This window comes from Chenopodium quinoa, unplaced genomic scaffold (assembly GCF_001683475.1).
Source record: "Chenopodium quinoa cultivar QQ74 unplaced genomic scaffold, ASM168347v1, whole genome shotgun sequence".
Lineage (NCBI taxonomy): Eukaryota > Viridiplantae > Streptophyta > Magnoliopsida > Caryophyllales > Amaranthaceae > Chenopodium > Chenopodium quinoa.
Window position 1 is genome coordinate 1529514 of NW_018744858.1, and position 72089 is coordinate 1601602.

Here is a 72089-nt window from a genome sequence, read left to right on the forward strand (position 1 = left end):
AGCACGGATGATAATGTGACTGATCCTTTGACTAAACCATTGCCTCAAGTGAAACACAACAAGCACATTGAGGCAATGGGAATCAAGCACGTCGGAGACTGGCTTTGAAATTCCCTGTACATGTGTTTTAATTAAACTAGATGTTTTAATGTAAGACACTGTATTGAAACCATTCATTTATGGAGTAATTAATTTTAATGCAAAAATTACCATTCACTCCATTGCTATTTAATTGTGGTTTAGAATTAAATAATGAGTCCATTCGATTTATGGAAATATTCAAAACAGGGTATCAAGACCATGTCTTGGATAAAGAAGCACATGTTAAGTGAACATTGAATATTTAAATCGAAAATCATCCCTAATCGAGGTCATCTAACTGATGGACGATTGATGACCACCAGAGATTAGTGTGTAGTATGATTTACAGCACCGTTTCTTGTGCTGCAAGGACGTAATGGTCATAAATCATTTGCACCGGTGCCAGTTCGGAACTGCACTGGAAAGACCTATGAGAGTACTTTAAGAGATTTAAAATTGTCATAAGTACATTTCTCATTATAGCTATCGGAACCTGTTTCCTCAACCATGAGTGTTGTGAAGTTTTCTTATTTGAGTACTAGTCTTTTTTATGTTGCCAAACGTCTGCCGTAACTGAGGATCATAACGGGAACACTCGAGAGATTAGGTCCTCTTAGTAAGAGAAACTTACAATGCGAGACTGGGAATGTCCCCCTATTAACAATGGGGAACATGTCTTTGTTGTTTACAAGGCCGCTCGAAGAGCGAGACTGTGAAAATGCATGGCCGTGCTCAGATGGATTTTAGAAATCATCTGCTTATTGACAGTCGAACTCGGAGATCGAGAAACACTTCTGAACGAAATAAGGATGACGATGAATCTTACCTTATAGTTCACGAAGAGACATTAAGCGACATAGGAAATGGGCTATACACTATATGCACACTTGTCCGGAAGGACAATTGGGAGATGGAAAGGAATGGTGTCCTTCCAACAAGTGTATTATTCTGATAGAGGGTTCAGAATTATTACAGAGCTAATTCTTCAGTAAGGTCAAGTGATCGAAATGCCTAGGTGGAGGCCGCTTCCGATCAGTAATATTAAGGTATAATTAATATTACAACTTAATCTTAACTGAACCCTTCGGGTCGAACCCAATCGAACAACCGATCCGAGACGACGAATCAATTCGAAGGATATAATGAGTCGTCGGAGTTTTACGAACACAGACGTAGGATATCGAGCCTAGACGTCGAGACCGAGCGTCGCAAAATCACAAGCAACAAGTACGAGCATAGTCGTAGCATCACATTGGCCTAGCCATGTAAAGTGTTAGGCTAGGCTAGCTCATCGCAAGAGTAGGCGCACCATGTGTTTGCTAGGCGCACCATGTATGTGCTAGGCGCACCATGTGTGTGCTAGGCGCGCCCTAGGTGCTATCGCAGTCCATCGCACAAGCACAGCACTATCGCATGGCCAAGCCTATGCGTGTGTGCGTGTGCGTGTGCCTAGGGCTGTCGCACCATTGCAGCACAAGCACAGCACTATCGCATGGCTAGGCCTATGCGTGTGTGCGTGTGCATGTGCCTAGGGCTGTCGCACCATCGCAGCACAAGCACAGCACTATCGCATGGCTAGGCCTATGCGTATGTGCGTGTGCATGTGCCTAGGGCTGTTGCACCATCGCAGCACACAGCATAGCACCATCGTAGTGCTGGGCACTTGCGTGTATGCGTGTGCATGTGTGCCTAGCACTATCGCCAAGCATCAAGCCATCCAGCATGCGTGGCTCGCTAGCAGCACGTATGCTGGGCCTTGCGTGCATGTGCGGCATGGCTGGGCCTTGCGTGCATGTGCGCTATGGCTGGGCTTGCGTGTGCGTGTACGATGGTTGGGCAGCAGCGCCTAGCTAGCAGCACATAGCGCCTAGCAAGCACCAGCAGCGTAGGCACTACCCAGCACAACCACATGTATCAAGCTTGTGTTGGCTGGGGTGGTGCTAGCTGGATGGGCATGCTGGTAGTGATAGCAGGCTGCCAGCCCAGCAGCCCACATGAGGCCGGTTTTGTGAGGGGTGGGGACCAACCCTTGGGCAAAGCCTTGGGGAGCAAGGCAATGGTCCCTCCCCCCTTTACTCTTGGTCCTCACCTAACTCTCTCTCTCCCCTTGACACTTGTTGCATTGTGATTGAGTTGATTATTTATTTAATTTAGATTTAAATAAATTGCCATATTTACCAACTCTCCCACATTGGTGGGAGATTGGAAATCAAGGGTTCATTTCCCTATAAATATCAAGGCTTGGGTATTTGGGAAAGAACACACTTGAGTGGAATTGTAAAGGAAACTCCATTGTTGAGTATACCTTGAATTCGTAAAACTCCTAGTAAGAGCGAAGCACGCGTCGAGGATATATTTCTTACCCTTACTCTTAATTGTGTTTTAATCATGTTTTGCTTGTATTAGTTGCATTAATTATGGGGGCGGGTCTTGGGGAGTTTCATTCCGCATAGTGAAGGTCACTACGAAACCCTACACCCCCCCCCCAAATCTTCCACTGCCTCTGCTTAAACCGGAGTCACCATGACCACGGCCCCGATCTCCACAGCCACGGTCTCCCCACCAAGGAGGGTAGCCATGAATTTGAAAGCAACCGAACTCATCATGACCTACATGATTACAATGGTTGCAAAATTTGTCATAATTATTAGTCGAACGTTGCGATTTAGAAGTAGAATCATGTTAAATCTTGAAAGCCGTAGCATTTTCCCGAGTCGTACGCATAGTCATGGTTGTCTTGCCTCCCCACAAGTGTTCAGCTTAAATAATTTTTTGATATGATTTATCAACAGTGGTAAGAGATCTTGAGTCAAAAGTTGAACCCTAATCGAGCCATAAGCATCATCTAGACCAATAAAAAATGGTGAACAAAGTCCTTCTGCCGCAATCTTTCCATTTACGCTACAATATTACATTTACACGCACCACATGAACAAGTAGGTACGGTAATGTAAGTATACAACTCATCTTGTAGATACCTGATTGTGTCTCCCCAAAAACCAAACCTGGTGATGAGTACCTTTCATGTCTTTGATTATCGAGTTCAGTGAAGAATTGAAGAGTCTCGTGAAGTTCCCTTAAGCCTTAACCGTATTTCAAACCTTTCCATAAATGTTTTAATCCAAAATCATTTATTTCGTGCCTTTAGACCCAAAATCATTCATTTCGTGTCCTTAAAATCATTCATTTCGTGTCCAACTTATAAAAAACGTCCAAACCAGATTTTAGTATTTTTCAGATAAAGATTTGAGAATTTGATATCGAATAAAACATCTCTTTTTCGATGATCCTAATCCCAGTCAAAATAGAATACGTGCGGGAAATTGATTGCCCAATCCGATTGGAAATCGGATTCCGCACGAATTATATCTTTGTCAAAACCATCATAGAGTGACAGAGCCTCGCGCCGTGATAGTTCTATCGCGTCGCAATGAGATTTGTTTTAGTCAAATTTGAATTTTTACTCGTTTTTATCCTTCGACTCTCTTTTTTCCTATAAATAGAGGTTGTATCACCCCATTTTCAATCACTAACAATCATCATCAATACCCCTTTCTAATACTTCCTCTCTCTCTTGACTTCTTTTCTTAGCCTAGCCAAAACACATCCTTGCTACTCTCCCAAATCAAACACCATACTTCCTTTGCGAGATTCTAATACACCTTGCCCTTCTCGACGTTGCCTTCGACCTCGACGTGAAAGATTAATAGTTCTAAGGGTTTGGTCCTTTATTTACTTTGTTGATTTAATCTTTCTTGAAGTTACTAACGTGTTTATTATTTTAATACCAAGAAGGGAGGAACATCAACGTAAGTAATTCAATCACTTAATCCTTGATTTTGGAGTAGAAATCATGTATAGAATATTATTTTAATTCCTAGTATCATGTTAGGATGTCTTTATGATTTCTAGTATCATGTTAGGATGTCTTTATGATTTCTAGTATCATGTTTAGGATGTTGATTTTGATTGATAGTATCATGTTTAGGTTAATGCTTTGATCATAATTTTTATTACTGACATGCTAGGATTTGTTATTAACCTGTTTAGTATCATGTCTAGGATCTTGCTAACGATATTTTGATATAATTATTGTGATGATGATTATTGTGTCAATTAATTATATGTTGCTTGATTATTCATGATTGATTGTTATTTCTTGATCATGCCCCTTTTTGCAAGTTTAAAGGGAATTTGTAGTTGAAATCACAGCTAATAAGATAATTAATAATTTGATTTTAGGTTGAATATGATTTTAATTCAAGTGATCACCAATAATAGATTTGATTTTGCATTAATAATCAACCAATGTAGATTAAACAGGTTTAGGGCTAACTTGATGTATGTATGTTGATCGGAAAACGTACATGAATATCATAAGAATTAAGTAGAGGCCGATTTAGGGCGGGTTCAATCTCTTTTAGGTTGGACTCGTACCATCATCCCCGAATATTTAGTCATGGTTCCGGACCACTAAGGAGTTAGCAATCTCCGTGATCATGAATGGGGTGTAACCTTCGCACCTGTGAACAATTTACAAGTTCTTATAACTTGTTGGCGACTCTTCTATTTCTAGTTTCCTTCCCTTGGAGCGCCGCCATGCTTAAAAGCATGAATAGAATGGGGCTCAAAAGGTTGAGTTTGAAAAATTCCCTACACATCCCAAATCTTGGAAATTCGACCAAAATAAGCAGCCATGGGATTGGTCTTGCCTTTCTTGCATTCACCCAAAGACAACTTCAATAAACAGATCCGTGTACCGCTAACAACACATAATCGATTTTTTAGATTGTTCTATAACAGTTAATCATCATCATTCTCTCCAATAGTGGCCCTCACCGAAGGGTCCAAAGTATAAGTAATCCAATAGACCACCATTGAATGAATAGCCTCCCAATCTTCCAATTTATCACTATCTGTCGGCTTTTTGATGCTTCTGTCAATGAAACCATATTTGCGCTTAGCCTTCAACGAGGTATGAATAGCCCTTGCCCACTCATCATAATTCTAACCACGAAGTTGAATCGGAGTGATAATATTTTCGGGACCATCACTCGATCCCAGGTGATAAGTCATATCTAACTTCGGTTTTCCTCCATCACCGCCTGAGCCACCAGCCATCTCTCACAACTCAAGGGGAAAGGGAAAAAAAACAGATTATCTCACAAGGTCACAAATGTGCGTAAATTATGAAAATCTACGTACAAAATTTTTTTTGAATCTTAACTAGGCTCTTAATACCATGTTAAATTAATCACAAAGTCACCAAAAAATTCACTGTATTTCTCATTAATCTTCATGGCCACAAATACAAGTATATATAACAATAGGGTTGACATTACCATAATATTCCACAATATTCTATCATATCTTCACATAAGATATATACCCAAAATATGTCACAATAATATCCTAGAATATCTCCAATACATAGTCATGTGGTCTTATTACATTCGTGTGGTCTTAGTAGATTTATTTTACCAATAAAAAAACTACAATTTATATCTCATCTCCTCCTTTAACTCATATCCCAAAGTAAAAATCTAATTATGTCTACCCATATACAATCTCCATTTGCTCATTAAATTTTTTGGGCAAATGAGTTAAAATTTTTAATAGTAATCGCTTAGGAAATTGCATAATATTATATATTTTGTATGAAAATAAAAAAAATTAAAAAAGATTCAGAGAGATCATACAACATTTTTTGGGGAAGCAATAAAAGTTTGACTTATATATACACCAAAAATCTTAGAACATATATACCTTGAGTATGAACATATTAGGGGAGTTATAGGGTTTTATATTTAACCATAACTTCTATAGGGAATACAAGACGTTACACTTTCCTATTTATATTGTTATGCACAGGGATGTCTGTCACTTAATAGTGACATAAGTTGTTGCCTACTCGATTAGCTCCTAAATAGTGATGAAACCATTTCAATGCGCATTCCAAGTAATAATTTAAATAGCGTATGAGTCAATGAGTCTTTGTTTTGGTTGTTTCCTTGATTGACTACAAGCAAGTGTGGAATGTTAAGACAAATTTAAAGCATGTTACTATGTTCCCATTCGTTGTATATACTCAGCTTTGCTGATGCGTGCTTTGTTTGTGTTTGTTGGCCTTCTTTTTGTCTTGACCCTGTGATAATCCATTATAGTGAGCAAATTGAGGTTGTAATGTGTGCAGTGGCAGATCCAGGATTTTAAGGGTGCTGGAACACCGGCACTTATCGACCGTCACCCATCAACCGCATACTCGTTGATCTTGGAGTTAGATTTGTGGAGGATGATTTTGTGATAGAAGAGAATTTTGTGAAGAAAGATGCATTTTAGGACTAAAGAAACTTGTTATATCACACGTCTTTTTCCTATTCATTATAAAAATTAAGTCATAATTTCAATTAGACTAAACAATCCAATATTGTCAAAAATACCCAAGTTAAGTATACAAACATAAATATGAAAATGAATTTACCAAAAAAAATAAATAAATAAATCGATAATGATACACTAAAGAACTTATATTCTCAATTTGGCAAGCAATTCAACCGTCACTATTTATATTCTCAATTATAATATCAATTCCTAACTAAAAAATCAGAAATATCAAATTATATTACTTGTTATGAATTTGAAACCTTAATTGTGTAGGATATATAACCTTAATTTCAAGGAACACCAACACTAATTTGATAAATTAAATAATAAAAACAACTAATTTAAGCACAAAATCAACCCAACAACTAATGATGTTTTTGATGTATTACACAAAATTAAACAAAATGCGACAAACAATTTGATTGTATTAGGCATTTACGCAGCACTCTTTCTGATCTCCAAACGATAAAAATCGAAAAGCTCAGAAAATCAAACAACAATGGCAGCCAATTACATTATGTTAATTCATAACAATTCAACCCCAACTTCACTCTTCCCATTAACTCCTTTGAACTCCCTTCAAATTCCATCCTCCTTAAATTTGAAGATTAGGGATACCACCAAATTTAACAATGGCGCAATTGGAAGGATCGGAGATGAAGAAAGGGAGGAATTGTCTGCGGATTTCTACTAGTAGATCCATGGGCACCCACCATTGATTCTCAAAGCATTGCTTCTCAGCTTTTCGCTTTCTCTCTCTTTCCTTGTCTTGAAAAAAGAGAGAGAAAGAGAGGAAGAGAGTAGCGTGAGAAAAAGAGGAAGAGAGGGGCGTAAGAGAGAGCGCAAAAGACTTGATTTTTTTATTTTCCTTTTTTTTTTGTTGGGTCACGTAACTCAGCGTAAACATAGCTGGGTTCTAACCTGAATGTGTGTTTTACTGTTTTTAGGTAGTTGAAGCTTGAAGCATGTGATGGGATTGTGTGTGGAGAGCTACTTGTATTTAGTCATTATCCTTATAAATGTTATATCTTCATATTTAAATGAGTTTATGCTATTAACTTAATTGTTAAGGGTTCGTTTGGTATCACTAGAGTTTTTTGTTTTTCAAAATCATATGATATATGTCATATAGTGAATAAAAAATTAGTCATAATTATTAAAATCATGATAATTTTGAAAATTGATAACAAAATATTGGAAACACATTTTTCTTGTTTCCTATTTTTTATTTTTTGTTTTACAAAAAAAAAAAAAAATACTCCCTCCGTTAAATATTATCTGCAACTGCAGTACAATTCACGGTTGGCGATGTAATTTTTAAAGGGAAAAGATTAAAGAAAGTTAATGCACTTGTGATATGTAATTAAGGTGGAGAGAGATTAATTAATCAAAACCCACTACCGCCACCAAGACCACGCAACAGCCGCAACACCACCCAGACCGCCCCCTTCACCACCACCACTACCAACCCCACGAAACCACCACCACTACCAACCCCATGAAACCACCACCACCACCCTCACAAAAACCCAGAAATCAGTCCTTTCCCTCCACCACCAGCCCTAACCACCTCCAACCCAGACCACCCCACCACCCATGTACCTAGACCCACCCACCACCGTAGAAAACCCCTTAATCCTAACCCACCCACCCCTATACCCACCCACCACCGTAGAAACCAAAATCCATACCCATAAAATCAAAACCCATAAAATCAAAATCAAAACCCATAAAATCAATGTCCACAAAATCGAAACCCATAAAATCGAAAAAATCCCAAAAAATTCGAACGTAAATCACCTAAAAATAAACGAAAAAAGTACAAAATCAAACCCCAAAGTAGATCCGGATGAAATTCGAGAAGGAGGAGAGCAAATGGTGGTGGGAGTGGCGGTGGTCGTGACTCGTGAAGGAGAAGAGAGAATGGTGGTGGGAGGGGCGATAGTCGTGAAGGAGGAGAGAGATTGGTGATGGGAGGGGCGGTGGTCGTGAAGGAGGAGAGAGAATAGTGGTCGAAGGGGCTAGAATGGTGGTGGGAGGGGTGGTGGTCGTGAAGGAGGAGAGAGAATGGTGGTGGGAGGGGCGGTGGTCGTGAAGGAGGAGAAAGAATGGTGGTGGGAAGAGATGAAGAGGGTGAAGGTGAAAGAGATGAAAGAGATGAAGAGGGTGAAGGTTGAAGAAAGAGATGAATGGGTGGTGGGTAAATTAGGAGATGAGTAGATGGGGTGGGTAGAATTAGGTTCATGAATTTAGATTAGATTAAAAAAGGTTATTGTGATTAAAATAAGATAAGGGTAAATTAAGAAAATTAAATTTTTTAAGTAAGGGTAAATATGTAATTTAAGGGGTTTTTGTTTACTATAAATGAAAAAAAAAAACAGATAGTTGCACATAACCCTGATCGGACAAAAATGGCAAAAGTTGCAGATAATATTTAACGGAGGGAGTAATTGAAAACAAAAAATGATGTCAAGCAAGCCCTAGTTTACTTGGTTTGGTTTTTGGGCCTTTATGGTTTTCACATTGTATTAATCCGTAGTATTTAATTGGCTTGAAGTTAGTTCTGTTTTAAAGCTTATATTGGTTTTGAGGTTTGTTTTGGAAATGGTGTTAGGTCTTTGTTGTGTTCTTTGATAAAAAGCCTTAATTGTTATCATAGTGACAATTATACTTTAGATTTATCTGATTGATTTATTACAGGGTAAAATGAGGATTTCAAATGAGGGAAATTTCTAAGGTGTAACATATAAACCAAAACTTGACCTCTTTTTTAATTGACATTGCTAGTAAACCATAAATCTCATATTAAAAAAAAATTAAAATTTTTTGTGTAAACTCCATTTACAATAATATTAGTGTATATATTGAATATTATTAGCATAACTTTTAGGCTCTTAGCCAATTTGGAAAATCTTTTTGTCTTTTTTAATAACTCTAGACCTGATACGATTTTATTGTAAACAGAGAACGAGATAAGATTTATAAGGGTATTATCTTACTCCCCCCGTCGCTTACCTACATGTCTGTATTTTATTTTCAGGAAATCAAAATTACATGCCTATTTCTATTTTGAAGAATGTATTTTTTTTGACAATATTCCGTTTTTTTTATGAGTTGTCATCATTTTTTATTTTTATTTTTACTTTTGACATCATTTTCCAACACTTTTTATCTCTATCTCTTTAATAATTACCAAATACCTTTTCTTTCTCTCTATCTCTCTCTAACCCTATATGCATATTTTTACTTTCCAATCATGGGTTTTAAGGAATGTCTAAGTTCCTTAATTCCCATGAAAAATAAGAAATAGGTTTCTAGATAAGGAACGAAAAGAGTATATTATTATATATTGATATTTATATCAAAGAAATATCAAAACTGTGTCAATTACTTTGAGAAAGTACTTGTAAAAACTTTACCATAATCTTCTCCCAATCTCCTAAATATCTTTAATTTAATGACAAAATCAAGAGAGAATAGCATTAGTGGTGGTTGAATAGCAAAACATGAAAATGGACCCCAAATAACAGCCGCAATCCTCTCCATGACCAGCTGTTACCCACAATCATGTTAAATTCCAGTCTGTCTCACTTACCTCGGGCAACGGTCATCCTTTTGCCCTCTCCTTTTCTTCAACGGCTCTTTCCCTTTTTCCCCTGCCCGTGATTCCCGGCTTTTCCAACTCTAACCCTTTTTCTATAAAACCCATCTTCTCTCTTTCCTTAAACCTTCAACACTCACACATTCTCTCTTATTCTCTCATTCAACATCTTTCTTGACTTGAATTTATATCTTCTTACAATTTTAGTCAAGAAAGTAAATTAAAGAATGGAGGCAATGAAGATGAGAGCTGCTTTCGCAGTTGTTTTGATGATTATTGCTATGTTTTCAGTCCAAAATGTGGCTGCTGTTGATGCTCCTGCCCCAGCACCCACTTCCGATGCTGCCGCTTTTTTCCCCGCTACATTGGCATCCCTTATCGCCCTCGCTTTCGGGCTACTCTTCTAAAATTATTTTGTTTTATGATATGAATTTGTATCCATTCTTTGGTTGGGTTATCTGATGTAGAGTGGTATTTTTCATATTTTTTTCCTTGTTTGACATTCTTTCTTGTGTAATATAAATTGGATTGAGATTTTTTGTTGAATTTTTATGGTTGTGGTTTGATTATCTTATGGAGTATATCAATTGACCTATATATTTCTAATTTCTTGCCTTAACTTTTGTTGCGATTTGTATTAAGTACATTAAATTTGTTAATCAAGATTCATCTTCAAATTTGTTACCAGACTCACTAATTTCTCATTTGAATGATTATTGACATTCTTCATTTAATCATTAAAAAGCGGTACATTTAGGTGCATTATAAAAAACTCGGTTTAATACTATTAGTGCTTCCATTTTCTTCTAATATATATACTCGAGAAAAATTGGTACATAAAATAACTACACTTCAAAAAGGAATTCGGGATTTCGGTAAATTGTTTGAAAATATTTATAATGGTAACATGTTTTATATTTTTTTCTGAGTAGTTTTAAAATTAAAAATAAAAATAAGCTGGCAAATACCCATTGGTAATGGCAAACCAAATTAAGGAGTAACAACTATTGCATGTGAGTGATTCATACTCGTATAAGATGAGAGATGAAAAAAAAAAAGGAAAGTGGTTTGGAAAGCGAGAGTATGAGAAATGCATGTGCGCCCATGTGCTCATATCTTAGTCATGTTCATTTACAGCTCCTCCGCATCAACCATGTAATTTATGTGGGGTTTGGAAAGTTCTTGTTAAACCGATGCGACTTTTCTATACTTCGTATTTCTTTCTTTTTTTTTGAAAGATTCTATACTTCGTATTTCAATAATATTTTCTTAATATTTTTTGAAAAAATTACTAAACTAAGCTTATTTATCAAATTATACTCCATAATAAACACGTGGTAAAACTATTTATCAAATTAAGTTTGAAGGTAAAACGCCATTCAGGATAGCATTTTACCCTTGACAATTTTAATTTTTTTAAAAAATTTCAGTTAGTGGTAAAACGGTTAGCATTTTACTTATCGGATTTTTTTTAAAAAAAGTATATAAAGAATTAAAAAAAAAAAATTCTTCATGAAACGCTAACGTTTTTTATAAAAATTTTGTAATGATAAAAGGAGATGGTGGAAATTCGACGTGTGAAGTGCATGCAAGTTTTAGTAACCAAGTTATTATGGACATTTGTCATCAAGCATCTAAGGCCCTTTGAAAAGGGTAAATACAAGTTAATCTCGGTGATAAACATGTGAAGTTTATCACAAGGTATTGTGGTCATTTCGCAATTAAAATGAGGGCCATTTGAAATAGGAGATCCTCCAAGCAGCTTTAGTGGGAGAATGCAAATCTGATGAAATCGAAGAAGCTGACGAGCTCCATCAATGGTGAATACCAATAGAAGGTGGATATCAAATAAGCAAACGAAAACACTTCCTCCTTAGGGGTTAACCATTCCCTTAATTTCTACATATTTACACAGGGTTTTCGTTGGATTTGGCGACGAAGTCGCCGAAAATGGTGTTGAGGTTTCGTATTCACCATTGAAGCATCTTGAAGAAGAAATCAGAAGATTAAGGTGTTTGGGGATCAGAGAAGGAGGAAGAAGATGAAGGTGCTAGCAGGGTCGGGAATGTGAAGGAAGGAGAAAAGGAAACCATGGATTAATCATGGTGATGGGTCACGATGGAGTGAGGAGGAAGATGATGGTGATTTTTTTTTTTTTTTTTTTTTTTTCAAAATGTAAAAATATTTACAATTTTGTCACCGAGATAAACGTATCCGTTTATCACGGAGATCAACCTGGGCTCCCTCTTTGAAAAAGTAAACTCTTGAATAAATAGTTTGGACAGTCCATTACATGCCCGAAAAGTCTAACTATAACATAAGTTATTATGGACATTTGTCATCAAGCATCTAAGGGCATCTAAGGCCTTCTACCATTATGAAGAACTGTTTTTTTTAATTCTTTATATATTTTTTTTTTAAAAAAACCCGATAAGTAAACGCTATTTTGGATGGAGTTTTACCCTCAAGCTTAGTTTGGTAAATAGTTTTGCCACGCGTCTATTATGGTGTATAGTTTGATAAATAAGCTTAGTTTGGTAATTTTTCCATATTTTTTTTATTTAAAAATAAGTAAACGGTGTATTTCTGCTATTGTAATTTTTTTTTTTGGAAGAATCTGCTAGTGTATTTTTAATATACAGTACAATCTTATATTTCTTTTATATATATTGCTAAGTTTTATTCAGTTATGGTAGCTATGCATACTTGTAAAAAGAGGAAATGGGAACCCTGTATTTGAGTAATTCTGTATTAAAGAGGAGAGAGATAGAATGTAAGGGATTTGTAAAATAAATTAGATGATTTTTGAACTGTGTTCAGTTTTGTAATTTAATAGTAATTGAAATTGAAATATGGAAGTCTCGAGAAATCTAACTTATTTGTCAAGTACTCCCTCCGTCCCAGTATATAGTTCCTGACTTCCGTTTTGTGTTTTTTCATGGTATTTAAAAAAAAAGGGAGAAGAAAGTGAATGAAATACATGAAAAAAGGTGAAAAGTATAATTATAGACAAAAGTTAGAATTTCAGTTGAATTTTGGAGGGGCTTCCATTGGTTATTACCGGTGGAAAGCCCCCATCGTTGTTTTTATGTGTTTTTCTCTTGTTTTAGGTTTATAATACCTCTTTCTCTTCTAGAAGGAACATTCTTCCTCGGAAAACAGGGTTTTTTTTTTTCTTCTTTAGGAGGATTTGACTCATTCAAAGACCAGATTTTACTTCTCTCTTTTGAGGGAGGGTTTGCGTTTTTATTTCATGGATTGATATAGAGTTGTTTTATGGGTAAAATTTTGTGTGAGATCGAAAAAGAGGTTTATCGTTCGATTACAATCTAACGAATTAGACGAAAATTTTCTTCACGGCTACAATAGATTGATAGACCCCCTCATAGAAGAAGGCTGTAAATCACAGCGATATGAAAGTAGGTATGAAGAATGTACTTGCAACAACGATTATAGGTCTGCTGACAAGATATTTTTATTTGATTACAGGCGATTTATTATAGGCGATTTAATTACAGCCAATTTCCATAAACAAACAATAAAATAGGAAAAGACAAAACATAAATTACAAAGCTGCAATCAAATTTCAAATTATTAGGATTTCTCCTTTTCTTATTTTAAGTGATTGATTTCAAATGGGACTAACGAAGTGAAAAGGAGGGAGTAATAAATAAATAATGAAGATAATATGTAAATTGATGATCTACCAAAAAAAAAAAAGAAAAAAAAAAGAAATAGTTTAGAGTTATAAATGGAAAATTTGCGAGAAACTATCTTTTAGGGTCCGTTTGGTAGGGTGTAAAATATTTTCAATGTAAAATGGTTTTCTATGAAAATCATTTTACAATGGAAAACTCGTTTTCAAAAAAGTTTTCCGTTGTTTGGTTGAATGGAAAATGATTTTCCATTTTAAGCATTTTCCATTGTTTGGTTGAACTGAAAATTCAATTGTGAGGGAAAATGTTTTCACTTCACTTGTGATGGAAAATGTTTTCCCTCCACTTGTGATAGAAAACGTTTTCCTTCTAAATTGGGGGGAAAATGTTTTCAATAAGGTGGAAAATGATTTTCCACCTCAAGTTTTACATTTTAATGTTTTACACCAAACCAAACAATGTAAAATGGGAAAATACTTTTCAATAAAATTGTTTTACGCCCTACCATATACAAGTTTTTGCGAATAAACTACCTTATAAATTTTTTTTTCAAAGACTACCAGTTTTTTAAAAAAAATTTGCGAAAGACTACAACACTTAATTTTCTGACCATTGACTAAGCTTTCTGGTGTTGACTTGCACGTGATATACAAATATAAGCAACTCTTATTAAATAAATTAAAGTTGCTGAGTTTTGTTCATAATTAGAAAAAAACTGATCTTTTTAATTAATTAGTACCTAGATATTTTTGCTTAAGATGATAAATACTTCTCAATGGCATCAGTCAAAGTAGACTTAAGCACATCTCCAATAATATACTTTCTTTCCTTTCTCCTTTCTTAAAGAACAATACTGTAGAAAACTCCATATGACATATGTGTTCTGCTTGTAAATTGCAAATCGGAGCAATTAGCTTGCAAGGTCCACACCATGGTGCCCAAAAGTCTACCACACCAGCATTTAATTATGTTCACATGAAACAATGAACAAATCTGGGCGTGTCAATTTGGGGGGGAAAAAATGAACCCTAATTAATTAAATCAACTGAAGGGGAAATAATGAGAGAACTAATGGACAGTTACTTCCATTCTTCAACTGAGTAATCTAAGCCAAATTTGTAACGAATAATGTGAGAACCAATGGACAGTACTCACACATGGAGGAAATTGCAAATGAAAGATAAGAGAGAGGGGACTCTAACTGATGGGAGTATGAAAGAGAGAGAAGGGGAAATCGTGTATTTTTTTTGGGGAGAAGTTGGTGTTTAATGACTCACGTGTAAGACACGTTCAAGTCAACACCGAAAAGCTTAGTCAATGATCGGAAAACTAAGAGTGGTAGTCTTTTGTAAAAAAATAAAAATAAAAATAAAAACCTTAAGTTCCTGATTCAAAACGTTAAGTTTCCTCAGGAACTCCAGGTTCCTTCAGGAACTTCAAGTTTCTTAATTATTCCTTCCAACACTTTGCTTCTCAAGTATGTACAAGAACATTCTAAGTATTAGAGCTTGTGAGGATATCTTGAAAGTTTGCTTGTTACGTCAAGACTTCCAAACTCTTTTGTTCCTACTCCGGAACATTTAGCTTTGTACCTGAATCTTCTGTTCAACCAAGACTTACACACATCATTAGTCAGAGTTTGTTTTATACATGTCAATCATCAAAATATTAAGGTAGTCAATTCAACAATATTCCCCCTTTTTGATGATGACAAACAAAAACCTTGTTCTACTTAGTTATTGGTTACTCTGAATGCCTGGATGTCTATTTTGTTTAAACCGAGTTTGTTTTTGTTTGTCATCATCAAAAAGGGGGAATATTGTTGAATTGACTACCTTAATATTTTGATGATAGACATACATAAAACAAACTCTGACTAATGATTTGTGTAAGTCTTGGTTGAACAGAAGATTCAGGTATAAAGTTAAATGTTCCAGAGTAGGAACAAAAGAGTTTGGAAGTCTTGACGTAACAAGCAAGATTTCAAGATATCCTCACAAGCTCCAATACTTAGAATGTTCTTGTACGTACTTGAGACGCAAAGTGTTGGAAGGAATAATTAAGAAACTTGAAATTCCTGAAAGAACCTGGAGTTCCTGAAGGAACTTAACGTTTTGAATCAGGAAAAGAATTTTACGTAAGATTTAAAACAGTTTTGAAATCCTTGAAATAAGGAAAGAGTAAAAATCAGTTTGAATAGATATTTTGGAAATAAAATAAAAGATAAATAATTCTTTAATTTAAAAAGATAAATTTATTATTTTAAATTAAATAATTATTTAATTGTTTTTATCTTTTTTTAATATCTCTTTTATTCCCTTAAAATAAATATTTATCTTTTAAATAAATATCTTCCTAACTGATTCTGACTCAATAAAATTTAGTTACCTTGTTTTAAGGAGTCACGTTGAACCTGAGAGAAAAGTTAGTGAAGCCATGATTCTCCACTCCCTCAACGTACATCTTAACTGCCTAGTTATGGTGAACGTGAGTTTATGGGGGAAATGGGAACATGGATGAGACTTAACAAAACTCTCTATAAAAAGCAATCAACAAAGCTGTTTTGAAGTGTGGAGCAACAACGAAAACATCCAGTTCATAGAGTTTAAGAGCTTTCACGTTTTAATATAAAAGAGTGTTGAGTTCCTTCCTGCTTTAATCCTTCTAAGTGCATTAGGAAATCCTGTAATTACTTTGTAATTGGGATTGGGATTTGCGAGAGTTGTAAAGTGTGAAGCTTGAGAGAGTTCTTCATACTGTACAAGTGATTCGGAGTAGAATCACAAAGAGAGAGGAACTGCGATTGAGGGATCGTAGTTGGGTAAACTTGAGTTCCTCACGGAACTTGAGTCTAGGCAGAATATTAGCGATTGTAATTCATCTTAACATAGTGAAATTATTCATTGCCTATCTCGAGTGTCTTCTCTCTTAGTAGATAGTTTAATTCCGCAAAATTTTCTATAGTCTACAATTCACCCCTTTCTTGTAGTAGACATTGTTCTATCAGTGTCCCTACAACAGGGAAGTGCATATCAACACCAAGCACAACCTGCTAGCCGTGGACGTGGTGTGGAGGTGCGTGCAGCAATGGCGGGCAACAATACGTGTCGTTTGCCGTATAAAATTAATTATTTAATTACCTAACTTAGACCTTCAAAAATATTAACAACTAGTAAAAGGGTAAGCAAGGGTCGATTCCACGAGGAGATTAATCAATTCTAACTTAAGGTCTAACTCGAAGAATAAAGCATATACATAATAGAGTATTATTCACACTATACATGAGATTGGGGGTTTTAAGGATCATAAACCATAAAGTAAGGGAACTAAACTAAAATAAGTCTAATATTTACAAGTGATAAACAAGTACCAACATAGTTGAGGTTTGATCACTGATAAAATAGACACAAATTAACCTCTTATTTCCATTCTTTTAGTCTCATTCAATACTCTGTTTAGCATTTAGGTTGCTGGATTCCCGCAGCGGATTATCCATTATTTTGCTCACTAGAACTACTAGAATCTTGCTAAAATATTACCAACCCAATAAACAACTTTTATCGATCAATTCATATACTTAAAACAATTATCATGAGCCGCTCATACTAATTTAATTAAGTCGTATACTCTAAATTACCATCAAACGCCGCGTCTAACAATAATCTAGCTAGTTTAATTACTTTATAAATGTAATCGTATACTATCACACATACAAAGATTGAACCTTCAAATTAAATAAACAATCATATGAATTGAATAAATACCTAACTCAATATTAAAGTACTAATAAACTCAGCGTTCAATAGTGAGACCAAAATCATGAAAAATCAAAGATAAAATTACATCCAATTAACAAGTATAATAGAATAAGCTTAATCTAACAAACTAGATAATTAAGGATTAAAAGTAGGGAGAAACTTATGAATTAGGATTACACCAAGGTAGCCGCTACACTTGATCCTCCGCCGATTTTGAACACTCGCCTCCAATTATTCTCAATACCGTAGTTATTCGATCATCTTATACCATACACTCGATCTCCCTACCTCCAATTTTGGTTCTGCTTGTTTTTGTGTTGTGGGATAATTGGGCTATACTTATATACCCAATTGTATAACTGATTTTTACGAATTTTCCTCTGCCAAACTCTATCTTGTATATAAGATAAATCTGGTGTCTTCATCACATTATACATCCAAAAATTTGGATAGAATTTGCGAGAATTTGGGTATTTGGATGATTACCCTTTAGCCCTAGGGTGTTTCTTCGGTTTCATCGCCACAGGCTTTCTGCTTTTGTTCTAATCTTCTCATTGTTGCTTTCCTCATGCACATGCTACTTCTTTTATTTCTTTTTTTTTTTTTTTTAATATTATTATTTTACTTGTTCACTTGCTGATTTGTTGAGATACGTCGTGCTACTTGCCTTCAATTATTCAACTTGATGACTAATCCACTTTATCCTACCAAAATCACGCCACATAAAATTAAGTATTAATTATTATAAAAATAACTATAAAATAAAAACAAAAATAATAAAAGTAAATAAAATCATAATTTAACCAATATAAAGCGACTATTGGACTATTATTAGGGACTAAAAATATGCTATATTATGCACTTATCAAGCTCATCGTCTTCAAGTGTGGAAAATTCTGCAGCTCTTCCTGGAATGACTACTGAACAGTGGCAACGCTTCCTAGACATGCTTGGTAACTCAAAAACTACCGATGATCGTATGGTTGGTGAGTGTTTTTCTAGTGCTTGGATAGTAGATACAGGAACTTCTATGCATGTTACGGGTAATTATAACCTTTTGACTAATGTGACAAGCATCCTACTTGTCCCGTGGGTCTTACCAGTGGCAAAAAGGCTAGCTCTACTCAATGCGGTTGTGTTCAACTTGCTCCAGGATTAGTTTTGAAAAATGTTCTATATGTGCCGCAACTAAATTGCAATTTAATTTCGGTTTCCCATCTGATTGATGATCTAAACTGTTTTGTCCAATTCACTTATAATTTGTGCATTATACAGGACCGAAATTTGAGGACTCTGATTGGAGCCGGTGAGCGGAGGGATGGACTCTACTACTTTCCTGATGTTCCTAGGATTCAAGCTTTGAAGGTTGATGATTTGTCTTCTCCAGATTTGTGGCACAAGCGGCTTGGGCATCCTTCTGACAAAGTATTGGAGTCTCTTCCCATAGTTGGTAAATCTAGTAGAAAGTTGAAAAAAATCTTTTGATGTTTGTCATCAAGCAAAACATACTAGGGAGTAGGGACCCTTTTCCTATTAGTGAGCACAGAGCTACTCAGAAGTTTTGAATTGATACATTGTGATCTTTTCGGGGCCTTATTCTACCCCTTCTTCTTGTGGTGCTTATTACTTTTTGGCTATTGTTGATGATTATTCAAGAGCTGTTTGGGTTTTTTGGCTACTTAATAAAACTGAGGTGTATAAGATGTTTTTATCTTTTTTTGCCATGATTGAAAGACAATTCAATGCAAAAGTACAATTTGTTAGAAGTAATAATGACACAGAGTTTAATTGTCTTAAAGATTATTTTTGTGAGAATGACATAATTTTCCAAACATCTTGTATGGGTTACCCCCACCCCCCCCCCCAACAAAACGGGAGGGTTGAAAGAAAAAAATCGACATATTTTGTGTGTGGCAAGGGCATTCCGTTTTGAGGGTAATTTGCCAATTGATTTTTGGGGTGAATATATTTTAGGGGCGAGATATTTAATGAATCTTACTCCCTCTAGTCTCCTTAACTTTAAAACCCCTTATGAACAGTGGCGGATCCAGGATTTGATTAATAGGTTGTCCCATCATCGTCCATCGACCGCATAAAGTATCAAAAAATAGTCAAAACTTGTATAATGAACAAAAAAAAATACATAAAAAAGTTAAAGGTTGAATTAGATCAATCATACAAGAAGGGTTCTCTCAGCGTTATTAAAACTAATGATATCATCAAAAGAACGCCCATTAACCTCAATTTCAGTCCACCCTTCAACCCCAAATCTCCAAATTAGCGATTCCCCACAAAATTTCAAACCCAGAACAACAAAATCACCATTCTCAATAGCTAATAAGAAGGTTGGACAACTATTATCATTTATCAATTAAACAGAAATTATACTATAAATCTATAATAGGGCTCAAATAGTCAAATATCCGGCCACAACTCACATTCACAAATCACAATATTCAAGCTCTAAATCGGCTAAATCAGAGCCCAGTAAATAATACAGAAAACAATCAAATTATCACATTTATGATTTATCAGCTCTCCTGCAACACCCACAATATAAAATCAAGAAATTTCACCCCCCCCCAAAAAAAAAAACAACTCATACAGATAATCTGATAATTTTGATAATTAAACATTTAAACTGCAAGTCTGCAACATACATCAAAGTACTGATAATCTGATATAGAATCTAATCAATCTATAATCTTATTGCAATGTAATTATGTAAATTAAAACTAACCTAAAAAAAACGCGAATTTCCACAAAGTATGAGCCACGGACTGACGCCTGACGGACGAACCTTATACCGGCGACGGCTAGAACACGGAGTGACGGAGTAAGGAGCTTAAAACCGGCCGGTGAACGGCGGCGGGGCTGCGGCTGGGGTCTGGGGATTCCGATTTAGGGGAGTTAGAGACTTAGGGTTTTACAATTTGGGGGAAATGTTCTGACTTCTAAGTTTTAATTTCTAAATCTCGAAAATTGGAAGTGAGGTTATAAAGCAAAAAAAGAAAAAAATTGTGAGTTATAGGTTTTGAACCCACATCTCGCGTGTGATGGGAGGTAAAAAAACCACCGGGCTGCTGAACTTCATGACATATAGTTTTTTTTATTTTTTTATTTTTATTTTTTTTTATAAAATAATAGGTGGTCCCGTGACCCACTATGACTACACGTGGGTCCGCCACTGCTTATGAAGTATTGTTCGGTGTTCCTCCTTCCTATGATTCTTTGCGTGTAATTGGTTCATTGTGCTATGCTCATAATCAAAAAGCAAAAGGTGATAAATTTGCTAATCGAAGTCGAAAGTGTATTTTTGTAGGGGTTACCCTCACGATAAAAAAGAGTAGAAGTTGTATGATCTTGACAAAGGTGAATTTTTCGTGTCTGGTGATGTCAAGTTTTATGAGTCGGAATTTCCATTTGTTGATAAGAATATTGTCCCCTCTCCCATTTCTAATTCTTTGCCTATTGTGGGAGTTGATATGAATGACTTTGCGTATGAGATTTATGATAATGAGCATGTGGTAAATATTGAGGAGCATGCTGGGATTGATAATTTTATTGATGTGGGGAATGAAAAGAAGTGGAACAAAGTAGCAAGCAAGCTACCAGTGGCGGACCCAGGATTTTCCGACTGGTGAGTCACAATCGATAATCAAATATGTAAAAATTTTTTTTTACCAAACAACCAAATAATAGTACTAAAAAATACATCCAAATATTCAAACAGTACAAAATATAACCAAATGTTCATATAATACTACAAAAGACAACTAAATAGTAATGCAAACTTATTAAAATAGTTCTCGACGAGTTTTCATGTTTTGATATCGATTCATGATATCTTCCATGCTAACATTCAAAAACAAATCATTCTCCAAATAAGTAATTAAACAATCATTCAACATTTGATCTCCCATGCTATTTCGTAGTTTGTCTTTCACTTGCTTCATGCCAGAAAATACTCTTTCCACACTTGCCGTTGCGACAGGAAGAAGCAACACCAACTTCAAAAGTAAATAGACCCTATCATGAGTTTCAGACAATCCCGTTTCAACCAATTTGATTGAAAGATCACTAAGACCCTTCAAATTCCAAAACCTTTCATCTCCTCTAACAGAACAAATGTAACTATCAAGTGTATGACCAAAGACTATCAATTCTGAACTTGGAAATTCATTAGGATAGAATTTTGCAAGCTTAATCAATTTTTCCTTATCAAACTTAGAAAAACGATCCACAGGACTCAAACAAGACATACACACAAGTAGTTCTTTAGTTATTTCGGGAAATCGATTTTCAAGTTCTTGCAATTGAAGATCAATGACACCAAAAAAAACTTCAACTCGAAAATGATGTAGATTAGACACTTGTGGGCATTTACCTCTAAACAACCTCCTCCCGGGAACAACATATTTAGCCTCCATATCTGGAACTGCAATGTCATAGTCACCAATAAAAGAAATTACCTTTTCCATATGAGAATCCCATCCTTCATCTCTCATTTTTTGCAAATTAGTCTTGGTTACATTAACCATGGCCATTGCATTCACAATGTCTTGATCGTGCTTTTGTAAGGCCACATTCAAAGCATTTGTTATCGCAAATATACTAACCATCAAGTGTGCCACGAACACAAAATCAAAGGACATCAGAAGATTTGTAAGTGTTTGAGCTCTATTAGAATCTATTGTATCAGATACTTTTGCAATATCCTCAAGAGAACCAAGGATTACAGGGAATAAATCAAGTACATTCAAGATTGTCTTGAAGTGAGATCCCCAACGAGTATCACAAGGTCTACCTAATCCACGTTCTTGATTTAAACCTGAACCCGTTTCAAGTTCACCTAGAGACAATGCATCCACCACTCTTTGAGCTTGATTTTCACGAAGAAACTCTTTCCTTTTTGGTGAACCCCCCACAAAATTCAAGAGAGGTGCAAGTACATCAACAAATAACCAAGCACAATCTGAATTCTTTTTAGCAAGTGCAACTTGAGTTAATTGAAGTTGGTGAGCAAAGCAGTGGATAAAATAAGCTTCTTTACACTCATTCTCTATAAGAGTCCTAAGGCCATTAATAGAACCTTGCATATTACTTGCCCCATCATAACCCTGACCCCGTACTTGAGAGAAAGACAAAGAATGCTCCATTAATAAGGATTCAATAGCAGTTTTGAGAGTCAAAGAAGCAGTGTTTACAACATGCACAATACCAAGTAAACGCTCACACACTTCTCCCTTTCTATTAACATATCTCAAACAAAGAGCCAATTGTTCCTTGTCAGAAACATCAGCGGACTCATCAGCAAGGATAGAAAATAAACCACCATCAATATCTTCAAGCATTGCTTTAGTGGTCTCTTTTGCACATGCATTTATGATATCTTTTTGGACTTTAGGAGAAGTAAGTTGACAATTACTAGGAGCATTTTTGAAAACAACTTTAGAATATTCAGGATTACCTTTGGAAATAAGGGATAAAAGTGAAAGAAAGTTACCTCTTCTTAAGGAACTTTCTTTTTCATCATGACCACGGAAAGGCAACCCTTGGAGTAAAAGCCATTGGATAGATTCAATTGAAGCTTCAAGTCGCGTCCTATATGCATTTGTACTCTCAGCGGTTTGTTTTGTTAAGGCTTGTGTGATGCTTGAATTTTGTTTCTTGAACAAATCCATAGCTAAAACAGCATTTTTATGTGCACTCAAGTGTTTACCGACATGTTTTCTTATTAAATCCGATCGATTCCATGATTTGAAACCATCACTAACAAAAGCATCACCTCCAAAGGCATTTTCATCCTTGAATAGATAACAAGGGAAACAATAGGCAGCATCCTTTTCCACACTATACTCAAGCCAAGTCCAAGTATCAAACCACTTAGCACAAAAGCGACGATTTTTGCCAAAAATAGAAGTTTGAGGAAATGTAAAGTCTTTGGGCTGACAAGGCTTTCTTTGAATGTAAATTCTTCTCACTAAATCTCTATCATCTTTATGAAATTGACTCATTTTTCTCCTCTTTCCTGGATCTTGTGGAAGATTAGCAAATTCATGTTCACTTAATCTTTCTCCAAAGATTGGGGCATTAGGAGAACATTGGCCTTGTTCATTTTGAGGGGAATTTTGAGTTGAATAATGAGATGGAGATGAAAGTTGCTCACTTTCTTGAGGTGGAGTTATAGTTTGTTCATTTTGTGTTGGATGTGGAAGAGAAGTTGGAGTAGGATTCTTTTTAGCAAAGAAGCTAGTAATGTTTTGCATTTCATTTGGAGTATGTTTTCTCTTCATTCTGAAATTTGAATAAATATTGAACTAAATCAAGCAATATTCCCCAGAAAAATTATTTGAATAAATATTCAACTAAATGGTCTAAATCAAGCAATTTCACATAATGACATAATCACATAAACATATTACACAAAACACAATTACACAAAACAGATTTCACATAAGTAATAACTAATAAGTTCAAGAGATTTCAATTACACAAAACACAATTACACAAAACACAATTACACAAAACAGATTTCACATAAGTAATAACTAATAAGTTCAAGAGATTTCAATTACACAAAACACAATTACACAAAACACAATTACACAAAACAGATTTCACAAAAAAAATCAATTGATGATTAGTTGATTACCTACCTTGCTAGGCGGAGGCGAGCAGCGGAGCAGGCGGAGCAGCACTGCAATAGGGCCACGGGCAGTCGGCCAGCACCGCAGCACGGCATTCGGCAGCACTCAAGTCTCAGGCACCGAGGCACGCACTCAGCAAGACATCAATTCGCCAATTCAGCAGCACAGCCAACTACAAATTAACAAATCAACCAAAGTTTAAACCAAAGTTTAATAAAATTAACAAATTAGACTGAATTAATTTGAAGATTAGAAATTAAAAATAAAAATTAGAAATCAACTTACTAGCACCGACGTTTCGAGTAGCGATTTCACGAAGAGGACGGAGTCCACGAGTCACGACCACCGAGTCACCGACGTCCGACTACCAGGCGATTAGGCGAAGAGAACGGTGGCTGCCTGGCTGGGACGAAGCGAAGAGGCGAAGTCACGAAGAGAAGAATGGAGATGAGCGAAGAGGCGAAGTCACGCGAAGTCACGAAGAGAAGAATGGAGATGAGGCGATTAGGCGAAGTCACGAAGAGAAGAATGGAGATGAGGCGATTAAGAATGGCGGAGAAGGCGAAGTCACGAAGAGAAGAATGGCGGAGAAGGCGAAGTCACGAAGAGCACGAAGAGGCTAGGGCTTGAAGTCTCCTCTAATTTTATTTATTTATTTATTTTATTTTTTTTTAAAATAACTTAAAATTTTTTTTTGGGCCTGGTGAGTCACTTGACCCACCAGGTCTAAGCCCAAGTCCTCCACTGCAAGCTACTGCCAGCCAAGATATGTTGCCACATGGTGGTGATTTGGGGCTGTCAACCACTAAAGTGGTACAACATGTTGTGCAGCAGCCCCCTTCATTGGATAATGTTGATATGTCATCTACTTCTACAGCAGGGGTAGAGGTTGCCGCCCAAAAATTCCCTCTGTCAAGCTTCAAAATTATGTGACTAATACAGTGCAAAAGTTGAGTCCATCCTCCCGTTAATCATCTCTTGATCACTCCTCAGGTATGCCTTATCCTATTGCACATTTTGTGAATTGTGACCGGTTTTCTATGGGACATCGAAGTTTTCTTGCAGCTATTACCGCAGGTGATGAGCCCCAGTCCTTTAAGGAAGCTATGAAAGATCCGGGTTGGAGAGAAGCAATGCAAAAAGAGATACCAGCATTAAAGGATAACGGTACTCGGACGATCGAGACTTTGCCACCATGAAAACGTGCACTTGGTAGTAGGTGGTTTTACAAGATCAAATATCACTCTGATGGTAGCAATGAGTGCCTTAAGGCTCGTTTGGTTTGTTCGGTAATCATCAAATTGAGGGTATTGACTACAATGATACTTTTGCCCCAGTTGCAAAAATGGTAACAGTTCGTGACTTTTAGTCGTTGCTGCAGCTAAGAATTGAGAGTTACATCAAATGGATGTACACAATGCTTTCATGCATCGTTTTCATTCTGAAGAGGTGTATATGAAAGTTCGCCCTTGTTTTGATGTCGGTCAACCAGGTCGTGTTTGTAGGCTCCATAAGTCTCTTTATGATTTGAAACAGGCACTAGATGTTGGTTAGCTAAGTTGTCGTCTGCTTTAAAGAAATATGGGTTTCGACGACAATCGTACTCCGATTACTCATTATTCAGTCTTCACACCAGTAACACTCAAATCAATGTCTTGGTGTATGTAAATGACTTGATCATTTCTGGTAATAATTCCGCTGCTCTTATCATCACTGTTAAAAAGTATCTCAGTGAGTATTTTCATATAAAAGATCTTGGGGTCTTAAAATATTTTCTTGGTATTGACGTTACTCGTAATGAAGAGGGTATCTTTCTTTGCCGAAGAAAATACACTCTTGATATTATTTCCGAGACAAGTTTACTTGGAGGGAAACCAACAATTTTTCCTATGGAGCAACATCATCAGCTTGCTTGGTCTACTCGTCCTTTTCTCACAAATGTAGAGAAATACAAGCATTTGTTTGGTCATCTTATATACTTGTCTTTCACTCGCCCTGACCTTGCTTATTCGGTGCATATCTTATATCAATTTTTACATGAGCCTCGGTGTGATCATTGGGAAGCAGGTTTGCGGGTTGTACGTTATGTGAAAGGATGTCCAGGGCAAGGCATCCTTCTTCATGCTAATTGTGACTTGACTTTGTCGGGATGGTGTGATTCGGATTGGGCCAGTTGTTTGCTTATTCGTCGTGCTCTTTCTGATTGGTTGGTGTTTTTTAGGGCATTCTCCAATTTCTTAGAAGACTAAGAAACAGATACAGTGTCTCGTTCATCGGCAGAGGCGGAGTACCGTTCCATGGCTTCCACTACATGTGAGTTGAAATGGCTTAAAGGTTTGCTTGATAGTCTTGGTATACAACATCCACTGGTTATGCACCTTTATTGTGATAGTCAATCAGCTTTGTATCTTGCACAAAATCCCGTCTTCCATGAACGAACCAAGCATATTGAGGTTGACTGACATTTTATTGGGGATGCTATTTTGGATGGTACCATCACCACTTCTCATGTTCCTACTAATGGTCAGTTAGCTGATATCTTCACCAAAGCATTGGGGAAACGTCAATTTGATTACCTTCTCTACAAATTGGACATTTGTGATCTTCATGCTCCAAGTTGAGGAGAGGGGGGTTTGTGAAATTTCACATTGTAAATATTATTAGGCTTATGTTTTGTCTTTATGGGCTTTTATAATTAGTTTTTGGTAGCCCCTTTCTTAGCCCACGTGATACCTTTGTATCTTTGCTCCAGTGATTGGAATATCAAAAGATTTACTCTTCACTAAAAGTCTCTTCTCCCACCAATGCGGGACAATACTCTTTCCTTCTAAACAAAACAAGCTCTTTTTCTTTCCTTGGCATTATTTCCAACAGGTAGCATTGCCACGGATAATTTGCAGTTTACTTCTGCCTCTGCATACTCTGACCCCAAGCAACAACAACATGTTTGAATTATGTACTTTTCATTTTGGAGTTTGAGAACATGTCTTAAAAAGGGTACTTCAAAAGTTTTAAATGAGATTGCTGAATTTGGAATTTTTTTTTTTTTTTTTTTTTATGATGTGTAAAGCATTGAATTGTAAGGAAAAACTTTGTCCAATACAGTTACCAAATTGTTCTTGCATGATTGACCACATACTCCAATTTATCAAAAACTTTTATGTAAACCTGGGTGCATATAGAGGTAGGTTCACTAAGGGTTTTTTTTTTCATTTATTAAAATTTTGAAATGACCAAAAAAAATAATAAATGGACAGAAAATAATCTTAAGTGCACCTTGTACCGAAGCGTATATAAAATTTTTTACCAATCATTTAAAGTGTTACAGCTTAACCTACATATAATTTTACAAGATTTAGGTTACGTTAATTTTCCTGATGTGATCTAAAATCATTTGAATGTTTCATATTTGATTTCTTAAAAGTTATCCTGATGTGATCTGCATACCTTTAATTTTCCCGAATTCATGAAGTATGTTGTTAGATATATTGGTATTAATATAAAGTTTTAAAATACAATTATTTTTTTTAGAAATTTTGAGTTTTGCTACCCGTTTAAAATTTTATTATATTTTGCTACATCTAAAAGTTACAAAATATAGGTTTTACTACCATTTAACAGAATCTGTTAGGGTTTTATTAAGTGGGGTCATTATCTCATTAAATAATAATTTAATTTATTAAAAAAAATAAAAAACTTAAAAAAATAAAAAAATAATCCCAGCCACTGCTCCCCTCCCCGTCAGCCACCCCTCCCCATGCTGGCTGCCAGCGATCCCCCGGCGCCTGCGACCACATCCCTCTCCCTTTCCCCCACCCACGCTGCCCACCTTCCTCCCCTTTTCCCACTCTTGGCTGCCCCCACTTTGCTGCAATTGAAAAATTCCCCCTTTTTTACCCTTTTTCAAAACCCTAATCACTTCAATTGTGATACAATTTCAATCAAAATCTTCCAAATTCCAATGATTTGACTCCGATTCCACAATTCCGATCACCAAAAATTCCAATGAAATAGGAGAATTGATTTGGGCAAAAATACCCAGGCTACGTGGCCCAATCAGAAGGGGCCACGTGTCACCCCAAGACATGTCTAATAAGGACCACTCACCAGCTGACACGTGGCACCCCCAATCAGTAAAGGAAAAAGGCGGCCTTCAGGGCCCAATTCCCGAGAAAGCTGTAAAACGGCGCAGCCCACCAAATTTAGGTCAAGATAACCTAAGAGAAGGAACATTCTCCAATGACCCTATAAATAGGGAGATTCCCCCTTTTTAGGGGCACGTTCATTGATGACAAACACTGAATTCTCTCTCATCAGATAAAACACCTGATCTCGGAATCCGAGAAGATCTCACTTTACCTTTTCCGCACCTTTTTACATTCTTCGACCGGTTCTAACTTGATCGTCGGAGGCGGAGCTCCCACCACCCGGAGTCTCCGTTGTTTTGCAGGTATAGGCGCCCGAAATTCAGACTTAGTGACGTAACTCTCCCGAGGGACATAGAAAACCCCGAAACATTTGGCGCCGTCTGTGGGGAGATTACCTCTAAGATGGCTTCACAACAGTCTGTACCGCTTCCTAATGAGAAACAGCCTACGGCCGAAGCTAAGGTCTATTTGGACCATGAAAATGATGATGACTTTGAAGTTACTCTTACATCTTCAATCTCTCAAATCACCATTGAAATCACTCACTTTCTATCTCTAAAACTACCCCTAAACTAGAGAGAGAAACTAAGCTAAAACTAGAAAAATGAAATCTGGAAAAAAGGTCGGTGTTCCTTAAAAATGGGAGGTTTAACCCCTTTTTATAGTTTCCCCAAAAGAAGATAAAAATCAAATAAAAACAAGTCGAAACCCGCAGAGCCGCGCCCGCGGAAAACTGGGTCTGCAGCAGGGCCGTGCCCGCGCCCACGGAGAGGGTTCTCCGAGCCGACGGCACGTTCCTACTTAAATGTGAAATTTTTGCTGACCATAGCTGCGCGCCCGCGGCGTCCATGGCCGCGCCCGCGGTGGGGGTGCTCCGAGCCCACGGTTAAAGGTGGGCAACGTGCCGTGCCGAGCCGCCGCGGGCCGTGCCTGGCGGGCCACGGTCTCCGGTGGGCCATGTCGTGCCGTGCCACCGTGCCGGTGGAGGCGTGCCGTGCCGTGCCACCCAAAATCGCAGGCCAGCCCACAAGCCGAGCGGGCTTGTGCCGGGCTGGCTTGGGCTGCTGCCTTTGCTTTCCTTTTTTTTTTTTTTTTTTAAATTCTTAATAGTGTATAACTTATAATCTTATATTATTATTTTTCTAAATAAATTATGTTTAATATTTATGTTTTATTATTTTTTATATATAAAATATATATTTATATATTTAGTTTATACTATTACTTTATAGTTTAATGTTTATAATTAATTATATTTATTTTTGTATTATTAATTATTATAATTTTTTTTTATATTAATTTAAAAATTATAACTTAACGGGAAAAAAGGCAAATTGGACTTTGGATGTGAATAATGCATACTTCATATTATTATTACTTGAAAAAATTGTACAATGATAATAATAATGATAAAAGTCGTACAAGGATATTAAACAAAAATTGGATAATGATAAAAATCGTAAAACGATAATATTGATAATGATAAAAATCGTACAATATACAAAAATTGTCTATTCTTCTTCTTCTTCTTCTTCTTCTTCTTCTTCTTCTTCTTCTTCTTCTTCTTCTTCTTCTTCTTCTTCTTCTTCTTCTTCTTCTTCTTCTTCTTCTTCTTCTTCTTCTTTTCTTCTTCTTCTTCTTCTTCTTCTTCTTCTTCTTCGGCTTCAAGGTCATCGGCTTGTTGAATAGATTGGGAACTAGCCGAACCCGAACGGTCGGAAGCGGAGGTTACTTCATCGTTGTCGTTGTTGTCGTAAGAACGATCTTGTGAGTGATTTTCAGCATCCAACCAATTTTTGAAACACACGCACATTTCAAGTGTTTCGGGTTTTAGACTTGTTCTTCTATCGTCTAAAACCCTCCCGGATGCGCTGCAAGCTCGTTCGGAGGCAACGGAGGAGCCTTGGATACCAAGAATGTCTCGTGCCATTGCCGCCAAAGTTGGATGCTTCGTGCTTTGTTGTTTCCACCATGCAAGGAGGTCGAGGCTGTTTATCTTATCGTCGTCCATGCCCTTGGTGAAGTCGTAACTCAGGTACATTTGCAACTCCGAGACATCGCTTTGCGATCTCCTTATTGATGAATCACCTGAAAACCTTGAAATCAAGTTAGTAGCTTGTGAAAATAAATGTTTGGCCTTTTTACTTACGTTTTTGGATGGTTGGGAAGGGCCTGAGCGAGGAACGGTGCCATATTTGGTTTCATGACTCTATATAAAGCAAAAAAATGATCCTTCACATTACTCTTATAGGTATCTACATTATCGTCAAGAAGCATGCATTGAAAATAAATGTCAACTAACATAAATGTATTTTCATACTTTTGCCTAGGATCTAATATGGAAGCAAAAATATGAATCAAAGGAATTTCACTATAATATTTACGCCACTTTGTTTCCATTGCTGGAAGATACTGATCATAATCACTTTGGTTGCGATGATCAGCGAAAAGTTGGGCGAGTAAACATGCATTTGAAAGAAAGTTTTTAGCACAAGGATTATAAACAGAAGAAAAACAATACGTCATGTTATATAATAACTGTAAAAATTGCATATATCGTTCACATTTATACCAATCATCCTCATATATAGCATTGTTTGGAAATTTTTGGTTGTAAAAAATTGTCAACGGATTCTTGTACTCAATTGCCTTGGTTAACATGTCATAGGTGGAATTCCACCTAGTTGGCCAATCGGTTTTGGTTTTTATTGCTCTTATCTTTTGTTGTTTTAGAAAACTCTTCCATTCTTGGTATCTCATGTTTGAGCTATTAATAGACATAATAGCATCTCTAACTTTGTAGTAGTATGGACCAATTGCTCTAATTCCATCCTGTACACATAAGTTAAGAACATGGAAAACACATCTAGTATGAAGTGCATCACCATCTAATATTACATCGGTTAAGTTTTGTTTGACATAATTATCAGTATATGTCATTGAGGTTGCATTGTCAAATGTCATAGACATGATTTTTTCTCGAAGGTTGTATTCATTTATTGCTTCCATTAAATGGTGAGCAAAGTTAATACCGGTGTGGGGGTAATTTAGCATTTTGAAATGCGTTATTCGTTTTGGTAACAACCACTGATCATCTACCCAATGGCAAGTCACACATAAATAGTGATATTTATAACCACTATCCCAAGAATCGGCAGTCAAAGACACTCTACAATTAAGTTTACTCAATTCGTCTTGTAACCGCATTTTGTACTCTAGGAAGTTTTTCATGGCGGCGGAACGAACGGTTTTCCTAGAGATTCTTTTATGTTGGGGTTAGTTGTAATGCTTTGTTAATGTAAGTGTTAAATGGGTCACTTTCGGAGAAAAGAAAAGGTTGTTCGGCGTGTACTATCATTTTTCCTAGTTCATCCCTATCCCTCTCATAGTTTTAGGTAAAGCCGTGTGGATGGTATTGGGAAATTTTTGGCTGGGTTGGATCACTAGCTGGTTTTGCTCCAACTTCTCATGTGTCTACTTAAGTGTCCCGTCCCGGCCTTGGAATCTGCCGAGTATACATTACCACATGTTTTACATTTTGCTCTTGTTTGGGCTACATTTAGCACAAAATAATGCCATACATCACTTTTGCGGCTTTTGATATTTACCATTTCACTTTCGGTCAACCATTGCTCTTGTGTGTTTAATAATTGGGTGTTTGTAGATTCGGGGATTTGTTGGTTAGTAGTAGAACCGGAGGCATGGGTATCTTGTTGGCTACCTTGGCTAGAATAAAAATTTTGTGGGTCAAAGAAATTAGGTGGGAATTGACCGAATTGTGGAAATTGGTTTGGTGGTGAAAATTGGTTTTGTGGAAATCCGGGCATATTATTCATGTTATAGGGTCGAAAACCGGAAGTACCATCGTGCCTAAATTGGTCAAATCCTAGGGGGACATTACCAGGGTCATTGGTCGGACTTGAAATTGGGGGGGGGGGGGTAATTGGATTAGGTGATTCCCTAGACCTATTACCAGGGGTTTTCCTAGAGGATGATGGGTTGTTCGTGTTTGGTGATGCCATTATTAACAATAATAACAATTTTAACAATATAAATAATAATAATTAATAACAACAATTATAACTATAACAATAATAATAATTAATAACGACAATTATAACAATAACAATAATAATAATTAATAAAAATAATTATAACAATAATAATAAGTAATAACAATAATATTAACAACAATAATAAAGATTAGTTAGGTCTTACAACCGTGCTTCAACGCTTTCCACTAATTACGATTACGAAGTTTTAATTTTTTTTCGATATTAAAAAATAATAATTAGAGAATATATGAGAATAAGAGATTAAGAGAATTAGAGATTAAGAGAAGAGATGAGTTGAATGGTGATTTGGAAGTGAAGTGAAATTTGGTATTTATAGGCAAATTGGAGCAAAGTAGCCGTTAATGGCCGTTAGAGGGGAAGAGCAACGGGCAATAACGACTATAATTATGGCCGTTTAACAGCCGTTATTGGCGTGCCAAGCCGGGTCGGCACGTGGGGCGTGCCTGACGGGCTGGCACGGCGGGCCAAGAGGCGGGCCAAGAGGCGGGCTCGTGCCGGGCCATGCCAAAAAAAACCAACTTCTGTCCATGGCACGACCCACGGCACACCCGGCGACCACCGTGCCAGGTTGGGCCAGCTGCCTAGCTGTGCCGTGCCACGTCGGAGTTCGTTCCGTGCCACGTCGGAGTTCGTGCCTTGCCGGGCCGCCTGCAGGCCAACCCGACCCGTGCCCTGCTTTACCCACGGTGGCTTACTGCCTCATTTCAGCCTTGTTTGTGCGCCCGCGCTCGAGTTGTGCGCGCCCTCTCCGCACTTGCCTCTTGTATCCTCTTATCTTCAAGCTTCCTCATCAAAGATTTGAACTTGCCTCAACCTAAAAACATCAAAGGAGCCTCTAATTACTTATAACAAGAGACAAGAGATAAGGTAAATGAAAGATAAAAGGGAGTGGCACGTAAATCAAGCAAAACTAAGCAAAAACAAGCATTATTCAAGACTAAAGGAAAAACAAACAAACTAAAGAGATTATTGACCAAAACATGCTAAAACACACCTAAAACTAGGGGAGAAACCTACCCTATGAGTGCCATAAATGACACTCATCGGGGAAAGAGAGAAGACGGATGAGAGGAGAACCATTCACATATAATAAGAACTCGCTGATCTGATTAAATAGCCTATTAATTAATTATTTTTATGTATTTATCATACATTACAGGGTTGGTTCTATTATTGGAATTGGTCTTCTAGTACATGCTGCTAACCGGAGCGCTCGTCAAGAGTTTCTCGCCTCAACAGGACTTTGCTACACCATGAAACATGGCTTGTTCCACGCGGGTAGTTGGATGGGATTTTTTGCTTGCATCCTTGGCCAATTCTCCATTATCACCTTCTCGGCCGATTGTCGCTCAACCTCGGAAGCGGTTACCCTTTTACCCACACATACACTATGTTTAGATAACAATACTGAAGGGAAAGAGAGGCGAAGGAAAAAGAGGGAAGAGAAAAGGAGGTGAGGAGAGGGAGAAGGTGACATCCATATTATTTCCTTCTAAATTTCTCTAATAATGTAGGGATTTAGGCCTTGTTAACTTCACCTTATTTTTGCTGAACTGAAATTATTTTTAGTGAACTGAAATTATTTTTGCTGAACTTCAGGTTTTTTTTACCGATTTGAAATTATTTTTACTGATTTTCTGTTATATTTCTACTTCAAAGTTACTGAATTTTACTAAACTGAAATTATTTTTACCGAACTGAAATTATTTTTACTTAATATTTTCTTTTTAATGTGAAGTGAACAGGGTCTAGTTTATTAAAAGGGGAAGGAAATGGATCTTTCTATTTTTCTCCCTTTCCCTCCTTGCATTAGATATCCAAACAATGGATGATGCATCCCTTGCTCCTTTTCTCTTCTCTTATTTTCCCTCCATTTCTCTCTATCCAAACATAGTGATAGTTTTAAAAGATTTAGGTTATGTTTATAAGTTTAGTGTGTGAAAGAGGTGAGAAAACATATCTTGTAGTATAAATGAGCAAAAAAAATTTACTCAATTTGCATAATTAGGCGAATAAAAAAAACATTATTTCATACAGATGAACAAATATGATAACATATTGTACCTTGCAAGGAACAATTGGTTGTAAGACTAAAATTGTTTTACAAAAATTTTAGTTAATGATTTTTATTTTAAAGTAAGAGATGTGAAAGAATTAAGTAAAAAAAAGTATAAGTGAAGACCACAAGAGGAAATAGATAGGAAATATAATTTAAAATGGAATAGTTCACTATAAATAAAAGTATAACACTGAAAAGAATGATCAATTTAGGCAAGGGTTAAATAGGGGAAATAAATAAATAAATAAATGAGTAGAATGCATAGTGATCAATGCTTCCTCCATAATGTTTAAGTGCTTCATCTTGACGTTTGCACTATTCATGTACACCACTTCGATAATACTAATCAAGTATTAATGGTTGAAGACTGGAATTGATATATATATTCTATCATGCCCCCTCACATAAGAGCCCTTTGAGTTTGAAGTGTGGATGCGGCATGAACCTCTTCATACCTAGTGCAAAATATTCCACTTGAAAGTGGGGGGGGGGGGTGGGTGGATGAGATTTAAACTCGTGATCTTTGTGTCACGTTGGCTCTTGATACTATGTTAAGGACCAACTTAACAAAAAAAACTTAAGTTGATGGTTAAAAGGGAGCCCTCTTTATCACCTAAAGAGATTGATATATATACTCTATCATCAATAACTAATAATTTGAAATATTATTGGTCAAAATTCAACGATACTGAATCAGTCTAAATAAGGCACTTTAAAAAAAAAAGAGAGAGAGAATTCAAATTTATACCCACGATAAACTTAGTTTGTTCTATTCCCAAAAAATAAAATAAAAAACCTTATTTTGTTTATCTAGGCCTTTATTCGTCATTCCCCAGAAAAGAAGCGTGAAGTATTTTAGGCATTACGTCCTACTGTCCCAGACAGTCGTTACTTTTATTAGAGTATTTTCAATAGTTGTAATTAGGGTCTTGCTTGCAATTTAGGATATTCCCTAACTAATAGCTTGATCATTTAAGCTAAAAAATGAAATTAGCTTGGTTAAGCAAATTAGCTTGTTTGAGAAAAAACTTACCAAAAAGAGGGGTTGATATATTTATAAAATTAAATTTAAAAAAATAATTAAGAAATTAAGGCTCATTAGAATCACAAGCTAGTGGCTAACTATTGGAGCACAAACTAACTATAAAAGAGATTAGTTTAAAATTTAGGTGAAATAGTATTGGAGATATTATTATTATATAATTGTATATTGTGAAATGATATGCTTAGCTAGTTTGCATATATTTTGGGAAACTAGAATATCTAGGAATACCGTTAGGGTTATTATTCCTAGTCCTATATATAGTATGGTGGCCGTTTTATGTGAATGAGAAAATACAGAGAGCATTCCTTGAGATCTACCTAATTTGTCACATATCAAGTTAATTTGCTAATTAGCTCATCATAAGAGTTACTCTTATAAACTACTTACCAAAAAAAAAAGAATTGCTCTTATTAACGATCATTAACCAAAGGCTGACTAAGCTAACGACACAATGCAACCGTTATGTTGAATCGAAGTCTCTTATTGGGCATTTGTCAGGGTCATTTTTTGTTTTAAGGCTTTTAAGATTTATAAGTTACACTAAGCCCAAGATAAGTTGTAAAGCAATGGCCCTAATAAGGCCTAAGCAAAGTAATGTAAGTATTGCCAGAAGCGGCGCAAATCCTTATCTACACACTAAGCTAGTTGCACCACTGCACCCATATATGAACATAAAGTAATTCAAAAATAAACATACTTTTTTGGGTTTTTCTAAGCTATACCCCTAAAGTAGTCGAGTTTCTAAGGTGTGTTCATGCTTTTTCAAGTTTTTGACTCGTGCCCTTCAACTGCTTATCAATACTAAAATGTACCCTTATTAGTTGTTTAAAAGTTAATTGAGAGTGTGATTTCGTGGTTTCAGTTTTCGTTATTAGGGTTGCGGTGACTAAGATTTCTTTCTCCTATCATTTCCTTACCTTTTATCATCTTTTTATTAAATTTATAGTTAACTTTAGGTGACGTGGAAATCCCAAGGAGGGCACCATTCATTAATGGTAGTGAATTGAGGGGCACAACTTAGAAATTTGAAAAAGCATGGGTACACCTTAGAAACTCGACTACCTTAGGGGCATAGCTTAGAAAAACCCTACTTTTTTTTTTCGCTTCTTTATATCTTAACTCTCTCTCTTCTTCTTTCTTACCTCTATTAATTTTTTCTCTCCTCTGTTTTTTTCTCAATCTGAAAATTTCTCTCTCCTTCTTTTTCCCCCATTTTTTACAAGTTAATTTTCTTTCTTACCTCACTTTCCTATCTTTATACTTCTTTGTCCTTCTAATTCAGATATTCTCCAACTCGTCACCATTGTAGCATTTTCTATCATCATCATCTTCGTCACGATCGTGAAACTTGAGATAATTTTGAGATTTTTTATTTTATTTTTAAACTATAAATATGTGAATGTTGTAAGATTGTTGATTTTTATCAATTTTGCATTTGTGATTACTAATCTATTTTGTTATAGATCGATAATTATTGTCTCTATGATGAACCAAGATTAAATTTAAGGTGGACATTCAAATTTTTAGAGTTAAAATAATTACAATCGAATTTGTGTTCTGTAAATAAAAAAAATATGAACATTCAGTACTTTAAAATTGAACATTTTATACACTAAAAATGAACATTTGTATATAAAAAATGAACATAATTTAACGATATATTTTATCTTTATTTTTTGTTAATTTTTATATACAATGAATTTGAACCTATATAAATATATGAAAATCATGTTCATTTTTAATATACTAATGTTCATAATTTTTTTAAACATGTTCATTTGTTTACGTGTTTATTTTTTTGTACTAAATGTTCATTTTATATAATGTATTCATATGTTTTTATGAAATGTTCATTTTATTAGGTATGGTTCAGCTATTCTACGATTATATGATAATTGTTCATATTTTTTTTTGACATATTTATTTTTTATTACCAAATTCATTTTTGTACGTGTTTATTTATTTTTTTTTATTACTAATTGATCATTTTATATTTACGTGTTCAATTTATTATTTTTTTTTTGTTTTTTTTTGTTTTTACTAAATGTTCATTTTTAAGGTCGTGGTCCATCAATTTTATGATTATATGATAATCATGTTCACTTTTAACATACTAAATAATCATTTTTTTTTAACATTTTCACCTTTTAATATTAAATGTTTATTTTTTTTACGTGTTCATTTTTTTATTACTAAATGTTCTTTTTTTAACTAGATGTTCATATTATAGAACGTGGTGTAGCTATCCTAGCTTCACCTAAGACTTATTGCAGAAGCGATTTTGCATGAAATCATAAACAACGGTTAACATCCATCTACTGATGGTTTGGACTAAGGGTGCTAATCGAGTTCAAGTAGCTCGTGAGTTACTCAAACTTAACTCGACTCAAGTTGATAATATACATATTCATTAACAAAAAAAAAGGTACATGCTAATAATATTAAAAAAAAATAGCGTTTTTTTTTGTGTGGCTGACCACATTGTGTGGCCGACTGACACACGAGTGACCCTGACCGATCGAGTAATTTTTGACCAAGTAACCCATGAACGACTGAGTAACCCATAACCGATCGAGTAACTTCTAACCGACCGTTAACCCTTGACCGGGTACGTAACCCTTGACCGACCGAATAACCCCTGACCAAGTAACTCTTAACTGACCGAGTAACCCCTTGACCGACCAAGTAACTCATGACCAACCAAGTAACCCTGACCGATCGAGTAACCCTTGACCAAGTAACTCCCAACAGAGTAACTCATGACCGACCGAGTAACTCCTAACCAAGAAACCTCACCCATACGGTGTGGCCAGCTACATATAAAACTTTGTATAAAAAAAGAACCTTTTTTTACGGGTTATAAAAAAAAGAACTTTTTTTTACGGTTTTTTAAAAAAAGAACTTATTTACTCCGTAAATAAAGAAAAATAATAATAAAAAAAACTTTTAACCTTAGAAGGATCAAAATTGTCACGAGCAGATCATGAGCTACTCGACTCGATTCGAAACTTAAATGAGTCTGAGTCGCACAGGCTCTTATCGAGTTAAGCGAGTAGCGAGCATGAGTTGAGCACAAATAAAAAAAATTCGGGTCAAGTCAAACACCCTTTAGTCATGATCAACTCGCTCGACTAGCACACACCCTGCCACTAGCGGCCGGCCAATTCGATGTGTACGTTCACAACACAACATAACTCTTTATGTACATCAAAACAATATGGCCCACCTTTCTAACAATTTCTTTTTAAGTTAACGCAACACGTTGATATTTTGCCCTCTTAATATTGCAATTGCAACTTGATTTTGGGAAATGACGTGATTCAAACTTTTGCTTTCCGTTCGATGTCTTGAACTATAAAGAGTAAAGCAATATTAGGCAAAAAGAAAGAAATTTGGGTTACACTTGTCTAAACTCCTACCTCAATTATTGTTAACCACAACCCCCTCCAAAATATAAAATATATTGGATTCTTAGTGAAGGAAAATGTGATGTATACGTATGTATAACAAATGCTAACTAAAATTAAAATAAAATGATTTTATTTTTAACAGTCAATAATTAAGTGAAAGTGACCAAAAAAAATATACATATACAACGAACAAACACGTATTTACAACAATAAGAAATTCGTCTGCCTACCACATCATGAAAACTCAGAATTTGCTTTTGTTAACTTCCACTTACAAGTAACAAACACCCCCTAATATCCAAATACAGTAATGAGCAAGCAATTCCTTTTCTAATTAATGTAGGCCTATCTATATAATATATTCATTGAATATTGATTCTTTTAGCCAATTTTCAGTTCAATCAGTTCTTTTCTCCTTGTGTATAATGACCCACCATTTGATAAATATCTTTAGGTTTTTCAATCATTATGCGAGTATATTTTTTTTTTTTTTTTTTTTTTTAAGATTTTCTCCCATTCTTAAGGGACTTGAGAGTACCAATGAGGTATTGATATAGTTGTAAAGACCGAGGATTCCTTTATGTAAAACAGATTATAATTTCGATTCTCCCTTCCTTGAATTATAATTTGTATTGTTATTATATACTTCGTATGACTCATTCATATGACTCATTCATATCAAAATAAAATACCTATAAGAAAGGAAGCCGGAGCATTGAGAGAAAGTTCACTTATTTATCTCATCTAGCAATGGTAATTAAAAGAGAAAAAAATGACTAACTTATAAATCTAGCTAGTGAGTTATTACTAATTAGTCTTGGATTGGAACTCGACTGAACTTAAGTTTGATGGTCACTTCGATCAATTCGAATTAGTTGATTTTAGGACAATAATGTTGTAATTATATGTAGTCGGATTCTCTTATGGCTCAAGTAAGTGTATGCAAGTCCAACAACAAACTTATCATGGATAAATTAGGAAGATTTCTTAGACCCTCGTTATTTATCCAGCTTTGATGTCTTAAGCCAAAAAAAAATCACTTGAATGAATAGGGAGGCTTATATTGGATATCATCATTCAAGTTACCAATGAGGCTGATCTGTTTAATGTATGAAATTATGTCTTTACAACGGTTCAATGGAGTGAGGTTACCTTTATCTTTTCTCGATTTAATATAGTCGTTCTCCTTGCCTACTTAAAGTTATCTACATAGGCTAATCCAATTATAGTTACTGAGCATGATGTCCCATGTTTGACAATTCCTGTAGACTAGGTCCCTCTTATAAGAAATTTATAAACATGTCAACTAGATGTGACTCCTTTGGTATAATGTACTAAAACAAGAAGCTTGAATTATTCCTATCAATCCAAATAAAAAGAAGCTTGAAATTTGATCTTGCCCCGACTTGGTACGTAGTAATACGGAGTACTGCCTAGTACCTTGGAGCAGTTAGCAGTATCTCTATTTTCCAAAGACTCCAATCAATATAATACGAATCTACAAAGGAATTGAAGGCCCATATTCTAGTTTAAAATTAGAAGAGAGTACATTATTTCTAGAATTACTTTATAGTTATCTGAAGTATAATGCACCAGATGCCTAACTTGTCCCACAATTTATAATGTATGTATGTCAATAATGTAATATACTTGGATAGTAACATGATTTCACAAAATGAATTATTTTGATTGTGGATAACAAATTACTCCATCCTTCACATGATTTCATGAATTAAATTATTTTGATTACGGATAATAGATTACTCCATTAGTCTTTTAAATATTACATCGCATACTATTTTAAGATGATTATCTCTTTAAGTTTGCCCCATAGCTATTTTAAATAATTCTCACTAACTCTCTTTCTCCTCGTATGCACAACTTTGTCAGCTCAAGGGTAACTGAGTTAGGGATGGAGGGAGAATATATTTTCGGGCCATAGTACTAATATGTTCAATAAAAATGAACGAAACTGACATCTGTGACATGGGTGAATGATTCAGTATTAAAATCCATACATTGCCTACAAGGACCATTATCATCATGACTAGAAGATGACATTAATCTAATGAATTCATAAGAACTAGCTAAACAGAATTATAACACAGTATTAAACATGTAATGCAGAGAGAAGTCGCGATCAATCTCACCGACCCAAGAGCCGTGTAGACTGAAATACTGAATCAAAGTTGATTCCAAAAACATAGCTAGATTTTTATATATGAACAATAATTCAGCATAGTTTGGAAATAAGCACAATTAATGTGATGAACCAAGGACCACCTTCCCTACAGTTTTTAGTACCTTCCAATTTCGTCAAGTGTCTGAAGCATAGCTGTTTAAACCATATGGAATCTCAAGACTAGATAGTACGAGAAAGGATTCGGAATCTATTCACAAACAGGCAGCAAGATCTTTATACCAAAAGTAATTGGATCACGCTTAAAAAGTACTACTACAAAAACAGAAATTTACTAAACCATTTACTGACTGATTTCAGAAACAGACTTCATATTGAGCTTATGAGGAGAAACATTTTAAAGACCATCATGGTAACCGCCAATGGTAATGTGAGCTCGAGTTACGGGAGCACCTCTCATCACGGTGATTGCTTCGTTTAGCTTTGTGGCTTGGCGAACTACTTGCTTGAACCTCTGAAACCGAAACACTTTGCATCAATAACATACCCAAAGAATGGTTATGCAATCTTACATGTAGTTCACAGGATTGAAACTTCGATAACAAAGAAACAACAATTACAGAGGATTGAATTTCAATAATGGCAAGGGAAGTTTATCATTGCCCCGTGATTGGACTAAATAGTTCGATCACTTTGATCGTATGGGAACGAAATGGGCCACTAGTATGATCTCAAAAATCAAGTAACCTGAATGTGTTACATTGACATCTCCAATACAGAACATAATTTTTTATCCTATGCAAAAAATTACAAGTTGCAAGAATTTCAATCCCTATTGTAACTTCTTCAATCAATCAAGCTTAATTTCTTTTAATTCTAGATTACTTTCTACACTAACATAGCAAGATCATGAACATAAACTTGAACTCAATAAAGTGCACAAAAACTAAAATTTAAAAGACAAAAACATTTCACATAAATATTAAACCCGACTAATTAGTCAAGACCTGAGATCAAAACCCGTCTACAGTTATACGAGTAAAAGCGATCAAGATAGGCAAAGGGGCTCACCTTGTCATGGGCATAAAGTTGGAAATGAAGTTCTTGCTTCTTGGAAGTGTTGCAACTCTCCTTGTGTCGGTTACCTAAAACAATGAAAGAAACAGTAGCAGCAGCAAAACCAAAAGAGAAAAGGGCACCAATTCCAGTCATTGCCAATTTCCAAACATTCAAACCTTCTTCATTTTCATTTTCATCATCACCTTCCTCTTTTTTCACAGATAATTCATGTTCTTGTTCATCAATTTTTTCAAAAATTCCACTTTTATTTTTCTCAATTTCCTCAAATTGATAAGAACCCACATCAATTTGAGGCAAAATTCCCCTGTTTAAAGACTTGGGTGAGTCCATTTTCATGTCGACAAATTCGTTTTCCTTCAATTTCTTGAAGAAAACTTGAGAAACTGGTTCCTGAAAATCAGCTTCTTCTCCTTTAATCATCTGATTTTCATCAGATTTTTTTGGGGTTTCATCAATTGGTAACTTGATTACCTCTTCTGGGATTTCCTCAATGTTTTGATCCAATTGAATTGGCACAGGAATTACCCTTGAATTCTTCATCTTCTTCATTTCTGGCTCCGTAAATTTCTGAAAATAATTCATATCAATCACAGTTGTACTTGATTTAGGAACAAAATTATTTGCTCCATTATTTTCATGAAAATCAATCAACCCTTCATCAGAAAGAAGATCCCACTCTTCAAGATCCATTTTTTAAAAATATATTGGAGAGAAAAACAAGAATTTTGATCATATAATTCAAAGAAATGAAATCAAGGAATAATTAATTTTGATGGGGTTTTTGGGTGTTGAATTATAAGGGTAATAATTTGATTAAGAGAAGAGAAGTTTCTCATTGGAGTGTAGTGTGGAATTTTAGTGTAACAAGGCTACTCCATTGGGGAGGGAAAAGATTGGACCTTTCTGTTAACTTCTAATGCTTTTGGCCCCTTGTTTGTGTAGGAGAAGATTCAATCAAAGTTTAATAGTAGGAAGTTTATTTTTCTTTGGAGAGCTTATCTTTACCAAAAGATAGACATTAGAGGGTGGTCCAATAGGGTCCCAATCGGTTATGAAATCACTCAATGACTCACCACCCCTTTGATGCCTTTCCTATTTCTTTTGCTTTGATTATCGTAAAAAGAAAACTAGTTTACATGTCATATGTTGATAATTATCAATTAATAACATCATACTAAAACAAACACCAAGAATGCAACGTATCACTTCTGCCAATTGACTAGATTGGTAACAAAAAAGACCTATAATGACAATTTGGTTAAAAAAATAACTCCGACGACAATTTGGTAAAAAAAATAATCTCAGGCGACATTTAGACCAAAATATCTAATTTTTATTTTCCGATAAAGTCTTCAAATTTCCAAATTCAATTCGCTATTGTATTTTTTAAAATTATTTTTTCCATTTTAAAATTTAAATTAATATGTCATCTCCTTTTATTTTGCTATATCCTGATCTAAAATTTATTTCCAACCCCATTTTTTTTTTAAAAAAAATCGATAATAAAGGGTAGGAAAATTATGTGAAATTAATATTTAAACAATAATTTTTCTTCAAATGGTTAATTCCAAAAAGGGGGTTGGAGATTTAGGTAAGAAAACCACGAAAAAAATGAACTAAATTAAGCATTTGCGAGTAGTTTGTCGGAATTTTATTTGTATATTTTGGGTTAATTGTCGCCTAAGATGACATTTTTTTACCAAATTGTCATTTGTGGTTAGCTTTTTCTACCAAATTGTCGCCGGAGCTATTTTAGTTAAATTGTCGCTATGGGTCTTTTTAATTTACCAATTTGGTCAACTGGCCGTTTTTTTACTCGAACTTTTTTTTATTAAATAAAATCTATTTTTTTAAATATCCCTTCATTGAATATATACAAGATATTCCATATATTTATTTTAAAAAAATATTTATCATATATTTACCAAATTAGAAAATCATTCGCTTACATTATACAAATATATTTAGGTCACTTGATAATGTAATTTTTATTTTTTTTATATATATAAATGCAATGTCTCCTATGTAATTAAGGAAATTATATTAAATAATATATTTTTAAATTACAATTGATTCACTTATACGTACAAAGTATATTATAATATGACCTACAAAAATGTATCAGATTAAAAATCTCATTCCTTTCTTCAAAAAAAAAAAAAATCTCAAATTATACAGTAACTAATATTATTGTCTTCTCATTTTGGTAATCATATTCAATATGTATACAATTAGCTAGATATTTGACATATCTTCAATAATATACTAGGTAAATTATATATATATATATATACTATTATATAAGGTAATTAGAGTTTACCTAAAAAAAGGTAATTAGAATAATAACATTATCAATTATTACAGTATTATTATCATCTTTTTTCTCAAACTTATTGGCGACTCTTCTATTTCTAAAACTTATTGGCGACTCTTCTATTTCTAACTTCCTTCCCTTGGAGCGCCGTCATGCTTAAAAGCATGAACACAGTGGGGCTCAAAAGGTTGAGTTTGAAAAATTCCTTGCAGTTTTTGCCGACTCCACTGGGGAGGATTTCTAATTTTGATTCCTATAATTATTTTGGCAATCGATTCAGAATGAGTGGATGAGACTTGAAATATTCTAGATGGTCATTGTGCGTAATTTTGATTAACATTGTGGCATAAGCATAAAAAGGTTTTCATTGGAAAGACCATCCGTAATGCATCAAAAACATAGGACTTTACACGTAGGAAAAGCCGGGAATATCTTTCACAACTAAAATCGAATAAGCACTACAAAAGTTTGGAAAAATCGTCGAATTCCATAATTGTCGCGATGCGCTTGAACTGTCGCGAGACGACAGAGACCATCGCCAAACGACAACTCTATCGCGACGCGATAGACTCTTTTTTCTCCATTAAGTTCTCGTGACATTGCGCCAGTTTTCTGCTTTCGTGTTTTGCATGATTCTAGTCATGTTTTACCGATTTTACTTTGTGATTGAGTTTTTCAACTTTTATGGACCCATATGTGTTCTACATATGGTCTTAGCCCTTGGGAATTCACGCTCTATCACTCTAATGAACGCTCCGTGCAACAAAGGGTGTATCCGAGATTGTGAATTCACTAAACCATGGAAGCGAGTTTAACTTGCAGGGTCCCATCCATCGTGCCAATTCTTCTAAGGTAAGACTTCCGCGCGATGCATCTGGACTCATAACCATAGACCCTTTTGACACCATAATCCTTGACCTTAGAGAACTAGAACCATGGTTAGGATGCAAACTCATTGCATCATGTTGTGACTACTTGACTACTTGTGCATCTCTTACTAGTGCATATCGTTACTTTTGATTAAACTAACCCTTTATGTTCACTTGTTTCTTGTAAATAAAGACTTAATGAACTAACCAAGGACTAAAAAAGACTTTGCTCATTAAATTGGTTATTTAATTTGAACCTATAAAGTCTAAACGTACTCGACTTAGCCGTCTATAGGTTTAAACCTTCAAGAGAATCACCAAAAACAGATTAGATTAACGTTCCATTCGTGATGCAAAAATCTGGTTTGTGCCGCGAAACGTCAGCTTCATCGCGCCATGGTATCCCTATCGCGCCGCGATGGAACCAGCGTTTCATGACAGTTCCATCGGTTCATTCTTTCCGAGTCTTCATGTCGAGTCTAATTCCCATAATTTAACCGGTTTAATGAATATACGAGGTCTTAACTTGGTCTTTGTTGAGTCTAATCACATATTTAGTCCCATGGTCGTCACACGAGTTTTGAACATATCACTTTCACTCACGAGTCATTGCACACACTTTTGTACATGTCATTTTCACCATGACCATGTCTAGAGTCTTGTGTGCGTTTTCTATCTTTTTTTAAGGGGGGTAAGTCGGATATTATCCTCCCAACATGAACCATGTTGCTTGAAAACCTGATTTGATCCTCATACTTGATTCCCAAAATATGCACCCATTTTTTGCTTTTTAACCCAATAAAAGTACGAGTCAATTCGAGTCAAATCATTAAAAGAGTCAATGGTTTAATTTTACAGCGTTTTGTCAAGGAGAGAAGGACGTTTAATCAAACACAACACCTTTATACAAGTACTCCTTTTTGATAGACCGGTTCGAAAAAGAAGAAAGATAAGAATGACAGCCAGTCAAGAAGATTTTGATAAACTCCAAGAAACTGTGAATGGCCTTGCTGAAATGCTCAAGGGACTTAGCACTCGAATGGGAAGGGCTGAGGAACCTACCAAGAAAGTTTCAACAAAGACGATCAAGCTCATCGAAGACAGTCTAAGTCAAATCTCCAATGATTACAAGTACCTTGGTATAAGCTCTAAGGGGGTCTTAGTGGACAAAGATCTTCTTTCGCAGAAGTGCTCTGCTAATGACATCCCTAAGTTCAAACCTACTGACAACCCTTACATTCATTTGAGGGATTTTGAGATAATCATGGAGATCAAGGGGATTGACAAGAAGGTTTTCCCCTCGCTCTTCTCTCTCTCCCTGGAACTAGTATGCCAACAGTGGTTCTTCTCTATGGGTGCCGAGAAAATTGCTACTTGGGTACTATTACACATGTTTTCATTGAGAGATACAAATGTAATATTCAAGTAGAAATCGATCATAGGGAGCTTGAAATTCTATTAAAAAGAGAATGAAGGTTTTACTGCATTTTATAATAGATGGAAGGAAACTTCCGCTAGAATGATTGAAATTCCGAGTGAAAAAGGAATCTGTAAGAATGTTCATTAAGAATCTCCAAAAAACATACCAAAAACACTTGAAATATCAATGCAACTTGAATACCTACTGAAAGTTGTTGGAAGTTAAAAGAAGCTATTCAATACTTGATTAACAACAACAAACTTCCAGTGCCTCCTGCTAGTAAGAAGCTAAGCATCAATAATTCTCCACTTTCTGATTCCTTGGCAATTTCTGATGATCAAGAACCATTAGATCCATCACTATTTATTAAGCTGGTTAAAAATACTTCAATGGAAGAGATTATGCTGTTGAAGAAGAAGAGGAGGAAATTTTCTTCGACGCCATGACTGATTTCCAGGATGAGACTACCAATGCAGACATTGCTAGTCCCTCCCAAAATTCTATCAATGTAGATTTGAATAGCCTTTGTGACGGTCTTCAAGAATTAAGCTTTGAACTTCGAGTCCTTTATAGGAAAATAAACAAGTTGGAAAGCAAGTCTATCCTTAAAAGAAAGTGTGACTCCTCTTCTTCCTCTCATAAACCAAACATAGTTGGGAGAAAGCCATTTCTCTTCAACGTTGTTAAGCCACAAGAAAAAGGAACAAAAGGGCTTACACACCTATAGGCGCTACTTATGAAAGAGCCTACATGCTCCTAGACAGGGGTATAGTCAAGCCTCTTAAACCCAAACCACTCCAGTCCCTTAAAAGAATGGACAAATTCTACTGCAAGTATCATCAATCCGGAGGTCATACAACTTAAAAGTGCTTGAAGTTCAAGGAATATGTCCAAGGACTTATAGATGATGGGAAACTTTTCAATAAAATCCTAAGAATGGATGCCAGTAGAATGTGGGACAATGATGCCAACATCAATGGAATTTGGGACAATGACGATGAGGACGTATACCTCAAAGATATGGTGGAATCACCACTTGTTGCGCTCCACCCACTTGAAGACAATGATGACATTTTGGATGAGGACTCCCCAATCACTGTGCTTACGAGTTCCGGGAGAGTACAACAACCAGTCACAACTGTGCCTATACTTGCAACTCAACAAGCTCCAACACCCATTATTGAAGACAATGACATTGTCAAGCAACTCAAAAAGACTAAGGTGGAGATGAATGGTTGGAAGCTTCTAGCTTCATCTCATGAGCATAGGGTTGCAGTAATGGATGCTCTAGCAAAGGTGGGAATAGATTCCGAGACTACTCCAAAAGGGTTGGCCAACTTCCTCACAAGTGACCTCCGCAGTCCAAATAATTTAATCACCTTTTCTAATAAAGATTTACCGGCGGAAGGTGATAAACAATACAAAGCCTTAAACCTCACAGTAGTGTACAAAAGAATGAATGTGCCAATGATCCTTGTAGACAATGGTTCAGCAATTAATGTATGCCCACTTCGAACTGCTAGAATGTTGGGAATAAAGGATGAAGACTTAACTCCATTCACGCAAGGCATAAGGGCCTATGACAACACTCGTCGCCAAGCCCTTGGAACCATCACCATGAATGTTACTGCAGGGGTCATTGAACATAACACTACTTTTCAAGTAGTAGATATCAAGGCTTCATTCAACCTATTGTTGGGCCACCCTTGGATCCATGACCTTAAGGCCGTCCCTTCATCTCCGCTCTCCACCAACAAGTAAAGGCTATAGTTATAGGAATTCCTATCACGATCGATGCATCCCCCATGAGAATCAAAGCGATTGACAAACCAATCATTCATGTGGATTACGATGAGCATAACAAAGATTTATGGGGCTTAAATGCCAAAGTGGTCTCTTTTATCGAAGCAGATGAAAAGACCCCTCTTGTCTATAACCCCCACTCGAATCTCGTTGTCAATGGTATTCTTAAAAGACAAGGAAAATTTCCTGGAATGACTTTGGAAAAGAAGAAAGAAATAGCTAAGCGCATGGGACTAACTAGCCTCCCTGAGAGGGACACTTTTGGACTCGGATTCAACCCAGTTCTAGAGGACCTTAAGCGAGCCTTGAAAAAATCCAATGCGCGGAGAATAGGTCGTACCCAGAAAGATAAAATACCAATAGATCCATACCCTCTCACTTTGAATGGACAATTTATAAAAGAGGGAGAAGACTACCTATGCTACAAATTCCCTGAACCACTTGTCAAGAATGGGGTACGCCAGCTTGGGTTCGAAATCTTCTTGGATTGTAACTTTCTAGATGAGATTCTTGTTCCTACCTATAAGGAACGAGCACCCCCATTCTTAGACTTTAATGTCATGGGTCTCCTATTTGGATACAAGAAAAATGAGCCTAAGTGCATCAATTACAACTCTGCACTCATATAGACTGCCTTACAAAGCGAAAACTTCGACCCCTCCAAGCTTATCACTCCAGCGGAAGGACTACTCCAGGGGTGGCGCAAGATCGTGAAAGTGACTACGCCAATGGAAGGAAAATATCTATAACTACGGGAGAAGGCCCTATGTTCGATGAGTCAGAGTCTTCTGAGTCAAAGTCCGAGTCTGAGTTTGAGTCTTCTGTCGTCGAGTCTTCCAAGTCTCTTATAGTTGCACCCCCTACTATTACCTAGCTTAGAATCTATCTCTAGAATAGTTAGTAGCCAGGTCTCTACAGACCTTTCTCTTTTTGATGTAATGATTCAGGAATTTAATAATATGACTTCTTTCGCTTACTCCTCGTGTTATTCCCTCACCCAAGATAACGAGTATTGCTTTGCTAATAATGAAAACGACAAAGAAATAATTAAAGCAATGGAAGCACTTGAGAATAAAAAGAATAATTGAAGAAACTGAAACTATTAACATCTTAAAAGATCCCACTATTAAAAGAGAAGTTAAAATTGGCTTAACTCTAAATAAAGACAAAAGAGCTAAATTAATAAATCTACTTATTGAGTTTATCGATGTCTTTGCTTGGTCATATGAAGATATGCCAGGTATAAGCAGAGAAATTGCTCAACATACTATACCACTAATTCCGGGAATGAAATCTTTAAAACAAAAGTTATGTCGAATGAAACCCGGCGTAGCGCTTAAAATAAAAGAAGAAATTCAAAAACAAATAACCGCATGTTTTATTAAGGTGTCCAAGTATCCAGAATGGGTTGTTAATGTGGTACCAGTTCCTAAGAAGGATGGTAGGGTAAGAATGTGTGTTGATTACAGGGATCCCAACAAGGCTAGCCTAAAATACAATTTCCCTCTACCACACATCGACATTTTAGTAGATAACACAGCCAATCACACCATGAGACTAAATCCAGCCAACTGTGCTTTTGGGGTTACCTCAGGGAAACTTCTAGGCTATGTTATTAGTGGTAGGCGTGTCGCGTACCTATCAAAAATAACCTAACAGACCAATACTAATGTAGACTGGCAAGTAAGGGTCGGATCCCAAGAGACTAAGGTTCAGAAATAATTAAATAGACTCGAATTTCTACTAAGCAAGAATCAATTATAATCAATTATCTAAGGAACTAAGTATGAGAAGAATTCGAAAATAAACTAAATAAGATGATTAAATCAAGTACTTAAAACATCCAAGATCTAGTTTCACCACAATTATTATCGATGCAATTGTAATTCTACCCTTAACATACGATTTCAATCGAACGGGGAAAAGTAAACCCTAATAAATACCAAGGATCTCTCTCGAGGCTTCCCTAACATACAATCAATCCTATTCTCATGGTATCATGCATATTAAAGACATTAAACACATTACTCTCACTTCCCAATTATCAAACCCAACTACTCTCGTGTTGAGAATCAAACCCTAAATTGATTTACTCAAATCCGTTTATACCCAACTCTCGCTGTGATAAAAACAATGGAATAATCGCAATACTATAGTTACGTCTAACCTAGCATTGGCATAATCACAATCAATTTAGCAATTCAATTGTTAAACTTGTTAAAGAATTTAAAGATTTAATTCATGCATCAATAATAATAGGGCTACACTAAATCTTGAATTAAAGAATCTACTCACACATGATTAAAGAAACAAAAACAATAATAAATAATGAAAACATAATTAAATAACAAAGAATGAAAAATAAATACCAAATCTTGAATAAAATTGAAAGTAGAAAGCTTGAATCTTGAATTACAAAAACTTAGAAAAATAATAATGGAGAACTAGTTCTTAAGGAGAGAATAATAAAAAAAAAAGGCTTAATGAATTAATGATCCTCCAAAAAAACACGCCTAAAAGGTTTTTAAACAAACCTAAAAAGATAAGATTTAACTCCTAAGTTTGGCGCACTGAAATTCTAGGAGGCACGGACGTGCCTAGTGTGAGGCACGGACGTGCCTCTCTAAAAATAAAAACGCTGCTGAGTCTGTCTTCCAGGCACGGACGTGCTTGAATGCTGGGCACGGACGTACTTGCTTCTTTCTCTAGGCACGGACGTGCGTCTTCTGCTAGGCACGGACGTGCCTAGGGTCTTCCTTTGGCGCAACTTTATACTCAGAGGCACGGACGTGCCTCATAGTAGGCACGGCCGTGCCTCCCTCTAAAATGGCCTTTTCTTGACTTTTCTTCAATCTCCGAATTTCATGGGCTTTGAATTATTTCATGGATCCACAATTCATCCAAATTAGCTCCATTATTCCTGAAATTCATCAAAACAACAAAACTACCCATAAAAGCATCGGATTATCCCAAATAGAGCAAAATACGCCAAAACGGACTCAAATACTCAACTAAACTAACAAAACTAACTAAAAATAAGCCAAATAATACACACAAAACACGACATATCAATTAGCTCTAGAGGAATTGAAATAGACCCCACTAAAATCAAGGCTATCATGTTAATGCCGCCGCCCAAGACCGAGAAGCAAATTCGAGGATTCATTGGCCGGTTACAATACATAAGTAGGTTCATATCAAAACTCACAATGGTGTGCAAACCAATATTCAAGAAACTTAAGAAGAATGTGCCAGTGATATGGGACGATGAGTGTCAAGAAGCCTTTGATAAGATCAAAGCCTACCTTACAAATCCTCCTGTACTAGCGCCAGCATTACCAAACATTCCTCTTCGTATATACTTAACAGTCACCAAAGAGACAATGGGGGATATGCTCGCACAAGAAATGGAAGGAAAAGAGAATGACATCTACTACCTAAGTAAGAACCATGGTATAAAGACATCCTCAACTATGTCACTGTAGGTGTCATTCGAAACGTGCCTATGTTAAAGCATATTGTGAATATGCTTGGCTCTCATAGGAAGTGGGAATTGATATATGATTAGGGACACGATTAGGGACAAAGCAAAATAGGGAGCCGCCAACAAGTTTTTAAGGAACTTGTAAACCGTTCACGGATCATTAAAGTCAACCACGATTAAGGGACAACGATAGGCAATAACGATTGACCCGTGAAGGTTACACCCCATTCATAATCCATGAGATTACTAACTCCATATGGTTCGAAACCACGAAAGGAGGATCGAGGATGATGGTACGAAGTGATTCATGGAGTCACATTCGCCCGTATTGGCCTCTACTCGATTCTTATGATGAAATGTGATTCCTGTGATCTCAAAGGCATACAAACAAAGATTCAATTTGCTCCAAACTAACATTAAGTTAAATTGGTTGAATGTTAATGCAACGTATAATTCTTAAATATCGTGATCACTTGATTAAATAATAAGATTAAAAAGGAACCTAAACCAGTTGTCCAAATTATCTTATTAGGCGTTATATTCAATTACATATTCCCTTTAAACACGCATTATGGTGATCAATAAATATAATAAAATCAACATCAACATTGGAAGCTAAGCAATTCAACAGTAATAACAATGATTAATAAGTGACAAACATAATAAAAATCGTTAGAAATATAATAGGAACAAAAGGAACATGATTCCTTACTTTGATTGCGTTTGCTTGCAACTATAAAACAATAAACGCGTTAGTAACTTCAAGGAAAATAATAAACAACAATAGAAATTAAATTAAATTAAAGTAGAGTTGATTTGGGGCCAAACCCTCAAACAGTTCTACCTTTCACGCCTTGGTTTAAGTTTAGAACTTCGGGTAAAGTACGGACTCCGGGGAGTGCTTAAGGGATGTATTGTGAAAGAATTGGGAAGGCTAGTGTTTAGGCTAGAGCATAAGAGAGAAAGAGGGAATGATTTGGTGCCCCGAAACTGAGAAATCAACCTCTTATTTATAGAGAAAATGAGCAGGGTGATGCACGAAACCCTAGAAAATGAAATGCGCCGCGGAGAAACCCTAGAAATTTGCCATGTCATGGTACAAATTGTCATTACACGGCGCAGTTTGCTGTGACACGGTAAATTCTGTCGTGGCTTGGCATTGTTGCGGTGGCACGGCAAACTGGTTTTACAGAATTCAGTCTAAATTCATTTTATCTTTTGCTTAACAATGAAGTACGTGATAATTAGGCGCCGTTTCAGCTATTCCGGACTTATTTCAGGCTTAGGGTTTTATTTATTTATTAATCGGGCTCAATTAATAAATAACACGAAATGAATTAGAAAGGGTTTAGGGTAAAATGTGAGTTGGACTGAGTTTGAAAAAATGTTTGGACTGATCTGTTGATTGATTTGTTAGTTGTGTTTGGCTGAATGTGGATTTTTAAGCACTCTCGAGATTAAATACTTGACCCGACCAATAATGGTGGTGAAAGGTTGTTTATCATCAGATTTGGTTTGGGGAGACATTTTTAGGTGTCTACAATCACCAAAGGGGAAAATCCACCTAATGTTGACAAAAGAGCGAAACGTGCCTTAAAACTCTTAGCCTCATAGTTTGTACTCATAGAAGGCGAACTTCACAAAAGGGTACCTAAAGGAAGAGCTCTCCTATGCGTAGGAAAGAAGGAAGCTCAAAAGGCAATGAGGGTTCTCCACGAACGAGCATGTGGAACACACATGCATGGTAAAATGCTAGTCCAGAAGATCATGCGCCAAGGCAAATTATTAGACAACCATGGATAGAGATTGCCATCAATATATGAAGATAGGTGCGAAATGCCAGATATACGCCAATTTGCAACATGTTCCACCTTCTTTTCTTTACACTTACACTTCTCCATGACCAGTCTCAACTTGGGGAATAGATATCATTGGAAGATCACTCCCCCTAGATTAGGAGGTCATGAATACATTCCCGTTGGCATAGACTATTTCACTAAATGGGTTGAAATGGCATCTTACGCAAAACTCACCGCAAAGCACGTTGCACACTTCATCGAAAGAAATATCATATGTAGACATGGAGTCCCACATGAAATGATAAGTGACAATGGAACTCACTTTCAAGCAGAGTGTGAAGACCTACTTAAAAAAGTATGGTATTCAACATCATTACTCTTCTCCATATAGACCTCAATCAAATGGTGCGGTAAAAGCAGCCAATAAAAATCTAAAAACAATCATCGAAAAGATGACAGAAATTACAAAGATTGGCCTGACAAACTCCATTTCTCTCTTTGAGGATATCGCACGTAAATTTGCTCATCCACAAGGACTACGCCGTTCTCCCTAGTCTGTGGAATGGACGCCGTACAACCTGTAGAGCTAAACACACCTTCCCTACGCATAGCGTTGGAAAGTAAGCTTGATGAGGTTGAATGGAGAAGAGCTCGATACGAAGAGCTAGTTCTACTCGATGAAAAGCGGTTAGTAGCCTTGCATCATATCCAATGCTATCCAAACCGTATGGCTAGATACTTTAATAAAAAGGTTAAGACAAGAAACATCAAGGAAGGAGACTTGGTGTTGCAAGCACTTAGAAAGAATTTTCTGGATCCAAGAGGCAAATTTAGGCCTAATTGGTCTTGACCATACATCGTCAAAACCATCCTATCTGGAGGCGCAACTAAGTTAACATATATGGATGGCAATGAATTTTCCAATATGACAAATCTCGAACAACTCAAGAAGTTCTACCCATAATCTAATGAGTTTTGTACTCAAGAGAGCTATGTTTGTCCTGTTTCCTTATGAGGATACGTAGGCAACCCTTCCATAGGGTGTGGCCACTTTAAAAATTCAAAATTCTGCCTTTAAACGCATGAGATCAACACAAAATCGCAAAAACCGAGCATCGCGACAACATAGAATCTAACGCGCTGCGATAGGACCATCGCGCCGTGATGAAATTTGTTTTCTTCTGAGGCAAGTTGCGATTAATTGCGACAGTTTCAAATTATTTCGAAGATTTCCGACTTTTGTACTCGGATTATTCTTGAAATTTGCTCAAGATGTTTTCATTGCTTAAAAAAGTTATTGCTAATATAGGATTTTTAAAGAAATAAAGTTAATTTATTTGAAAGCTAAAGATTGCATTAATAATTGAATTGAAATTGAAATTACATTACATCATTTAAAATATTGAAAATAAAATTAACTTGGAATTAAAATTTGTCTAATAAAAGTAAAGGCAAGCAATACTCTAAATCTAATCCTCCTTTTCCTTTCGAACCCTTTTCCAGTTCTTCTTTCCATCCTCCTCATCCAATATTTCCTTGACCAAGAGTGATCCTTTAGATGAGAAAACCAAAACCTTAGAGGAAGAAGTTTCCCCTTTAAGAAAGACCCCAACCTTCTTCTCAACCCAAGTCTTCTTTTCCTTCTCTATGGAAGTAGCTTTTCTCTTCCCTTTCCCCCCCTATAACACTCTTCTTCTTAGGCATGATAGGAGTCTTGAATTCAACTTTGGATTCTTGAAGATCTTTAGGAGGAGCCTTCTTATCCCCTAAGCGGTCTTTTATGTTACTCTTCTCTGCACCTTTAAAGTTTGAGTTTCGAACCTTGTTCTTGTCTTTTTGATCTCGAGTAAGCAACCATTGTCTATATTCCCTAGACAATGGAGGAGGGACTCTATCAGATACAACGGTCCATAAGGGTCTACCATACCAATATTCGTTGAACCTTTCAACATTATTTGATACGGAATATTCATAAGGACATCGATCATCACCAGAAGAAGGAATGGTTTGAGTAAGACCATACTGCCTCATCACTCTAGAAGGGTAATAAAAGGTCAACTTTGATAAGCTTGGAACGCGGCAGAAAGCTTGAGTATCGACTCCAATCATCTTTCCAATCTTCCACCAAGGCACAACCCACTTGATGGAGAAGTCGCGAGCTTCAAATATTTGCTCCACTCCCGACGTCCCATCTTTATGGAAAATCGTTTATTCCTTTTCACAAGAAAATTAGGAGTGTATTTTTCGATATTATCAGGAGGGATGATTAATCCAAGTCTTTCCGTTAGGCAAATCTGCAACATTAAAAATAAATTGTTATTATACTACAAAATTAATTATTTTTTTTTCTGTAATTAAGAGTAATGATTTCTACCTGTAATAATATTGGAGATCATCGAATTGGTGTTTTGGGATCCTTTTTCAATTCATCTAAAGTCATCATTGTTTCTCCAACAATTAAAGGCATTGGATTTCTTCCAGCATCAAGTTACTCCATGACGGATGCAAATATAGCTTCACCAGTATGGATACTACCACTAGTGAGTAAGAATTGGCTAAATATGCAGAAGAGAAAAGCTCTCCTTCTATATATGTGAAAAGAATTAGACTTAGGTCTATTAAAGAAAAAATATGCAAAGTTTCTTAGATCTACTTCTTTTTCATGAACTATAGATTTTAAATCAGTCTACCTAAGATTGTAAAAACGCTCAGCATCCTTATAATAATATTCACATATTGTGGGGATTACGGCAAGTGCAAAGAGGGAAAGCCAAAAATAGCACCAAATTCTTCCGGCAGGGGGCTAATTTCATCGTTTCCTAGCCTAAAACAGTGAGTGTTGGGGTCCCAATATTCTATGGTGACAAGAATAAAACCGCTATCAAAATCTACCCCCCTAATACCTAGTAGACCATTCATATTGAGGTGTTCAAGTTATTTTCTCTCACTAGTGGTCAAAGAGCGACACCACTCACGGGTGATTTCACAGAAATTCTTAGACATGATTTCTAATTATGGAAGCTAAGAGAATATAGAAGCTAATGACTCGAATTATGTTGAATATGACGAATTCGGGGCTTTTTTATAAACAAAATTGAAGTAGAAATTGAATTTAATTTGGAGACGAATTCTTTGGGTCCATCACGCGGCGACAGAACCATCGCGTCGCGATGAGCCTATCGTGCCGCGATGGAACTTGACGTCAGCGATGAAAAAAGCGCGTCCTAATTAATTCATTGACTTGATTTGGATTCGAATTCGTACTTTGATCGATTATCCGGATTTTTATCCAACTTTTTTCACTTTTCCTACCATATCTAAGGTTTTGTTCACCTTTTCCTATGATTACTCAACCTTTTTACATTTAATCCTAGTTCGTTGATTTGGAATTTTTTTATTATATTTTTTTTTTAGGAATTTCAAATCAATGAATTATAAACTTACATATTCCTCATTTTCTTTTTTAGTTTTTTCTTTTAGGGGAGAAAGTCGGACACCCTCCAATGATAATAAAAATGACGGAATTTTTGCGCAAAATTTGTCACAAAATCACACACTCAGATGCACATAAAGAGGACATAAAATGGATAGATAAAGTCTACATAGATGGAGTCTAACATATAGATATGTACATAAGTTTCATTAAAATGTATAATACACCATGAGCAAAGTCCAAATAGTTCAGGAAATAAAAAATAACGTAGAGAAAGCTAAGGTGCTGGAGGACGAGGTTCTTGAGAAATGCCCATCATATCATAGATGAATGCAAACCGAGGAGTCAGCACCAGCACCAGAGTAGCATCGGCACCGCCCGTCGTAGGGATCACGATCGTAGGGCCAGCCCACTGAGTGAACAGCGGATCTCCCTGAAAGTCGTGTTGCTGGAAGCTCCTACCAGCAGAGGGTGTAGGCCGAGGCTGCCGCGATGACAATCCAACCTCATACGTCCCACCATCAAACTGAGATGATGGACCGGCCGTAAACGCGTCTAGAACCACGTGAGGGTGTACCACCGGAGTACCGTACCCAGGTGGGATCATATCCATCGACTAGGACCCATGACTAGGGCTGTCATTATCGCCCTTTGCCTGGCCAGGCACCTCCCGCCTACCTGGGATTTCCAACGAGGTGCGTTGACACCTCGCTCCTGTCTTTCTCGAGCCCTCTGGCCTTGAATGAGTACGTGGCCGAGGACCAAGCTACAAAAAAGAAAAGAAAATGCAAGTTAGTCATCAAAAAGCAAAATAGAAAAACAAAAAGAAGAGCATAATGACCTACCGGCGCGACGTGCTCTATACATCGACATGACACCTGATGGCTCCACCACGCAAGCTAATATCAACAGGCATCCGCATCATAACCTCTCGAGAGAACTGCAAAAATCAGATAAAAATTAGAAAACAGAATGATACATGCACAAAACTAAAGAAAGTATAAAAACTCACCCATCTCTAAGAGTGAGGGATGGATCGCTCCACCAATCGCCATTCCTCTGAGGCTGGAGGGATCGTCTCCTCAATGGGACCGTGAACCCCTTAGTAGCGAATGGACATGCGCGGGGGCTGAAACACCTTAGGCTCTCTCTCCTCCTACAAGATAGTCCAATAATTAGCACCGCTGGGGGCTATAGAAAAGATGAACTAAATAATGAATTATCTGCAAACCTCCTTGCAGTAGGGTGCACGAGCTAGTCGAGGGAGTAGCTCCTCCTTATAAGAACGATCGGGATAGATTTGCCTCCGGAAGTCCTCACCTATTGGAACCGTCAATAGAATGCAGCCGGGGTCTCTCCTTGCTCATCATCGAAGTTGGAGGATCCCCGGGAACCAGAGGAACATCTGAGGAGTGCTGAATAGCCACACTCTCACCCAGGTACCACACTACATCATAGGTACCCAAGAAGAAACATTTCTTGGCTGTGTACGGGAAAGCCAGCCGGAAATCGCCCAAGTCGGTCCATGGATGATATAGAACGATAGGGCGCTGAAACAAAAGATATATGTCAAACAATCATGATAAAACCTAGAGGACCAGAAAGCAAGAAATGTCCTTACATCAAGGTTAGCAGCTTTGACAGCAGCTGCGGAGGATAGACCAGCACGACGGTCTTGCCAACTGGCAGCCACCGGGAGCCCTTTAGCTTCAGGCCTCGCCAGAGCTAGTGAAGGAATGTACTCGTAGAGCCAGACCTGTGGAAAAACCAAGAAGGCTAAGAACTAATGGAAAATTGAAACTTAAGATAAGATCACAAGTTTAGAGGAAGATGTACCTCTACGACCTTCCAAAGGCCAGAAACGGAGATCTCCACTCCGCAGTGTCGCTGGCGGAATCCCAGCCGTAGCCCTAGAAGGAGGTCAGCGTAGCCAACGCTGGCCCAGTCAAACATACTGACCTGCTGCAGGTTGCGCAGCGTAGGTAGATAGCGCATCAAAGCACGACTTCCCCTGTTAGGAGAAATGGTCCCCGATTGGAGAATGATAACAAAAATGCGAACTTGCTGCTCCAGCGTAGTCGCATCATCAACAAATCATCTGCCAAAATTCGAGTACAAATCGACCTCAAACTCGAGTTAATATCTCTGGCCTTAGCAGCGACCCTATGTACAATCGGACCATGAAGATTTGCAGTCTCTGGAGAAGCCAGCGACAACAGCTCGTCCGATGAAAATCGAGTCCACTGATAATTGAAAAGTCGAGTGGGTGATAGTCATCTCACCCCACGAGAAATGGAAGGTGTTTGTGGTGTCCCAGAATAACTTCAGGGCACCTCGAAAAATGAACGACTCTCTTGGAAAGATTGAAAGGCCTTAACAACTCGCAAAAGGGGAGTCGACCCACAGGACTCCCAAAGCACTCTCATCTCATCATTCCCACCAATGTGCTGGCGGTACAAAGACAGAATGATGTCATTGCCTAAACCATGGCAATGCACGTGGTCCTCAGTAAGACCTAGAAAAACCCGCTTGGAGATGTGGTGAACTAGCTAAAAGGCCAGGGTATGCTCTTCCCACTAAGGGAGAGACCACGTCCGGCTAGTAGAGGCGTCGTCTCCCTCTCGTACAGGATCGTCCTCTCGGTGAAATGAGCGAGAACGTGAGCCAGTACCTCAACGTCGAGCAATGCTATTTATTGTTGCCATAAAAACAGTAAATTAAATGGTCTATAGTATCTAAGTTCGCCTAGCCACATGATACAATGTTCGTCAAAAGCAGGGTACAAAAAATGAAAAATAGAGCATGATTTTGATGCACAACAATAAAGATTTTGAGAATCAAAACAATTTCTAGCAAGTTTATGGCAAATACCGCAACAAATTAAGCACAGAGAGTAAGAAAAATCATCAAGAACAAGCCACATTGTACTCACAAACCTAGAGTGTTCAACAATGGTAAAATGCTCGTTTCTTCACTAAATCAAACGATTCTAGTCTCAAATTGTTCACAAAGCAACATACAAACACATACAAGTAATTTCATGACAAGAATTTCGATAAAAATTGAACAAACAAGGAAGATACATTTCGGTTTCTCCGGAAAAATGCAAAGAACACGCTCGAAATTAATCTGAAATAAAAACAGACTGGAAAAAACTTATATAGATCGGTGAGGTTGATTGAAAATGCGACGATTTGAGACAAATTTGAGTGATTTTGGTTAAGAAACGACCAGGATAGAGCAAGTTGAAGTTCTTTGAGCGAACATCGAAAATGAGCAGCGGTAGCGAAAAGAGGAAGAAGAAAGGTTTAAATTCGAAATTTCACGAGTTCATCGCGGCGCGACAGGTTTATCGCGACGCGATGAGCCTAACGCGGCGCGGTAGACCTGTCCCCACGCGATGGTTCCAATTTTCGCCCACTTCAGCATTTGAGGGTTCCACATCTTCATTTGTTGGTCCATGTTTATCCATTTGAGCTTCCTGATGTGCATTTGATTCTTTTGATCCTCATGATGAGCAATTAATAAATATTTGATTTGATTTGATTAGTAATCAGCCTGTTTACAATTTTGATTGATGATCGGCCTGATTACGATCACCTTATTGATTGATTGAGTACACTTTAGAATTGATTAAGCATATTTGAGAATTGATTAGTGATTAATCATAATCACAAAGGAATCCTAGGATGGAAGATTTATACGGAAATCAATTTGAAGCTCGGTAAGACCTTAAGGTTTATGGTTTTACGGTAGATTTTCTAAGGAGAAAGAAGCTACCACTTCTAAGGAGTGAATGCAAGAAGATTTGAAGATGGCTCAAGGAGTAGTGGTCTTCGAAAAATTTCCCTAGGATGTGGAGGTTGTCCCCCTTTGATTTGAAGATGGCGAAGCACTGCAATCTTCGACGACGTTTGTCACTTTGAATTGAAGATGGCGAAGAATAGCGATCTTCGTTGGTGCTCCCTTGGATGTGGAGATTGTCAAGCAAAACAACTTTGATTCAGCAAAATTGATGTCACCCATAGAAGTGTGCTCGGCAAAACCCAGATACGCGTTTCTTTACCCTTAACTCCTTTATTTGTAGAACTGACACTTTCTGCAGGTATCGGCGTTAAAAAGGATGATTTTGGATCATAGAACGTTCTGAGTCATTCTCCGTCCCTATCGATCTACTTTAACTTTTGTTTTCAAAACTTATGTTTCTCCAAACTCAGTCAAAGTGGGGGCTTCTATAGACACCTGATTGTGTCTCCCCAAAAACCAAACCCAATGATGAGTACCTTTCACGTCTTTGATTATCGAGTTAGGTGAAGGGTTGAAGAGCCTCGTGAATTTCCCTTAAGCCTCGACTATTTCTAACCTTTCTTTAAATGTTTTAAACCAAAATCATTCATTTCGTGTAGTAAAAATCATTCATTTCGTGTACAAATCATAATAACGTCCAAAGTAGTCTATTTTCGTCCATGATCTCAGTCCAATTATTGTATAGTCTGATGGGACTTGAAAAAAAAGGGCTTTCGAACGATATATTATAAGCCCGAATCCGACTTGAAACAAAGAAGTTATGGCCAAAATACTAAATCGAGCCCGAACCAAGCCTTGCCTGCAACCCAATGATCAAGAGGAGGGTCCATTTACCTTAATCCCATTCCTAAACCAATTATGATTTATTACAAGCTTCTAGAATATTTTAGAGGGTTGTTTTCAGTTCTAAACCCATTAGGATTTATTGTGAGCTTCTAGAATCCTCTAGAAGTTTATAATTTATCCTATTTTCAAAAAGATAGAGATTTAAGAATTTATATCGGATAAAACATCTGTTTTTTAATGATCCAAATCTCGGTCAAAATAGATGCACCATCGCGTCGCGATAGACCTGTCGCGCCGCGATGAGACCTATTTTACTTTAATTTGAATTTTAACTCTTTTCTGATCGTTTCGAATCTCTTTTTTCCCTATAAATAGAGGTCGTATCACCTCGTTTTCATTCACTAACAATCATCATCAATACCCTCTCTAATATTTGGTCCCAAATCTTATTTCAATTATTATTAGATTTATTTACTTCGTTGATTTAATTTTTCTTGAAGTTACTAACATGTTTATTGTTTTAATAGCAAGAAGGGAGGAACATCTAAGTGAGTAGATTTAATCTCCTTATTCCTTGATTTTGGAGTAGAAATCATGTTAAGGATATTATTTTAATTCCTAGTATCATGTTAGGATGTTATTTTAATTCCTAGTATCATGTTTAGGGTGTTAACTAATATTTTTAATATCATGTTTCTAGTATCATGTTTTGGATAATGTTTTGATCATGATTTTTATTAGTGACATGCTAGGATTTGTTATTAATCCGTTTAGTATCATTCCTAGGATCTTACTAATAATATTTTGTTGATGATTTTGATTATGATGATGATTGTTGTGTCAATTAATTATATGTTGCTTGATTATTCATGATTGATTGTTATTTCTTGATCACGCCCCTTTCTTGCATGTTTAAAGGGAATTTGTACTTAAAATCACGCCTTATAAGATAATTAATAATTTGATTTAGGCTTAATATGATTTTAATTCAAGTGATCACCAATAATAGATTTGATTGTGCAGTAATAATCAACCAAGATAGATTAAACATGTTTAGGACTAACTTAATGTATGTATAGTGATTGGAAAGAACACATGAATATCATAAGAATTAAGTAGTGGCCGATTTAGGGTGAGTTCAATCTCTTTTAGGTTGGATTCGTACCATCATCCTCGTATACCCAGTCATGGTGCCGAACCACTATGGAGTTAGCGGTTTTCGTGATCGTGAATGGGGTGTAACATTCGCACCTGTGAACGGTTTACAAGTTCCTAAAACTTGTTGGCGGCTCTTCTATTTCTATCTTCCTTACCTTAGAGCGTTGCCATGCTTAAAAGCATGAACACAGTGGGGCTCAAAAGGTTGAGTTTTAAAAATTCCCTACAACACCTGATTAAGCTCATTCAACATGCATCATTACTCGATTCATTTTTTTCATTTTTTCTTTTGGGGAAGTTCAACAACTTCGTTTTCCAACACCCTACACTTTTTTCCTTTTCCACGTCTTTCTTTTCGGGAAAAAGTCGGTACCAAAAATGACGGCAAATTTTTGCGTTTCTGCATTTTCGAGTTGCACGAGCACAATAACCACACAATGCACACACGAGTCATGCGCATTGAGTCATGTCATGTCACCACATCAAGTTAAGTCTGCACACAGGTGTTAAAACACATTGAGTCGATTTGAGTACATTAAGTTACACAATGAGTCAATTACGCCTTGAGTCAACCTCAAGCCAACCAACTGTCAAGGTCCTTAGGTACATTACCCCCACTAGCAGTATTTCCAAGATTGGATTGTCATCTTAACTGGCAATATTTCCAAGAGTGGATTGTCAAGCGCTTTTACAACTGGAAAATTTTCCGAGATTGGATTGTCATCCAAATCATCTCCTTCGACAAGTTTTCCAAGATCGGATTGTCATGAATTCATTAAATCCTTGGGAAATTTTTTCCAAGATGGGATTGTTAAGACCTTTGGCAATTTTTCCAAGATTGGATTGTCATTCACTAAATTCACTATAGTAAGATTCCCAAAGAGGATTGTCATGGATCATTATTTAATGTTTCGGCAAAGGTTCCTCGACGTGGATTGTCATTCATTTCAGTGGTGGAAAATTTTCACAAAGCGGTTTGTTGTTTGGCTCGTCCGGCAAATGTTCCAAGACGCGGATTGTCAATCGTGGCAATATTTTCCTAAATGAATTGTTGCATAACATTGGCAAATTTTCCGAAGTAGATTGTCTCTCGAGAGTTATGTTCCAAGGTGTGGATTGTCGATCTTAGCAATACTTCTAATGATAAATTGTTACGCAGAATTGGCAACCTTTCCCAAATTAGACATTGGCAATTGTTTCGAGATGCGGATTGTCGTTTTGTCGTGGTACCATTTCCTATGATGGATTGTTACGCGACATTGACAACTTTCCCTGAACCGGATTGTCGCTCAAAATTTGTGTTGACAACTGTTCCTAAAGTGGATTGTCATCACCACCAGATACGCGTTTCTTTCCCCTTAACTCATTTATTTGTAGAACTGACGTTTTATGCAGGTATTGGCATTAAAAGTATGATTTAGGATCGCAGAACGTCCTGAATCATTCTCCGTCCCTATCGACTTACTTTAACTACCATTTTCGAAACTTACTTTTCTCCAAACTTAGTCAAAGTTGGGGCTTCTGTAGACACCTGATTGTGTCTCCCCAAAAACAAAACCTAGTGATGAGTACCTTTCACGTCTTTTATTGACGAGTTCGGTAAGGAGTTGAAGATTCACGTGAAGTTTTCTTAAACCTTGAACATATTACTAACCTTTCCTAAAAAGTTTTAATCCAAAATCATTTATTTTTTGTCCTTAAACCCACAATCATTCATTTTGTGTCCTTAAAAATCATTCATTTCGTGTCCAAGTCATAAAAACGTCCAAATCAGATTATTTAGGTCCATAATATCATTCCAATTATTGATTAGTTGGATGGGGCTTGAAAATAGCTTTCCAACAATACATTATAAGCCCAAATCCGACTTAAAACGAATAAGTTATGGCCAAAATACTAAACCGAGCCCATACTGAGCCTAGGTCCACCTTACCCACGACCCAATGATTATATGAGGGTCCAAATATTTTCTTAAATTAGATAGGAGCTTCTTAAATCCTCTAGAAGGTTCTAATGTTTCTTTTCCAAAAGATAAAGATCAAGAAGTTCGAGATTGAATAAAACTTCTCGTAAAATAACCCTTGTTCTATTCGGATACGAAGACGTTCAGGTATCTTCTACATATATGGTTCCATTAGAAATCAAAATCCTTACGGAGTTGGCTATCTTTTAAAACCAGCGCATAACGCCAGGACCAACGTACTGCGACGGTCCTAAACGGCGCGTCAGCACTAGCGCATCGCGTCAAAAGTTGTTCTATTTTATTTAGAACTCCTGATCTTTTCTAATCGTCGAGACTCTATGTTTTCCTTATAAATAGAGGTCGTTTTCCCTGTTTTAAAATCAGCAACAATCACCAAAAATCCTTAGCTCCAGTCATCATCAATCCTTCAAAATCTTTCTAAAACACCCATATTCTTAGCCTTAGCCTAAACACAATCCTTGATATTCTCCCAAATCAGTCATAATACCTCTTTCGCGAAATTCGAATACTCCTAGACATACTCGATGCTGCCTTCGACTTAGACGTGAAAGAAGGTTGAGGCATCAAAGTGATTAATTCAATTACCCTTTTTACTATTCTTTGATTTGTGAGTAGAAATCATGCTTTCAGTGTTATGTTAATTAATTCCTAGTATCATGTTTAGAATGTTAGTTTGATTTCTAGTATTATGTTTAGGATAATGCGTTAATTTTGTTATTAGTGACATGATAGGATCGTTATTAATACGTTTAGTATCATGCCTAGGATCTTACTACTAACAATGTTTTGATGATGCTCTTATGATGATGATTGTTATATTAATCATATGTTGCATGATTATTCATGATTTATTGCTATTGCTTGATCACTCCCTTTCTTGCAGGTTTAAAGGGAATTTGTACTTGAAATCACGTCTAATAAGATAATTAATAATTAGATTTTATTCCAATATGATTTTAATTCAAGTGACCACCAATGCTAGATCTGATTGTGCATTAATAATCAACCAACATAGATTAAATAAGTTTAGGGTTAATTTAATGTATGTATGTTGATAGAAAAGCATGCATGAATATCAAAAGAATCAAGTAGAGGCCTATTTAGAGCGGGTTTGGCTTCTCTTTGGTCAAATTCGTACCATCATCCCCGAATATCCAGTCATGGTTCCGGACCACTATGGAGTTAGAAATCTCTGTGATTGTGAATGGGGTGTAACCTTCACACTCATGAACGGTTTACAAGTTCCTAAAACTTATTGGCGACTATTTTTCTCTAGCTTATTTTCCTTGGAGCGTCACCATGATTAAAAACATGACACACTGGTAGTGCGAGGAAAAATTCCCTACAGGGAGCAAACGCATTTTTGCAAGGAACAATAATCGTCTTAAGGAAGGGCTTTAGTCGAGCAACCAGAATTTTTGAAATTGCCTTATACAGAGTGGTACACAAACTAATTGGTTTGTATTGACTAGCTTTAGTCGGATTACTAATTTTGGGAATTAAGGTAATAATCGCATGATTAAGCTCTCTTAAAAGTATACCATTAAAAAAAAGCCCTTAATAGCTTTACATATATCTTGCCCTATAATATTCCAACAGTGTTGAAAAAAATCGAGGGCCATAACCATCTGAGCCAGGGGCTTTATAAGGGGACATATAAAAAAAGGCATCTTTAATTTCAGCATCCGTAAAGGGACGAGTTAAATCAAGATTATAAGCAATTGCAATAATCGGTTCAATCCAGGATAGGGAGAGAGAACTTTCGTGGGGATTATTTGACTTCAAACGCATGGAGAATTCCTTATAGAAAAGATTCGTAATTTCGTATGGAGAATCAACCCATTGATTAACATAGTTTTGGAGTCTAAAAATTTGTTTTTTACTTGACTGACATTTCATAGACTCGTGAAAAAATCTAGAGCTCCGATCACCTTTAGTTAATCATAATTTTCAAGAATAATTTCCCCAAAATTTTTGAACAAAGACAAGGAGTTTTTCGCGTTGACGAATAAGACGTCTGAGGTGTTGACGAGTATGAAAATTATTGGGGTATAAAAGTAATTGAGCCTCTACTGAGGGCAATTTAGTTTAATTAAGTTTCAACTTATTCTGAACAATTTAGAAGTAACTGGGCCTCTACTGAGAGTAATTAATTTAGTCTTATAAAGATTTACTAAACAAAGAAAAACTACGAACAAACCTATAAGAAAAAACAAAGCCATTAAACAAGAATGACAAAGAAATTAGACACAATTTATATAATTAGGCCTCCAATTGAATCTTCCCCGTTAAAACACAACGATGGCCACATAGTAAAGGAAAGGAAGCTGATTCAAAACTCAAACTTAGAATATGGAGGAAATTGAAGAGCAAAGCCCAACGCAATAAAAAAATAAAACCTTAACCCTAAGGACTCATTTAGCATTGATGTAGTTTTCTGTTTTTAGGTTTTTTGTTTTCTAAATCATATGATATATGTCATTGTTATACCCAAATATCATATTTTTGACTTTTCGTTTGACTTTCTTGACTTTGATCGAGTTAAGAAGTTTCTAGAGTTAGTGAAAGGTCTTTGGGCTAGTTTGATAAAACATAACAACAACTAAGCTGGTATCACGCAGAGGCCCAGTGGTGGGTGGACCGGATTAGGAGGCTAATGGGTAATTTTAATTTTTGAAATAGTGTTGGGGCCAAGAAGCATAACCGTACAACAATTATGGGAGTCAGCAATAACGGCTCCAGTTTGCCTATAAATAGAAGTGCTAGGATAGAAAGAAGGACATCAGCAAATCAATCAACAACAAGCATTTCATTTCTTTTAAGCTTTCTTCTTAGCTTTCGTAGTTTCTCTTGGCTTATTAGCCAAGCGATAGTTTAGTTTATCACGTAGCATGTATTGAAGATTGTTCATCTTTTCCAATTGTATGACCATGGATGAAAACCTCTCCTTTAACTTGTACAATTGTAGACTTGACTCTATCTTTTAATTAATGGAATGCATTTGTATCTTTCGTCATATGTTTATCTACTCGTTTCTTCGAGCACTCTAACTTTTTTTACTTCTTTTGGAAAAGCTTCCTTATTTTTTTGTTTTACGTTAGCAAGGAAATCAATCTTTAAAATCGGTAACTCGACGGGCAACTCCTTAATACTCTAGAACAAGATAGAGTATTTAACTTGTTGGTAAAGAGCAATATTTACCTCAACAAGTTTTTTGGCGACCATAGTGGGAGGAATACTAGATTTAATTCATTTAACTTTGTTAATTTGGAAGTTTTTCCCATGGTTCCTAAGCGTTCAGCATGTTAAGGAAACACTCAGAAAGATGTTAATTCATCTGAATACAATCTTGAAACTATTATAGAGGATCAACCAGATCTAAAGAATTAACTGCCAACAGAACATCTGACATACCCTTTCAAACCATTCAAACCTCATACACAAAGGCAAGATGAATCAGTTTTGGAAGAAAAAGAAAGCTATCTCCCACCAGACACTTACTCAACACAATTTACACTAAAATGTGGAAATCGTGAAGAGTCTGATGGAGGATTTAAGAGAAAATAATAGAGAGTAGTTTGTAAACTACTATCGTGTCATGGTGGAAGAAACCGCTAGAGTCTTAACTGTCGAGTTGAGAAAATTTGACTATATTACCCAACAAGCGGTTACCAGGAAAGTAGATAGGATTAGTGTAGATATTAATGATACTCTGAACGCTACTAACGTGGCATTATGAAAGAGTGTAGCAACCGAAGTGGTTACAAGGCTTGAATCATTAGTGGAGAAACATAACCAACTCAATAAGAAGTTGATGAATGTTTTAACCGCTTTAGGTAGTGGGAATATTGAAGTAAATCAAAGGGATAACGTCCCTCTAGCATACCCTAGAGTAGAAAATATGACAAGATCTCATGCAAATCCATTCCCTCTGTCATATCCAAGAAGTATCCCTCCTATTGGTTCCGATGAGGGGTATAGGAGCCAAGGGAGAGTCAATGGTTCAGGGCCAGGTTATGAGTTAAGCTATAACCATAATGGCCAGGGTCCATCTTCTTCTTCCTTGCCTCCACCGGTTACCAAACACCAATAAACCTCTTCGATGGGTAACATAACTCCTTTAGAAGCAGAGATTGGTGTTAGTTATGCCAATTGTGGTATTGGAAATCTGTCAGGTTTAATATGCCACCCATAAGCTGCTGTATTTGCACAAAGGATGTCCTCTCAACCTATTGGCATGAATGGTCAACAATATCTACACAAAATGGGAATTATAACCATTATCCACACGGATACTCAAACTCTGTCCACCCTACACAAGGCTCCCTATGGAACTAGGGTCAGGCAAGTGGTCCATATGGAGAAAGATATCCAACTATAGGGAATTTTTGAAACTTATCTTTGAGCCCTAATGTGGTTCATGCTTTTAGGCATGGCGGCGTTCCAAGGAAAAAAAGCTAGGGATAAAAGAGACGCCAACAAGTTTTAGGAACTTGTAAACCGTTCACGGGTGTGAAGGTTACACCCCATTCACGATCACAGAGATCGCTAACTCTATAGTGGTCCTGAACCATGATTGGATGTTCGGGGATGATGGTACGAATCCAACTTAAAAGAGACCGAACCCGCTCTAAATAGGCCTCTACTTAACTCTTATGATATTAATGAGCGCTTTTCGATCAACATACACACATCAAGTTAACCCTAAACCTGTTTAATCTACGTTGGTTGATTATTAATGTACAATCAAATCTATTATTAGTGATCACTTGAATTAAAATCATATTAGCCTAAATCAAATTATAATTATCTTATTAGGCGTGATTTCAAATACAAATTCCCTTTAAACCTGCAAAAAGGGGCGTGATCAAGCAATAACAATAAATCATGAATAATCAAGCAACATATAATTAATATAACAATCATCATAACAACATCATCAAAACACCGTTAATAGCAAGATCCTAGGCATGATACTAAACGCATTAATAACAAATCCTAGCATGTCACTAATAAAAATCATAATCAAAGCATTATCCTAAACATGATTCTAGAAATTATAAAAACATCCTAACATGATACTAGAAATCATAAAAACATCCTAACATGATACTAGGAATTAAAATAACATTGTAAACATGATTTCTACTCCTAAATCAAAAGAATAATAATAAGGATAATTGAATTACTCACTTTAATGCCTCAATCTTCTTGCTGATAAAACAATACAAACGTTAGTTAACTTCAAGAAAGTTAAATCAATAAAGTAAATAAATTAAATATGAATTGAAGTATATATTTGGGACCAAACCCTCAAAACTATTAACCTTTTCACGTTGAGGTCGAAGGCAACATTGAGTATGGCTTGGAGTATTTGAATCTCGTGAAGGAGGTATTGTGAATGATTTGGAAGAGTATCAAAGATGTGTTTAGGCTAAGGCTAAGAACACGGATGTTTAAGAAATATGAGAATGATGATTATAGGTGTTGGTGGCTGTTGTCCATGGTCTAAAACGGGGAGAAACGACCTCTATTCATAAGGAAAAAAGATAGTCGAAGCGATTAGAAAATATCATAATTTGAATCGGAATAAAACAAGTTTCATCGCGGGGCGATAGACTTATCGCGGCACGCCAGGGGCGTTAGTGCTGTCGCGGTGCGTGGTCCTACAGTTTTGCAGTTTTTGTTTTTATCATAACTTTTGATCTAGAAATCGGAATAAGATAAATAATATATCGTTGGAAAGATCTGGTTGTCTACTTTCCAACCAATTAGAATTAGATTGATATCTTTATAGAATTTGAGATATGATCGAAATAGTGGAACAGTGTCAATTTTGGATAGAGTTTAGTATTTTAATCATATGTTTTTTGTTTCAAATCAAATTGGGATTATGATATACAATGGGAAGATAAATTCAAGGGCTTTCCAGCCATCCAAGATTTGGATAAAAATTATGCGGCACGAAAATCAGAATGGCTCGGCTTGGGCTCTTTTTAATATTTTGGCCATAACTTATTCGTTTTAAGTCGGATTTGGGCTTATAATATGTTGTTGGAAAGATTTTTTAAATCCCCATCCAACTAAACAATAATTTGACCAGTGTTGTGGACCAAAATAATCTGATTAAGTCGTTGTTATGGATTGGAGACGAAACGAATGATTTTCAAGGCACGAAATGAATGATTTGGGTTTAAAAGGCACGAAATGAATGATTTTGGATTAAAACATTTTAGGAAAGGTTAGGGATATGGTTAAGGCTTATGGAAACTTCACAAGACTCTTCAACTCTATAACGAACTCGTTAATCAAAGACGTGAAAGGTACTCATCACTGGGTTTGGTTTTTGGGGAGATACAATCAGGTGTCTACACCATCGATGTCTCAACACAACCCTAACGTGTTAGGAGGGACATGCGTTGGACATAGGGGTTTCCACAATTCTTAAGGGAACCAACATAATCCCTTTCGTGTGCAAGATACACCAGTTCAACCTAATGGTCTAATGTTAGGCCAACCTCCACAAAAGAGACAGGAACCCCTGCTCAAACAAGTGGAGGAGATGATCTAGAGGGCTATGGGCTAGAACGGTGGATATACTAAAAGAGCAACTTGCAGTCCATATCCTGAGTGGATTGATAGGATGTATCCATTCCCAAGAGGATTTAAGGTTCCTAAATTCTCCCCTCTTTTCTCTGGCGATAGTCAATGTCTGCTGAGGAACACTTAGTCAGATTCAATTGTCAGTGTAGAGAGACGACATATAAAAAATTCTTTAAGCTTAGAAATTTTTTTCTAGGTCTCTTACTAGTACTGCCTTTTCTTGGTTTACTCACTTACCACCAAATTCAATTCAAAACTGACAAGATATGCAAACACAATTTCTTTGCCATTTCACTATAATTGAAGCAGGGGTCACTATAGGTGATTTAGCCAAGATATTACAAGAAAAAGGAGAGCCTAAGGAAATTACATTCACGTATTTAAGAATGCTAAGATTAGATGTCACTTAAATATACCTGAATAAGAGTTCGTGTTTATCGTCCAAAAGGGTTTGTCCTTTCCTTTTAGGAAAAAGTTTGAAGGACAATATTTCCATATTTTGTTGCTTTGTCCAACGCTGTAATGGCTTATGAGAGGTGTT

General features: G+C 36.4%; 4 protein-coding genes and 2 long non-coding RNA genes across 6 annotated transcripts; 3 read left to right on the forward strand and 3 right to left on the reverse strand.

The window, feature by feature from the left end:
• Positions 1–10176: 10176 nt before the first annotated feature.
• On the forward strand, positions 10177–10672 carry LOC110704780 (arabinogalactan peptide 13-like). The gene has a single exon (XM_021882590.1). The coding sequence runs from the start codon at positions 10294–10296 to the stop codon at positions 10471–10473; it is 180 nt and encodes a 59-aa protein (XP_021738282.1). The 5' UTR covers positions 10177–10293; the 3' UTR covers positions 10474–10672.
• A 6798-nt stretch (positions 10673–17470) lies between these two features.
• LOC110704782 lies at positions 17471–18756 on the reverse strand. The gene is made up of 2 exons (XR_002508006.1): positions 18581–18756; positions 17471–18184 (listed from the first exon to the last, which is right to left on the reverse strand). It is a non-coding gene; the product is annotated as an uncharacterized LOC110704782 (long non-coding RNA).
• On the forward strand, positions 18183–19246 carry LOC110704781. The gene is made up of 2 exons (XR_002508005.1): positions 18183–18466; positions 18756–19246. It is a non-coding gene; the product is annotated as an uncharacterized LOC110704781 (long non-coding RNA).
• Positions 19247–19653: 407 nt separating this feature from the next.
• LOC110704724 (zinc finger MYM-type protein 1-like) lies at positions 19654–23776 on the reverse strand. Its single transcript, XM_021882532.1, has 2 exons — positions 21390–23776; positions 19654–19834 (listed from the first exon to the last, which is right to left on the reverse strand). Exons 1-2 carry the CDS (start codon positions 23774–23776, stop codon positions 19654–19656), a joined length of 2568 nt encoding a protein of 855 aa, XP_021738224.1.
• A 1349-nt stretch (positions 23777–25125) lies between these two features.
• LOC110704725 (uncharacterized mitochondrial protein AtMg00810-like) lies at positions 25126–26379 on the forward strand. The gene is made up of 2 exons (XM_021882533.1): positions 25126–25297; positions 25667–26379. The coding sequence occupies exons 1-2, from the start codon at positions 25126–25128 to the stop codon at positions 26377–26379; spliced, it is 885 nt and encodes a 294-aa protein (XP_021738225.1).
• Positions 26380–41057: 14678 nt separating this feature from the next.
• LOC110704783 lies at positions 41058–43073 on the reverse strand. The gene is made up of 2 exons (XM_021882591.1): positions 42080–43073; positions 41058–41522 (listed from the first exon to the last, which is right to left on the reverse strand). Exons 1-2 carry the CDS (start codon positions 42776–42778, stop codon positions 41406–41408), a joined length of 816 nt encoding a protein of 271 aa, XP_021738283.1. The 5' UTR covers positions 42779–43073; the 3' UTR covers positions 41058–41405.
• Positions 43074–72089: the final 29016 nt, after the last annotated feature.

Excerpts from the sequence above, each read along its gene's own strand:
- LOC110704725 (XM_021882533.1), top strand. The coding sequence starts at position 25,126 with ATGCCTTATCCTATTGCACATTTTGTGAATTGTGACCGGTTTTCTATG. Across the intron at positions 25,298-25,666 it reads ACCAGCATTAAAGGATAACG|GCACTAGATGTTGGTTAGCT; the intron begins GTACTCGGACGA and ends GATTTGAAACAG.
- LOC110704783 (XM_021882591.1), bottom strand. The coding sequence starts at position 42,778 with ATGGATCTTGAAGAGTGGGATCTTCTTTCTGATGAAGGGTTGATTGAT. Across the intron at positions 41,523-42,079 it reads AACTTTATGCCCATGACAAG|AGGTTCAAGCAAGTAGTTCG; the intron begins GTGAGCCCCTTT and ends TTTCGGTTTCAG.
- LOC110704724 (XM_021882532.1), bottom strand. The coding sequence starts at position 23,776 with ATGAAGAGAAAACATACTCCAAATGAAATGCAAAACATTACTAGCTTC. Across the intron at positions 19,835-21,389 it reads AATAGCATGGGAGATCAAAT|TTGTCCAACCTTCTTATTAG; the intron begins GTTGAATGATTG and ends AAATGATAATAG.
- LOC110704780 (XM_021882590.1), top strand. The coding sequence starts at position 10,294 with ATGGAGGCAATGAAGATGAGAGCTGCTTTCGCAGTTGTTTTGATGATT.